The 57,828-nt window shown below is 34.2% G+C and overlaps 5 protein-coding genes and 3 pseudogenes across 9 annotated transcripts; 7 read left to right on the top strand and 1 right to left on the bottom strand.

The window, feature by feature from the left end:
• Positions 1–9,002: 9,002 nt before the first annotated feature.
• Positions 9,003–15,236, top strand: LOC120188457 (protease 2-like). The gene is given in 13 exon segments (XM_039191891.1): positions 9,003–9,202; positions 10,180–10,463; positions 10,579–10,773; positions 11,591–11,826; positions 12,593–12,675; positions 12,678–12,713; positions 12,716–12,882; positions 13,253–13,411; positions 13,766–14,131; positions 14,546–14,611; positions 14,711–14,759; positions 14,908–15,031; positions 15,158–15,236. Coding segments are annotated over 13 exon segments (2,025 nt in total). The 5' UTR covers positions 9,003–9,021.
• A 2,615-nt stretch (positions 15,237–17,851) lies between these two features.
• Positions 17,852–19,720, top strand: LOC120188456 (annotated as a pseudogene).
• A 571-nt stretch (positions 19,721–20,291) lies between these two features.
• On the top strand, positions 20,292–22,057 carry LOC120188455 (pentatricopeptide repeat-containing protein At1g63080, mitochondrial-like). Its single transcript, XM_039191890.1, has 3 exons — positions 20,292–21,227; positions 21,259–21,633; positions 21,869–22,057. Exons 1-3 carry the CDS (start codon positions 20,292–20,294, stop codon positions 22,049–22,051), a joined length of 1,494 nt encoding a protein of 497 aa, XP_039047821.1. The 3' UTR covers positions 22,052–22,057.
• LOC120188421 (pentatricopeptide repeat-containing protein At5g41170, mitochondrial-like) lies at positions 21,937–30,843 on the top strand. 3 transcript variants are annotated; one of them, XM_039191866.1, is made up of 2 exons: positions 21,937–22,685; positions 30,694–30,843. In XM_039191866.1, the coding sequence occupies exon 1, from the start codon at positions 22,073–22,075 to the stop codon at positions 22,664–22,666; it is 594 nt and encodes a 197-aa protein (XP_039047797.1). In that variant the 5' UTR covers positions 21,937–22,072; the 3' UTR covers positions 22,667–22,685; positions 30,694–30,843. The 3 variants fall into 3 exon arrangements, with proteins under 3 accessions (XP_039047797.1, XP_039047798.1, XP_039047796.1); XM_039191867.1 differs by lacking the exon at positions 30,694–30,843 and adding an exon at positions 29,884–29,970; XM_039191865.1 differs by lacking the exon at positions 30,694–30,843 and adding an exon at positions 29,274–29,406.
• Positions 25,131–28,349, top strand: LOC120188417 (pentatricopeptide repeat-containing protein At1g62914, mitochondrial-like). The gene is made up of 2 exons (XM_039191859.1): positions 25,131–27,934; positions 28,098–28,349. Exon 1 carries the CDS (start codon positions 25,165–25,167, stop codon positions 27,913–27,915), a length of 2,751 nt encoding a protein of 916 aa, XP_039047790.1. The 5' UTR covers positions 25,131–25,164; the 3' UTR covers positions 27,916–27,934; positions 28,098–28,349.
• A 4,489-nt stretch (positions 30,844–35,332) lies between the features above and the next one.
• Positions 35,333–36,582, top strand: LOC120188418 (annotated as a pseudogene).
• A 14,519-nt stretch (positions 36,583–51,101) lies between these two features.
• On the top strand, positions 51,102–55,050 carry LOC120188420 (transcription factor SRM1-like). 3 transcript variants are annotated; one of them, XM_039191861.1, is made up of 3 exons: positions 51,102–51,130; positions 51,969–52,389; positions 54,371–55,050. In XM_039191861.1, the coding sequence occupies exons 2-3, from the start codon at positions 52,004–52,006 to the stop codon at positions 54,858–54,860; spliced, it is 876 nt and encodes a 291-aa protein (XP_039047792.1). In that variant the 5' UTR covers positions 51,102–51,130; positions 51,969–52,003; the 3' UTR covers positions 54,861–55,050. The 3 variants fall into 3 exon arrangements, with proteins under 3 accessions (XP_039047792.1, XP_039047794.1, XP_039047793.1); XM_039191863.1 differs by lacking the exon at positions 51,102–51,130 and adding an exon at positions 51,340–51,383; XM_039191862.1 differs by lacking the exon at positions 51,102–51,130 and adding an exon at positions 51,710–51,850.
• Positions 55,051–56,264: 1,214 nt separating this feature from the next.
• Positions 56,265–57,828, bottom strand: part of LOC120188423 — a 2,606-nt pseudogene continuing 1,042 nt past the window's right edge.

Here is a 57,828-nt window from a genome sequence, read left to right as displayed (position 1 = left end):
AATCCAATCTTTGGTTGTGGGCACGATATCCTACGTCGTGAAGTTAAAATCAAGGATGGCTTATTCGTTGTGAATTTGAGCTTTGAATTAGATATCTTTCGTCGTGAAGTTGAAATCCAACCTTTGGTTGTGGGCATGATATCCTTCATCGTGAAGTTAAAATCGTAGATGGCTCATTCATTGTGAAGTTGAGCTTTGAATTTGAATGAAACTGGAAAGTTGTTTGTTGAGTTCAATATCATTCACTGTGAAGTTGAAATTGACTCTGAAAGCTGCAAAAGATTATGTATGCAAAAATGATGAATATGATGCTCTTAAATATGTCTAATATGCATGTAATATGAATTAACTCTTGTTTTATGTCCTGGGTGGAGTCTCGTGCTTTGTCTGCTTATTCCTGTATGTAGAGGAAAGACCTTTAGAAGATCTAATAATTCGCACCAGGGTATTGAATTCCTAAAGATGTCCCGATATTCGATGTTGAATCTCAAAAGATGCCCAACATTTGATGATTCAAAAATGCCCTCATCGTTCCTCATCTATTGCTTCAACACTGATTCTAAGTATAAGCTTTATGTCTGAGAGTCACATGTCAAATACCAAGATCCACTCTAGAGAGATTGTCTTATTTGAAAAGTGTTTTTCTTCTTCTTTTATTTTCGAGATCTGAAAATATCAATTATAAGAGTTTTGATTTGATCAAAAGGTTTTGAAAATATTGCCCCTTTCTCGGTTTCATAATTGAGATGAATCATAAAACTAGAGTTCATTGGACATCAAAGAATTAATTACACTGTTAATCCTTCAATGGTTTGGCCTTCTTATTTCTTTGATGTTCACTGATCTGATGGGGTAGCTTGTATGCTCATCTACTAGAAGTGTTCTCCAGCCCCCAGCTCTCATGGTCGCAATCGGATTGTACAATGCCTTATGAAGGAATTTGTGTGATCGCCTCAGCTGCACCATTTTTATATTCGAGCCGCCTTTTCAGGTTTTCAACTCGAATCCTCCTTTGGTTTCAAAACATCATTCAAAATTTACGTCTTGAACCCCTCTTTGTTATTTTTCTCTTTCATGCATTAAAGATTTTAGAAAATCTTTTGCAAATAAAGATTAATCTTGATGTGCGGGATGAAATATGAAGATAGTCTCTTCTGTTTAGAAATCCATGTATGATTAGAATGGACTTTTTAAGGTACGTAATGTAGGCCATGGTTCATGGTTATGAAAGAAATGATAAATAGACTCAAACAAGTGTTTCAGGGTATTGAACCAATGATCAATTTATTCTGATGCCTTCAATTCTGTATTGCTCAATTTGAATCTGTTTGTATGTCTCTCTCTTTTGATGCTTTATGATCTTCGAGTGAAGTGATTTTGGAATAATTGTGCTTGATCAATCTCATAGTTTGAAGCTTGATGCGCCATTTGACTCGAGGGAATCTTTACGTGTGCTTCTTGTTCCTTTTTCTTTGTTTATTTTATTTTTGTTTCTTTTCTTTTCTTTTTTATTTTTGTTCTTTGTTTTTTTTATGCTTTGATTTGATCTTTGCACTTGGCGTTTAATTCACCTTTCAATATCTCATCTGATTTGATATCTTCACTCATGCAAGCAGATTTCCTCCACCTTGCCCCTTGTGTGGAGGGTAATCCTTAGTTAGAGTTGAATCAAAGAAAAAAAATACTATAGGCTCAAAAGGGGACAACAAGGGATATATATATATATATATGGATAAATGAAACAAAGTCGTTCATCATCTCATACATGGAAGTCTTCACAGAAGATGTATCCACATGGGGATAGATTTTCAGGATTATTTTTATTCACATGAAAACAATGTAATTAATGAATGATAGAATTATTTCGAATGAATTCTTATTTCTGCTTCTTACTCCCAACATGTCTCAATGTTTAGACTCCCTGCGAGATGCCCCAAGTTGTGTCTTAGAAGAATGCTCATGTTCAAATGAACAACTCAACGCCTTGGGTTTTAATGGTATAAAAAAGTCAATTTTGAGTCTAAAAAAGACAATGGTGTGACTTTATTGACTCAATGAAAGGTTCAAAAGCTTCAAAGGGTAATAATGTCTAAATCTGGTCTTTTGGTAATGATCATGAGTTATTTTGGATAAAGAATCAATGTATTTTATTTTGGGGTTTGAGACAGGATAAGAAAGGTATAATCTTGCCATATGTCGAAAAATCTATAATTCTTGAAGAATTAAAAGAATCTTTAATTCATTTAATATTCAAAGAACTAAAGATTAAAACTCGTTCAATTATTCCACCTTAGAAGGTAATATAAATTCAGTCGTTTAAAAGATTAAACAAATATGAAATATAGGACAAAAACGACTTCAAACAAAACAATGCTCTCAATGTTAATGGTAGATGCAATATCCCTTCTTCGATTGTCCATGCCCCTAAATCCATAAGGTTTTGGATCTTGCACTTCAGTGCCTTACAGTTCTCAAAGGAATGTTCGGAGCTTCCTATGTGGTAATTGTACACAGCTTCAACATCGTAGCTCTTAGGATATGGGGACTCTTTTCTCATATCATCCTGGCAGGCTTAGCCCTACAATCAGCTGATCAGGCTCCCACTGTACTGATTTCAATTTTTTTCTTTAATTGCTCAAATCTTGCTTCCATGTGGTGTCATGTAGTTAAGAACACTCCATCAAATCCTCCATGAAGAGATTTCATGTTTATGAAAATGCTTAAAAATGAAATGTAGATGCAAAATGCAAAAATGCATGAAATGTTCGAGGCATTGATCCGAAAACATGTCTGTTATTATAAATAATCTTTATTGGGACAAAAGTGTTTTATCTTTTAAGAGACAAAAATATCAAAGGTATATTGTAACTAAATCCTCTAGACCCCAAACGACTTCTAACAGGTTAACTAGTCCTCTGCTTTTGTCTGTCACCGGTTGAATACCCTGTCGAATCGCTCCAGCTTCTCTGGCTGAATCGTGCAAGTGTTGAGTTATTTTTTGTACTTGTTCCAAAAAGTCTTGAATGGTTATATCTCTGCCTTTCATCTTTTGTTGAACCTGTTCCCGATGAAACATCATTGGAGCCCTCCATCAAAAGGAACTATCTGAACCTCACTTGCTTGCTTCTTGAATTCGTCAATAATGACCTCCAATTTCAGCTATCGTTTTGCCATCCTGCTCTTGTTGTCTTTGAAGGGACTCTTCAGGTTAGTAGCATTTTCCTCGGCTTGCTCCTGTAAATTTTTCCAACTCAATAGGTTGACTCATTATGGGTAGAAAGCCTTTTCCTCGGCTTGCTTTTGTGGAATATTCTTCGATTACGGGTACCATGTCTTCTTGGTTGAATTGTCTTGCAGATTGTCTCCCTGAGCATAGCCGGACCTTTGTGTTTTCACCTCTTGTATTACAACCCCTTTGTCCACTAATGCAAATTATTTAGGTTTAACGAACACGTTTTAGTGGATCAACACCTCTTGTATTATGTCATGACAATGCAAATGCAACATAAATAATGAATGGAAAAATAACACAAATAAAAGAAAAAAAGGATAAGTTAGTGTACACAAACAAAAACAAGTGAATTTAGTTAGTACAAGTAAGACAACTGGTACAGATAAAAATGTCATTCAAAGATGAATATAACACCTACCTCGTCATTATATATACCCGAGCATGCTTTTATTAGATACTAATCCTACCCAAACATGCTTTCTACCCACAATGATGTATTTATAAGAAATTAATCCTAACCGCATGGTATCTAGTTCGTATGATGTTATTCAATAGAATTTAAAGCAAAATGAAATGTTTAAAAACGCTCCTCCTTTGTGTACACTTAATTTGGCTACCTACTGACGGACAAAGGTTCAATATGACTATACCTATTGTGATCGTTCTACGGTTCACTATATGCATGGTTTCGGCTCTATGAAGAAGGTACTCAAATTTTCCTTGATATTAGTGCCTCTTGGGCTGCCAAACCCTCGACCCTCACCCATTACAGGTTTTGAGCGGAACGAGTTCAGTTCGAGAGGATACATTCCCTTATGTCCACACGGAGAATAAATTCACAAGAAGACATAAGGTATATGAATCCCGAAGGTTACTTGCTATGCCCGCACAGAGAATAAATTCTCACGAAGGCCTTGCTTTCGCCCCCACTTAGAAAGGGTTCAGAGTTCGGGTATAGAACTTATGTTATGCAAATGCTCGTGATGTGTGTAAGGAGGAACATTCAGCCCTTTTGTCTCAAAAGGAAAACTAAACCACTCAACCAAAACTTGGATAAATCTGAAAGCAAAAATCAAAATGTTAAAATAACAAAAAATGAAGCAATTACAAATTTCAATAAATGAATCATAAATGAACTAAAAAACTCGAACTCATAATTTCCATCACAACGACAATATGTAAACGACTTACAACTTGACTCTCTAAAATGTCCCCAGCAGAGTCGCCAAGTTGTCATAACCATTTTATGGGTGGGCCTAGGGATGGGCATTTAAACCCGACCTGACGGGTTCCGATCCGACCCGACCCGATCGGGGCAGATTTTTTTTTTTAAAAAAAATAGGTTCGGGTTGGGTCGGGTTTTTTTATGTGGTGTTCGGGTTCGGGTTTAGGGTGAAAAAATTCGACAGACCCGGAAAAAAAATATAATTTTACCCTATATATTTAGGAATAATTACAATAATACCCCTATATATATATATTTTTCAATTAAGTCACTGTTTTTATTGAATAAAAATAATTTTTTTATTATTTCGGGTCGGGTTTCTATGTCGTATATTCGGGTCGGGTCGGGTAGGGTGAAAACTTGTTTTGGTCGGGTCGGGTCTCGGGTGGAGACTCTCTTGCTCTCGGATCGGGTCGGGTGGACCAAAAACCCGACCCAACCCGACCCATGCCCATCCCTAGGTGGGCCAGGAATTTGGCTTCGACTTGAATGAAATGTGTTAGAGTCGCCACTGATCATTTATTTTTCGTAAAAAATTTGGTTGATCAGATACAATCTTACCTGATCTTTGATTTATTAAATTATCCTTGAAGTATTTGCTTTCGATTTTAGACTTGGATTACTGAAAAATGTGTTTCGATTGCAGTATTTGATTGAAAAAAAATCCAGAGGAATCAACCCCTTTTCTTACATTTGATTCGACTTTTTATAGCCATTGTTTTTACATATCTATGATAAAATATTAAACACTTGATGTGTGGTGATGTTTGAATATAATATCTCTTGATTTATTCCTTGTGGGTGGCTTGTGAGTGGCAGGAAACAAAGATTAGTGGCAGTGGGGCAGAGCACTATCAAATGGTTCCGGGTCAGGTCGTTTGGTGGGCCTCGGGTTTGGACCCGGTTTGTTGTATTGGATCTGCTCCTGAGTTGTTGGGTTGACTCCATTTGGGTCTTAGGTGAGATTGTTGGATTGTATTGGGTTGTAAATGAGTCTTGTAAATTGGGCATGCAGAAATATATGTAACAACAATCAATAATAATAATAATAATAACATATTTTTTAAAATCCGGACAAAAACGGGTGTCTACAGAACCAAAACTGATAGTTTAGGTACTAAACACATTAAGTTTTTAACGGTTGTGTACTAAAATGAAACGAAAACTAAATGTTAGGCATGGTTTTGAAAAACATTGAAAGTTTAGGTACTAAAACAAACTAAAACTTATAATTTCAATATTAAACGCGTAGTTTACCTTATTTTTTAAATATTCTTAAATGGTAATTTTTTTTTGTAAAATTTTATAATTTAGTTTAATTTAATATTATTTATAATATTTTATTTTTCATACATATAAATTTTATTTTTCTAAAATGATAATATCACAAACATTAGATACATACCTTTAAAAATTACTTTAAAGATCTATAATAAATAAAATATATAATTTAAATAGTACATGTTTTTGGATAAATTATGTATTTATTATCTAAATTATTAATTTTAGTCTATTTTAGTATCTAAACTTTTAATTTTTTCAAAACCATCCTAAAGTTTACCTTTATTTTCATTCTAATATCCCGTCGTTAAAAACTTAACACGTTTAGTACTTAAACTATCAGTTTTGATCCGTTTTAGTACCTAAATTTTTTATTTTTCTAAAAAATTAAGTATGATTTAGGTACTAAACTTGTTTTGGTACATAGACTTTCATTTTTTTAACACTTAACGACGAGTGTATTAAAATGAAACAAAAAGTAAACTTTAGGTATGATTTTAAAAAATTGAAAGTTTAAGTACTAAAACATATCAAAACTGATAATTTAGATACTAAATACGTATTTTACCCTATTTATTTTATTAAACCTCTATTATATTATCAAGTGGCATTCTTAATCTAACAAACATTCTTAATCAATATTTTAAAAAAACAAAAATGAGAAAAGTTCACACTGGTCGAGGAATTAATAATTTCACCTTTTTATGAATGCCTGAGGGACTTTAGACCAATTGTATAACACTTTATGATATATCAATCCAATGAAAAATACAATTATTCAATCAAAATTTTAACTTGTATCTTCAGAACATTATTACTTTTTTTTTTTACATTTATGTCAAGTGGTACCAAAATTATTATTATTTTTAATTATTAAATATGGATCTAGATCCGAAACTAGATAAATATTTTTAGTTAATATTTAAAAAAATTAAAAGTAGAATATATCATAATTTTTTAAAGAATAAGAATGTAAATTATATCATCAATTATCAATTATTTTAGGTAAAATTGTTCCAATAATATATTGAAAAGATGGCCATGTAAGGTATAAACAAAATTATTTTTTTAAACAAAATGCTTGATACAATATTCATTAGAAAGTCGTTTAAACTACACGACGACTTTTGAAAGACGTCTAGATTATCCGATAAGTTTTGGAGCATCACCAATTATCTTTATTATCGTGCATATATGAAATATTAAGGAGATGTCCTGCAATCCAGATTACTTCCAGAAGTTGTGTATTCTAAACGACTTTAAAAAATCCTTGTCGAATGAGTAATGTAGCAAACACAGACATCTTATTTTAAAAAAATAAATTTTCATGCACTCAATATAACCAAAAACAAAAAGAATTCAATACATTATCTTCAAAAAATTTCGCTTAGTTTAACGGGATAAAATTGTTTATTTTTTTTAAAATAAAATGACGGATTCTAATTTTATTACAATGAAAGTAAGGGAATTCAGTCTATTAACTCGATTAATGGTTAAAATAAACAAGTCAAAGTCAAATTAATTGATTTGTAATTATTAATTAAGTTAATGTTTTTTTAATTATTAATCGAATTAAACAAAGTTTAAAAACCTCATATATCATTAATTTTTTTAGTAGTTTAGAGTGATTATAAGTAATATAGTTTATAATATTTCTTAACCATTAAAAATAACGCACACACCTTGAGTTGCTTAAACCTAAGATATGTAGGGATAACAACACTCTCTTTTATCATTAAGATATAGGGATGACAGTTTAACTTGAAATTAACAGAGTTTAACTCGAAATTAACGGATTTTGACCTGACTTGATAGAGTCGTTTTAAAAATCTGATTCGAGTTGGATTCGAGTCAAATTTTATATAACGCGAGGTCATATTGAATTAGGGTGGAGAGTGAAAACCACTGACTAAATATGGGGTAATATTATAATTATTTTTCATATAAATTTGTAGATGATTGCTACAATACCCCTCTTTCTATAGTTTTTTTAATTAGATCTTTATTTACGTCGAGTTGAGTTAGATCAGGTTTATACTTCAAAAATTTAGATCGAATCAAGTTTGGATAGAGAAAATATACTCTTCAAGTCAGATTAGATCGAGAAAATAATATATATTTTTAGATCAAATTAAATTTAAGTGAAAAGTATATATTTTTCGGGTTAAATCGAATTAATAAAAACCTGATATAAACTGACCTGTTACCATCTCTAATAAGGTTACTTAATAGGTGCATAACTGCATATACTATTAATTTTTTTTTTCTTATTATTTTTCATCCCACCCGGCGAAGCACATCTACATTGCTTAGCTGGTACACTGGTTTTAATATGTTTCATAAAGATTATAAATTTAGGTGTTAATTAACACATGAATTATTAATCAAATGTTAGATTGTTTAGTTCTACCTAGCACAGGGGGGGCATATACACTTTCCAATATAAAACTATGAGTGATGTTAATAATCAACGTTCTTATTTAATTATTTTTTTAAATATATAGTAAACATTAAAGATAAATATGTTTATGGGACTAAATTTATAGTTTTATCCTTAATTTAAGAGAGTTATATATGATTTGAACGAATATTACATTTGTAAATAGTATGTATAAATTTAGTTTGACGTGACTCGTAAATTCTACTAATTAAAGAGATATTACTTATATCAAATGAAAATAAATTAAAATATTATAATTATAAACTCTAAAAGTAAATAGGATTAATTTAAAATCAAATATTTTTTAAGAATTATATAAAATTTTAAAAAATTTGACAGTCGATTTTTCTTTTTTGCATTAAAATCGATTGCATTTTTTTTGTTGCAACATGAAATGTTGTTCTCTCTAAAAGTTTTGAATTCAATCAGCTGCTTTTGCAAAGTGTGCATGTATTACGGGACAAAGATGTATTAAGCCTAATTAAAAATTATAAAGTGCAACATATCACAAAATCTAAGGAATTTTAAAAAAGTAAAATAAATTAACAGTTTGATTATTTTGGTTATTAAATTTTTAAAAATTTTAAAATAATACTTTAATTTATGAATGATTATAAAATAATAATTAAATTTATCAAATTTCTAAGATTATTATAATATTACAGGGACTATTTCATAACAATTCAATTAATAGAATAAGTATTTTATAACTTTTAGAAATTTAATAATCAAAATGATTATTTAAATATAATTTAGTAACCTCCAAGACACTTTATCCAAATTATAAGAAATTAAAAAAAAGGTCCACTTGTAAATTCCGCCCGATTCCTATCAACGGCCATCATGACCTTTCTGTCTCATCCTCCATCTCCGCCGATGGCCGAGAAAGTGAAGCATGAGATGAAGCTGTTCGGGGACGTTAGAATTGACAATTACTACTGGCTTCGAGATGACTCCCGCAAGGACCCTAAAGTTCTCGCTTATCTTGAACAAGAAAACGCCTATACCGAGGCCATGATGTCCGGTATGTTTCTATATATCGTCTTACTCAAATATCTGTTTGTTTCTCGGAGATTTTTAGAAGCAACTTTGCTACTGTTCTGAAACTATATTGAGTTGCATTCTGTTCTTTGGTTGTTAGATTACTCTTCCATTTTGTGCAGCATTTTACTGAACTTAAGAATACTGATATAGGAACCAAAAGAGAAAAATCGAAGATGAAATTATGCCGAAATTTTTGAGGTCGAATCAAAGATATATATATATGTGTGTGTGTGTCAACTTCCTCTACTTTCTGTTTGTTTATGGAAATGTTGAAAAGATACCTTCATGCTGTATTGATCTGAAACTGTATTTAGTTGTATTTACTTCTGTGGTTGTTAAATTACTATTCCATTTTGTTTAGCATTTTATTCCATGTAAGAATACTGCTGTTGGAACATACATATACATATACATATACATATACATATACATATACATATACATATACATATACATATACATATACATATACATATACATATACATATACATATACATATACATATACATATACATACATATACATATACATATACATATACATATACATATACATATACATATACATATACATATACATATACATATACATATACATATACATATACATATACATATACATATACATATACATATACATATACATATACATATACATATACATATACATATACATATACATATACATATACATATACATATACATATAAACGTAACACGTCTATGTATGTATAACTATATGCTTCTTCAATTTTCTATTTGTTTCTCAGAAACATTGGCTATCTATCTCTATATCTGTCCGCTTTCTCACATTTCTATTTATTTATTGAAAATGTTGAAAAGCAACTCTGCTACTTTTTTTTATCTGAAATCTTTTTGAGTTGCATTCACTTCTTTTGTTGTTAATTACTCTTCCATTTTTTTAGTATTTTACTGAATGTAAGAATACTGCTGTAGGAACTAAAAAATTTGAAGATAAAATTTATGCTGAGATTAGAGGTCGAATCAAAGAGGATGATATATCTGCCCCTAGCCGAAAAGGGCCCTATTATTATTATTCAAGGACATTGGAAGGAAAGGAATATGTTCAATATTGCAGGCGTCCCGTTTGTAATTGCAATGCTCCACCTTCGGTTCATGATACCATGCCTACAGGGCCTTGCGCTCCACCTGAGCATGTAATTTTGGATGAGAATGTTAAGGCTCAAGAACATGGTTTCTACAACATTGGTGCTTTTACGGTCAATTATGACCGGTGACCAGCATTATATTGCTAATTTGGTTGAATGAGCTTACTTTCTTTTTATTAAGGTTCAGCTTGTTTATATGAGGTTCTTTACACACTTTGTTGTTCAGGTCAGTCCGAATCATAAGATGGTTGCATACGCTGAAGACACTAAAGGAGATGAAATTTATACCATATATGTGATTGATGCAGAGACTCGAGCTCAGATAGGGAAGCCGTTAGTAGGGACAACATCAGATGTTCAATGGGCTGGTAATGATGCTTTAGTTTACATTACAATGGATGAGATCCATCGGTCAGATAAGTTAGGGGTTTTACTTTCCATGACTTATAGTTTTTAACTTATTCAGTTCCTATTGAAGACAGTACTCCTTTTGTATTTTCACATGCTTCTTAATATTATAAATCAAGGTTTCTATTTGTTACCCTGTTCTTCATATTGTTTTCCTCCGGTAGTTTTCAACTTATTCATCTCTTTTGTATTCATTGTAGGGTGAACAACGACGCCTACTCATTATGACCATATAGCAGCTAGTGATTATTTTTGTTTTGTGATACATGTATAATTTAGAGTCCCAATCTGGAACACTTTCGTGTATTCTCTGATTTTAATAAACTGTTTTCGAATTTCTTCCTTTCCACTGATAACCAGAAGCGTAAAGGTTGACTATCTGATTTGTTTACATAGTTCTTCTAAATTGTCGGCTTGGGTGTTTTGAGTTTCAAACGGATGTTCTCATCTTTACATGATGCAGCGAAAAATTACAGATTGTTATAAGTAACATCCCTGTATCATTGCACATTTTTCCCCTTTGTAAACCTTTATTTTTCTTTTCTGGGCGTTCATGTAAAAATATAATATCACGAGATCTTTCCAGTTTCCCTTTAGGTTCTAGAAAAAAAAATCAAATTCATGATTTTTTTGTTATTTGTGCTTAGATAGGATTATGTCCCTTCTTCAGTTTCAGGTAGAGTTATATTGTTGTTACCTTTTGCTTCTTATTATGCTTTGTTGGCAAGCAAAGGGTAAATTCATTTTAGTCTAAATATGAATCCTATCCTTTTTCCATTTTCTGAAGTAGAGCTACGTTAACCTCCTTTTGCTTTTATTTCTGATGATAGGCATGGTTACATAAGCTGGGGTCGGACCAATGCAATGACTCGATGCTTTACCACGAGAAGGATGATATGTTTTCCCTTGGTCTTCAAGCTTCCGAGAGTGAGAATTTTTTGTTTATTTCATCTGGAAGCGCAGTGACAAGTTTTGTCTTTTATCTTGAGGTTTGCAAGCTGGACGAAGGCCTCAAGGTTTTGACACCTCGTATACAAGGCATTGATACCTCTTTTTTCAGTTTTAGGTATACCATTATTTAGATTTAGTAATATACTTTTGTGGGTTCTTTTTGTAGATTGGTGGTGGTCGGGGGGGGGGGGTTGAATTATGATGCTCTTTCGAAAACATTAAGTTCAACATAAAACGAGTTCTTTTTTTGGCGTCATTGCAACTATCTAGTTTCTTTTTGAAATGATATTTTACAATTTGCAAACTTGAAAAAAAAAACAAACTTGTCTTTATATTTTGAAAACTGCAGCATTAGAAGTGGAAATCATTTTTTAACTCATAATCACTTGCAATACATTTTTGCTTAATTATTTATTTCTCTGTTTTAGGTTATTGTCAGTTCTATGACGATTGCTTTGCAAGAAATTATGAGTTAATCATTTAATGATTCAAATGATGTTTGTGCAAGGAGTTAGTGCTTTAACAGTGATTAATCATAGCCTATGAAGGAACAAGTTTAAATTTGTCTGGAAGTTCTCTGTTTGTTTGGGTGTCAGATTGTATTATGTTTTTGTTGCATTTTGCAATTGTGAATGATGCTATTTCTGCGAAGTGGAAATGTTGATATTTTACTTCCATGTGGATGTATGCTTTGTCTAATCGGTGATCATTTACTTTACCGACTATTTTGCAGACTTTTATTTCAACTGTGCATCCTTTTTTTCTGGATGGCGGTGGAAGTTTGTATTTGCCTTGTTGTATCTTAGCTTTGGTTGTTCCCTATCTGAAAAAGTTTGCCTTTCTGTGCTTCATTTCTTACAATTTTATTTTTTCTTCTCCAGTGTAAAGATTCAGGATATTAAACTCTTTCGTGATCATCTTGTTGTTTATGAGCGTGAGCAAGCCTTGCCCAAAATTACTGTTTACATCTTCCGGCAGTTGAAGAGCCACTCACATGCCTTCAAGGGGTCAGGAAGTTCAATTTATTGACCCTGTATACTCAGTTGAGCCATCAGAATCACAATTTTCCTCCACCATTTTGCGGTTTTCTTATAGCTCATTGAGGACGCCTCCATCTGTCTACGAATATGACATGAATACTGAGGAGTCTGTTTTGAAGAAGACTGAAACTGTAAGCACTACTGTGTGTTAACATTTGAATCATGATATGAAATGAGTTGATAAAGTGTAGTGCAAAATAAAGAACATAAAATAGTAAAAGTAGTGTTATGTGCAATATGTTACTTGACATGATTTGATAATATCCTTCCCCTTTTTCCCGAAGATTTAACTAAAGAAACACTTTAGTTCTTAGGACTTGATCTGTTTTTAAATTGTTATTGATCAGATTTTGTTAAATAACTTAGTCTCCCTCCAGAAACCATGGTTCTTTTTCCACTGGTCAGGAATAAAAATACAAAGTTTATGAAACTGTATTTCATTTTACTTTTGGGTCCTGTGAATGCATATCATATTGATTTTGTACCTTGTCTCTTATTCAGGTCCTGGTAGGTTTTGATGCATCTAATTATGTCACTGAAAGGAAATGGGCTATGGCTTCAGATGGCACTCAAATTACCATATCAATTGTGTACCACAAGAATCTTGTCAAGCTTGATGGATCTGATCCAATGTTGCTTTATGGTTATGGTTCATATGAGGTAAACAGTTAATTACAATGCATTCGATGGGATAAATTCTTGTGAGATGTGCTAATTGCCAATTTGAGTTATCATTCTTCTATTTTATCACAGTTTTGGTTAGCTTAGACCATACTGAACTAAAGAGGAAGTTTACCTTAATGTGATGAGTAGAAAGGCAATTTCTGTGCTTGTCTAGCGTTCCTTGATTTGAACACTATGACTTTTGGCAAAGTGTTGCACCTATGACTTCCTCATGTTCATGATTATCTACTGCATCAATTTGTTCTATCCTTCTAGTTGAATGTGCAACGAGTATCGGTGTGTAATTATTAATTTCATTAATGTAACATACTGTTCCTTTCCTGTTAGCAGATATCTGTAGATCCCGACTTTGACAAAGCAAGGCTGTCTTTATTAGATCATGGGTTCGTTTTCGCAATAGCTCATGTTCGTGGAGGTGGTGAAATGGGGAGGCAATGGTATGATAATGGAAAGTTCTTAAAGAAAAAGAACACTTTCACAGATTTTATCACTTGTGCCGAGTTTTTGATCGAACAAAATTATTGTTCAAAGAAAAAATTGTGCATTGAGGGAAGGAGTGCAGGTGGAATGCTTATGGGTGCCGTTCTTAACATGAGACCTGATTTGTGGAAGGCTGTTGTTGCTGGAGTGCCTTTCGTAGATGTCGTGACTACAATGCTTGACCCTACCATCCCTCTTACAACTTCAGAGTGGGAGGTATTATCTTTCTCCTCCCAGATTTTATTTTCATTCTTTTGCTTGACCATCGAAACAATCCGGTACATGCCGCTACCGATGCATCGGTATTGAATTGCCTTCTCTTCTTGGAAAACAGAGTGCTGTAATTTGATTTTTGTAAATGGTTTTCGTTTTCGTGTTCTGTATCGTGTCAAATACTGATCTGCATTACATAGAAACAAAAACTCTATTAGTAATAACAGTCGGTGCCTAACAATCCTATTGCCTAACAACAAAATGGTTTTCTTGTTTTCAGTTTTTGTAAGATCCACCATGAACATCAATTGTTTTTCTTGAATATCAGATAAACCTTATTTGTCTAAAACTAAATCGTTTATTCCAACAAGTAAAAAACTAACCATGCTATCCTTCTCTCTTTTTTCGTTTCAACAGGAATGGGGTGACCCTCGGAAGGAAGAGTTTTACCACTATATGAAGTCGTATTCTCCCGTCGATAATGTACGACTCTGATACTGCTGCTTCTCCAGGCATTTGTGGCTAGTGTTCGACTAGAATTACTCGGTTATGTTTAGGCTCTAACATATTTATGTTCCGCAGGTGAAGGCTCAAAATTATCCTCATATTCTTGTTACGGCTGGCTTACACGGTAAGTAAAAAGATCAAACACATGATTTTGAAGTTCCCTTTGTCTTGTATAACTCGTAGTTAGCTAGCTGATAATTCTGCATATTAAATGTCTGCCATTGTCAATATCCTCCAAATGCCGCTACTGATCTTTTAGTATACTGCGGCAGATCCAAGAGTTATGTACTCGGAACCTGCAAAGTTTGTGGCTAAACTGAGGGATGTAAAAACAGACGATAACATGCTGTTGTTCAAGTGTGAACTCGGCGCCGGCCATTTTTCAAAGTCAGGAAGGTAGTTTCTCTTTCCTAGTTCTGCGAAACTGAACCATGAATTGTTCGGTATTAACCGATACGAAAATGTTCATGAAACCGGTGCTTTCTTTTTCATAATGCAAACTAAAAATTTATTGAATGCCAGATTCGAGAGGCTTCAAGAAGATGCCATGACGTTTGCTTTTCTACTGAAAGCACTTAACATGATTCCCACCTGCGGATAAGGCCGACATGCCTGTAATGTCGATAACGTCATCTATGCTCGGGTTGGAAGATCTCTCCAGGTCGTCATCGTCGTCGTCATTGTTGTTGTAGTTTCGGGTTGAAAGACATTTCTGCAATGCAGGCTTGCATAAGTGCTGATTGCCTTGGTTCTAATTTATTTGAGAATAAACGTCCTATTGTTTGCTTGGAATCCTAGTTTTCATAGTCCATTGTTTTTAAGCCTTGTCGGGCAAATGTTATCTCAAGGAAAAGGTTTGTATCTCTTATTGGTAAACATTACCTGTACATTTGTCTGAATCTAAATCTTTGGTCACATTATGGTTCCATCTCTATATTATACTCAACTTGCTGATTTAGTCCTTGTATTATACTCAACTTAGGGATTTAGTCCGTATACTTCAATTCTATATTTTAACTAGAGTATCTAAACCCGTTGGTCAAACTATAGTTTCAGGTCCCTATATTATACTCAACTTAGGGAATTAGTGTTTATAATGATTGATTCTAAAATTCAAACAATAATGTTATTATTTTCTGAGTTGATTGCAATATATGTCTTTTAAACTATGACTCCCATTTTAAAATGTTCTATAAACTTTTGAAATTCTTATTTCATCTTCAAACTATGACTCTCTTTTTAAATTGGTCCCTAAACTTTTGAAGATTTTAAGTTCTTCCCCAAAACTATGACCCTTTTTTGTATTGATCCTTAAATATTTAAATGTTCTAATTTTATCCCCAAACTTTTGAATGATTTAAGGGGATCTTATTGGAATGTTTAAAATGTTGGGATCAATTTAAAATGTGTCATAGTTTGAGGATGAAATTAAAATGATCAAACAAATTAAAGACTGATTTAAAATAAATGATTATAATCTGATAATGTATGAAACAATTAACTCTTATTTTCCTGATTTTTATTTCGAGTTTCCATATAATAATTTTAAACGGGACTTTTTTTTTTTACATTTTTTAAGAACAATTCCTACCTAAGGAGAGAGAAAGATGAGCTTTATTCCTAATTAGTATTGTACTTACAAACCTAAGAAAAAAAAAGAGATGTCAATTGAGAATTTTTAATCATTTATTTTAGAGATTATTAACAATTTTTTTATATGTTAAAAATCGTGTTTGTCATAAATTATATATATAATCAGTTTTAAAAACTGTGCGAACCGCAATGCTAAAAAGAAAAACAAATAATAAATCAATCATTAGAAATTAAATTATGTTTGCCCCACAACCACATGGTGATGGGAACCCTAGTCTTCATAGGATCAGTCCCCATTATGGCCATTTACTCATTACAGATTACATTGCTAAGATAAGAAGCATATGGGGGCACCACCTTCTTCATATTTTTAAAATAACACGAAAAATAATTAAAATATAACATATACTTTAATAAAATTGTAATAATGAAAACATAACAAGAATATAGATATACACGAATAAAAGATTTTAATGGCTAATTATTATTCTTAGAGAATTTGAATTTGACCCTAATATTTACAACGACTTTTAAACGTTTATTATAAAAAAATAATTAACAAATTAATGGTTAGAGGCACCCTCTTTATGAGTTTGGTAATACTTCCAAATCTTTATGGCTTATACAGTTGAAAGGATGTCTAAAATTAGGTTATATATATAAAATTTAACAATAAATATATCGAAATAAAGATGACTCTCCCACCTGATTTTGGTCGATGAGTCTCTTAGTAGAGATTTTCTGCATACACAAAGACTTAAATTCGAAACCTTGCTTAAACGATATCAAGTTACTTACCACTTGAACCAATCTTGTTGGTTATTTTGTTCAAGATTTTTAGATGAGTTTTGAATTATTTTTTTCTTGTATAATCATTATACGAATTAAAGTGATTAATTTCTTGTGTCAATGATTATAAAAATATTCTAATTATACTTTTAATTTATGATTATAAATCTTTATTGTAATTTTAAATATTTTTAGTAAAATTATTTACTTCTATTTGTATAAAAAAAACTTCGGTCAACAATGTCGATCATACAAGTGAGGTCCTTTTATATATATCCATGGCGCAATCAACGCAATTAGACCTAATTCATTCAATCTATTGCGTTGTGAAACTGAGAAAATGATTTATTTATTTCTTAGAAAAAGCAAAAGACTCGTAATATAATTTGTCAACCTTTTGTAGCAAAAAGAAACCAATACAGTTCATCTTCCACTTAACTGAATTTTGATTGTGTGCAATTGCCGATGAACGAATGATTTTAGGTTAAAAATGAACTTCTAAGACTTTTTAAAAAATAACGAATTTAAAAAGTTTAAGAGATATAAATAGATTTTTAATAAAAAATATAAAAAAAATTAAAATATATAATAATTTTAAAATTTTAAAGAAGGACTACTAATGTCCGCCTCTCAGTCCATCGTTGCACGTGTCTGCGTTAAAGTTGTGTGTTAGTTCATATTGCCTGAAATTTTCACAATATTTTTATCTTATACATATTAAATTTGGAATAACGAAACAAGAGTTTGAATAGAAAAAAGAAGGTTAAATTGGATAAAAAGATAAGTCGAATGAAGTGTAAAAAATATCAGTTAAAACCTGATGTTATTTTCACCATTCAAAGCTTTCTTTTTTCACGAGTGTTAGATCCAACATCACTGGAAAATTTCTATAAAATTTCCCAACATTCTCTCTGATCTGATCAACGCCCATTCTCCAAAATGCAGATTCTGAAATGGGTTTTAAAGGTTCTTGTCGTTTGTTCAATGCTTGAAGTGTTTCCATTGGCATTAGCTGCAGGTTGTTCAGAGGTTGATAGGGCTGCACTTCTTGGTTTCAAAGCCAAAATCTTGAAGGACAGTACGGATAATTTGTCTTCATGGATTGGGAGAGATTGTTGTGGAGGTGATTGGAAAGGTGTTGAGTGTAATCCAGCAGGGAGAGTAAATACATTGGCATTGCAAAGACCAGTGAGGGACAGTACCCTTTACATGAAGGGCACTTCGTCTTCTTCCCTGGGGGGATCTCCTGTTCTTGGAAGTGTTGGTCATCAGTGGGATGAAGCTTATCACAGGTCCAATCCCTGAGAATTTGTCCAACCTGAGTCGGCTCAAGCAATTGGTCTTGGAAGACGATGGTCTCCAAGGGAACATCCCTTCAGGTTTAAGTCATTTTACCCTTTCTCCAAACACTCTCATTGGCTGGTAACCATTTGAGTGGGGCAGTCCCTTCAAGTTTACGGAATTTGAGAAACCTTGTCCAGATGAACTTAGGGAGAAACTTTTTGACATATCTAATCCCTTCTAGTTTCAAAACTCTTGTTCATTTGCGGTCTTTTGATCTCAGCTTCAACTTGTTGTCTGGTTCTATCCCTGAAATTTTAAGACTGTTTCATAACACAACCTTCACTGACCTCTCCAATAATCTATTATCAGGGAACCTACCTGTCTCAATGTTTAATTTGGTCACACTGTCAGACCTGTCATTGAGCCACAACCAGCTCACAGGCAGTATCCCAGACCAGGTTGGCAACCTTAAATCTCTCAATAGTCTTTCACTGAGTCACAATAAGTTAATAGATCCTATTCCAGCCTCTATTTCAAGGTTACAGAAACTTTGGTCCCTAAATTTATCAAGAAATGGATTCTCAAACCTTTTACCAGCTATTTCTAGCAAGGGTATCCCTTCACTTTTGTCAATAGACCTGTCCTACAACAACCTCAGTTTAGGGACAGTCCCTAAATGGATCATAAACAGACAACTTTCAGACGTGAACCTGGCTGGTTGTAAACCGGGAGGAGCCTTCTCAAAGTTCAGACCAGATTCGTTGAGTTCCATAGACCTATCTGATAACATGCTTATGGGGAGCATTTCCACTTCACTAATATGACAAGCCTGCAGAAGCTGAAACTTTCGAATAACCAACTGAAGTTTGATCTTTCAGAACTCATGGTGCCCGATCGGATTTCGACCATCAATCTTCATTCGAATCAGGTGCTCGGGTCACTCTCCAGCATTTTTAACAACAGAACAAGCAGCTTCTTGGAGGTCATAGACGTGTCAAACAATCTCATTTCCGGCACAGTACCGGAATTCACCGAAGGCTTGAGTTTGAAAGTGCTGAACATAGGAGGCAACAAGATTGCAGGCCAAGTCCCCGGTTCAATCTTGAATATCGTTGAACCAGAAAGGCTGGACGTTTTGAGGAACCTGATAACAGGCACCATTCCGGCAAGTTTAGGCCAACCGGTGAAACTGCAAAGGCTCGACGTCTCCATCAACCAGCTTGCCGGGAAAATCCCAGCCAGCTTATTGGGTATCAAGTCCATGAGACATGCAAATTTCAGGGCAAACAGACTATGTGAGGAGATTCCACAAGGGAGACCTTATAACATCTTCCCTGCCTCTGGCTTATGCTTATAATCTGTCTCTGTGGGAATCCATTGCAGCCTTGCAATGGAAAGAAACAAGAGATGGTCCCATAAGCTCAATTTCATTGAAATACTACGATTATGGAACATACATTGTTTCAATATACAGCATTGATGCACATTTTTAGCATTTACTTACCAAAGAATTCTATTAATGATAATATTATTAGTTTGTATATTGTTAAAAAAAACAAAAGTGAATTACTCATGTTAATCGATTAATCAGCTTCTCACTCCTATTTTAATAATTAAAATTTAAATATTTACATTTCAATTACCAAACTTCCAATAACATTTTATTATTTTAAATAACATTTTATTGAACTTAAATAATTTAATTTCTTAATTTAAGATTTCTCTCCCCCCCCCCCAATAAGTTGGAGGGAGGTGTGACTGTTTGTATCCGAGTTATATTTGACCCTTATATACGTATTACATTCGCAAAGTAAGAAATTGGGAACCAAGGCAATGGAGTCTTAGATTTACATACGATGAAGAGAATAACCTGCTCAATTCCTGCTTTGATTCTACCTTTCACTGATAATTCTCTTCTATTTTCCTTTTCTAAACTGCCCATTACGTGTTTCCTTTCGAGTTTTCCACTGCTTCTGATGAAAATGTGAATATGGGTATGTCTGAACCCACCCATCTGGAGTTATTGGTCATAGGTAAGTGTAAATCAAGATCCCTTGATCTTGATGAAGCTCTGGGTTTTTTCATTTCCATGATTTCAGTGAGACCCTTGCTCTCAATTGTGTCTTTCAGTCATCTTCTTGGAACACTCTCCAAGATAAAACACCATGCACTCGTCGTTTCCATGTGTAAACAGATGATGGGCTGTAGAGAATTGCAAGTTGATATCCTTGCAGCGAACATTTGGATCCGTTGTTTGTGCAATTTGAAGAAAGTGGACTTAGGTTTCTCTGTGTGTGCTATTATTATAAAACTTGGTCTTCAGCCTGACCCTTATACCATGAGTGCTCTGCTTCTTGGACTGATTGATGAGGGTAAGATTAAAGAGGCAATGGAGTTGTTTTGGAAAATATTGAATAACTGTTATCCCTGTAATCAGTACACTTATGCTATTATTATCAGGGGACTTTGCAACTCTGGGAATAGTCGTTTTGCAGTTGTTTTGCTGATAGAGATGTATGTAAATGGAAGCTTTGAACCTGATGCGATATGCTATAGTACAATTATTGATGGATTTTGTAAAGAGAAACAAATGAATAAAGCTTTGATTATCTTCCAAGATATGTTAGATAAGAGAATTGAGCCAAATGTTGTTACTTTTAGTTCGTTAGTTAATGGGCTTTGCAACGTTGGCTGTTGGGATGAAGCAAAACGATTATTAGCTGCCATGTTTAACAAGGGGATTTCTGCTAATGCGTATATCTTTAATACTCTTATTGTTCCTCTTTGCAAGGATGGGAAGATCCAAGAAGCAATATCTCTATTCGATTTAATTACCCAAAGAGGCATAAAGCCAAATGTAGTCACTTATACTATGCTAATCCATGCGTTATGCAAGTTTGGCGACTGGAAACTGGCCATAAAATTCTTCGAAAATGACTGCTTCTGAAATTTTACTCAATGTTGTAACTTTTAGTTCCATGATAGATGTTTTATGCAAGGAGGGGAAGTTATCAAAGGTGATTCAAATTCTGGAACTAATGACTCGTACAGGGGTTCAACCAACAGTCATCACCTATAATTCTTTAATTTGTGGATTTTGTCATTCTAGTCGATGGGAAGAAGCAACAAGCTTGCTCGATAGAATGATGAATGAAGGAGTTCATCTTGATGTTGTGACTTTCAGTTCTTTAATACAAGCTTTATGCCAGGAAAAGAGGACCGAAGAAGCCATTACCATGTTGGAACTGATGAGTCCGAGAAATGTAAAACCGGATATTGTCAACTACAGTTGTTTAATACATAGATTGTGCAGTTCAGGTAAATGGATAGAAGCAAAAACTTGCTCGATAGAATGATGAAAAGGAATCCATCCTAATGTAGTGACTTTCAATTCTTTAATTGATGCTTTATGCAAGGAAAAGAGAACAGAATAAGTCATTTCCATGTTGGAGCTGATGAGTCAAAGAAATGTAAAACCTGACATTGTCACCTATAGTTGTTTAATACATGGATTGTGCAATTCAAATAAATGGACAGAAGCGACAAGCCTGCTTGGTAGGATGACGAATTGAAGGAATCCATCCTGATGTTGTGACTTTCAGTTCTTTAATCGATGTTTTATGCAAGGAAAAGAGAGCAGAAGAAGCCATTACCTTATTGGAAGTAATGAGTCAAAGAAATGTAAAACCTGACATTGTCACCTACAGTTGTTTAATACATGGATTGTGCAATTCAAATAAATGGACATAAGCAACAAGCTTGCTCGGTAGGATGATGAATGAAGGTGTCCATCCTGATGTTGTGACTTTCAGTTCTTTAATCGATGCTTTATGTGAGGAAAAGAGGATTGAAGAAGCCATTATCATGTTGGAAATGATGAGTCAGAGAAATGTAAAACCCAACATTGTCACCTTCAGTTGTTTAATACATGGATTGTGCAAATCAGGCCAATGTGAAGAAGCAATAAGCTTGCTCAGTAAGATGGTCACTGAACATATTGTTCCTGATATTGAAACTTTTAACATTTTGTTGGATGCTGTTAGCAAACATGGAACAAATGACAAAGCTCGTGAAGTACTGAAGGTAATGGATCAACATGGTGTGAAGACTAATGGATTTACTTACAGGACAATGATCAGAATGTATTGTGCGCTTGGTGAAATGCACAAGGCAAAGGATGTCTTTGATTCATTGGCAACCCAGGGTTTTGCACCTGATTTAGAGGCTTACAAGATGTTGATCAATGGGTATGCAAAGAGCAAAAGAAAAGAGGAGATTGTGAGGCTTGCTGAAGAAATGCTCCAAAAGGGATTGACACTTGATGTGGAAACTCATAGCATGCTAATAGGGTTAACAAGGCTATGAAAGTTGTATGTTGCAGATAGTGAGTATATTAATTAATATCTCATTCTTCTTGTTATTTGTTCTTTCAGTTTTTTCATTGACACTGCTGAAATGGAGATGATGCCAGGATATTATACAAACTTTGTTATTTTTTATTGAACCATCATTTGACATTATTTTGTGAACCAAAAGAGAAAATGAGGCTTTTTTTTAACGTTGTGGAACTTAACCTTGTGTGTGATTGCTATAACTTTTTTCTTTTTGCTGCAGGTTGTCATTTGAATCAGAACAAAAGTCGTGGTTGTTATCATTACTTGTGGAGATGGCAATGTCACTTACAAAGAAATTCTCTGATGAATCTACATAACTTTTGGAAACTTACTTTTCCATTTGTCTGGTATGCCATTGGAGGCTCTCTTGAACGTAATATTTCTGTCTAAATATGGCTCTATTGCACATCATCTGAATGTTGTTACGGTTGCATTCACTTCTGTGTATTGTTTATATGATGGTATTTTGATGAGTGTAAGCACCCTCCTTGTCGTTAAAATTTTTTAATATTTTAAGACCAAAGGCGACGTAGTTGCAATTCAGTGTGTTTAATCAGGAAAGGATAACAAACCTTTTAACATTGTCGAGTGAGCAGTGTGGATTTCTACATGTGTCCTTTTTTCCTTATGTCACTCGATTACATATTTTTTTCATTTTATCCCCTTTTAATACAGGGCAGCCGGCCGATTTATAAGAGAGAAAACTCGAAATCAGCTGCTGAAGAAAAAAACAAAAAGTCATCTAACTAGAAGAATGTTCAAGCTTGCTACTACGAGGGATCATAGAGTTTAAGCTAGTAACCCCACTTCGGGAACAGTTTTGGATCCAATACTGCAACAGTGCCTGCCTTTAATTTACTCCAACGACAGAACTGAGGCCAATGATGCGAATTCGATCCTGTTCAACCTGCTGTTTAGCTACCAGAGGTTAGTCTTCTATCCAGTATAAGCTCTCCTCAGTCTCTAACCCCAACTTGGCTGAGATGTGAAAAAATTTTCTAACCCCAACGAGCTGAAAAAGTTCATCTTTCCAAAGGTATCTGTATAATTATTATAACGCTTAAATTTTTTAACAGGATACACCATATGATCCTGTTGTTACCATTTGCGGTCATGTTTTCTGCTAGCAGTGTGTCGAAACATCTGACTGGTGATGATAATACCTGCGCTGCATCTGAATGTAAATAACTACTTGGTGATACAGTTTTCTCTGAATGGTAGTTCCAAGCAGACTAAGTCCTTTGAAAAGTATGATGATTTTACAGGAGTATAGTCTATTGGATGCAGTGAATTGGCCGGTCATGCAGTAGAGCTTTACAACCGCATAACAGTTTTCTCGCATTGGACTAGAATTTTGGACTTGGTTGAGCACTCTCTATACAAGGTTTAAAGACTTTCAATCCTTTAACCACTGAGTTCACTTGATTGTGCAACAGTGGAAGATCTCAGATGTCAATTTATGAGAAATTAGCATCACATTGTCAGAGTATAATAATGAGTGATTGTTAAATCGGTAGGCCGTTGTGGGCTGTTAGTTTGTTAGTATTTCTGTTAGAGCTGTTCAATTTGTTGGGTCCACTCTTGGATTATATATACGGATCAGTCTTGTATTTTGGGCCTATGGCCTTTCAATGAAAGTCTTTTTTTCAGAATACTTCTTTCTTCTCTAAATTTCTGTTTGGTTCGTTTTTCTCCGTTATGTTCTCTTCTTGCTTAGTTCTCATCATTAAACCTCTGATCCCCGGAGTTATCTTCTTCCAGCACTCATTTCATTGCTTTCTTCAGGCCATCAAGAATGTTTGGAATTCTGAAAATTTCGATCGGATTTTTCGAACAATTCTCACTTTTACTCCGGTATGTGTTAGTCACATTATGTCCCCGACTATTTCAGAATCAAGCCGGGGCTCGAAACAGTGAAAAACTTTCTCAATATTGTTTTACGATAATCGAACTAAAAAATTTTGTTTAAAAAACACCATACTTTTTTTCATATGGTTGAGACATTGGTATTACTTTTGCTTCGAACAACACTAATTTGAATTAAGCGTCCTGGTTTTTTTTTTTAATTTCTTGAATAAAATTGTGATATAATGAATCCAAATGGAATACATTAATTGAATCATGAAAATTGAATTATTCTAAATTTTAAATTGAAATAACTAAATTAAGTGTTCTAATTTAACAGACTAAATCCAGGATCTTCTAAAAGGATAATCATACTTTTTACCTTTGAGGTAGCTCAATAGATTCTTAATTAAATATATATATAGATCATTAGTTAAATAATTAAATTATTTTATTTTATAATTAAATATTTAATATCATATTTAAATTGAATTAATCAAATATACATGTAATTAATTTAGTTGATTTTCAAAATTAATAATTTAATCATATTAACGGTTAAAATCGAATAAATTTCAGAATTTCGTATTATCTTTTGAAAGTAAGAAGCTGGGAACTAAGACGATGAAGGCAGACTTAGGTTTACATACGATGAAGAGAATATCCTCCGCAATTCCTGCTTTGATTCTACCATTCACTGGTAATTCTCTTCCGTTTTCTTTTTTTAAGCTGCCCATTTCGTGTTTCCTTTCCTGTTTTTCATCTGCATCTGATGAAAATGTCCATATGGGTATGTCTAAACCCACCCCTCTCGAGACATTGGTCATAGATAAGTGCAAATCGAGATCCCTTGAGCTTAATGAAGCTCTGGGTTTTTTCAATTCCATGATTTCAATGAGACCCTTGCCCTCAATTGTGGCTTTTAACCATCTGCTTGGAACACTCACTAAGATGAAACACTATGAGCTCGTTGTTTCCATGTGTAAACAGTTGATGGGTTGTAGTGAATTGCGAGCTGATATCGTTGCAATGGACATTTGGCTCCGTTGTTTGTGTAATTTGAAGAAAGTGGACTTAGGTTTCTCTGTCTTTGCTATTATTATAAAACTTGGTCTTCAGCCTGACCCTTATACCACGAGTGCTCTGCTTCTTGGACTGATTGATGAGGGTAAGATTACAGAAGCAATGGGGTTGTTTTGGAAAATATTGAACAACGTTTATATGTGTAATCAATACACTTATGGTATTATTATCAGAGGACTTTGCAACACAGGGAATATTCTTTTTGCAGTTGTTTTGCTGATAAAGATGAATGTAAATGGAAGATTTGAACCTAATTTGATATGCTATAGTACAATTATTGATGGATTTTGTAAAGGGAAACAAATGGATAAAGCTTTGATTATCTTTCAAGATATGTTAGACCGGGGAATTGAGCCAGATGTTATTACTTTTAATTCGTTAATTAATGGGTTTTGCAGCATTGGCCAATCCGATGAATCAAAACAATTATTAGCTGCCATGATTAACAAGGGGATTTCTCCTGATGCGTATGTCTTTAATGTTCTTATTGCTCCTCTTTGCAAGGATGGGAAGATCCAAGAAGCAATATCTCTATTCGATTTAATGATCCAAAGAGGCATAAAGCCAAATGTAGTCACTTATACTATGCTAATCCATGCGTTATGCAAGTTTGGCGACTGGAAACTGGCCATAAAATTCTTCGAAAGCATGACTGCTTCTGAAATTTCACCCAACGTTGTAACTTTTGGTTCCATGATAGATGTTTTATGCAAGGAGGGGAAGTTATCAAAGGCGATTGAAATTCTGGAACTAATGATTCGTACAGGGGTTCAACCAACTGTCATCACCTATAGTTCTTTGATTCATGGATTTTGTCGTTCAGGGAAATGGGAAGAAGCTACAAGGTTGCTCGATAGAATGATGAATGAAGGAGTTCATCCTGATGTTGTGACTTTCAGTTCTTTAATACAAGCTTTATGCCAGGAAAAGAGGACCGAAGAAGCCAATACTATGTTGGAACTAATGTGTCAAAGAAACGTAAAACCAAACGTTGTCACCTACAATTCTTTGATTCATGGATTGTGCAGTTCAGGGAAATGGGAAGAAGCTACAAGGTTGCTCGATAGAATGATGAATGAAGGAATCCATCCTAATGTAGTGACTTTCAATTCTTTAATTGATGCTTTATGCAAGGAAAGGAGAACCGAAGAAGCCAATACCATGTTGGAATTAATGTGTGAAAGAAATGTAAAACCAGATGTTGTCACCTACAGCTGTTTAATACATGGATTGTGCAGTTCAAATAAATGGACAGAAGGGACAAGCTTGCTTAATAGAATGATGAATGAAGGAGTCCATCCTAATGTAGTAACCTTCAATTCTTTAATCGATGCTTTATGCAGGGAAAAAAGATTTGAAGCAGCAAATACCATGTTGGAACTAATGTGTCAAAGAAATGTAAAACCAAACGTTGTCACCTACAATTCTTTGATTCATGGATTTTGTCATTCAGGGAACTGGGAAGAAGCGACAAGCTTGCTACATACAATGATGAATGAAGGAGTCGTTCCTGATGTAGTAACTTTCAATTCTTTTATCAATGCTTTATGCAAGGAAAGGAGAACCGAAGAAGCCAATTCCATGTTGGAATTAATGTGTCAAAGAAATGTAAAACCAGATGTTGTCACCTACAGCTGTTTAATACATGGATTGTGCAGTTCAAATAAATGGACAGAAGCGACAAGCTTGCTCAATAGAATGATGAATGAAGGAGTTCATCTTGATGTAGTAACCTTCAATTCTTTAATTGATGCTTTATGCAATGAAAAGAGGACTAAAGAAGCCATTACAATGTTTGAACTAATGATTCAGAGGGATATAAAACCCAACATTGTCACCTTCAGTTGTTTAATACATGGATTGTGCAATTCAGGCCAATGTCAAAAAGCAAAAAGCTTGCTTAGTAAGATGGTCGCTGAACATATTGTTCCTGATATTAAAACTTTTAACATTTTGTTGGATGCTATTAGCACACAAGGAACAACCGAGAAAGCTTGCTTAGTTCTGAAGCTGATGAATCAAAAAGGTGTGAAGGCTAATGGATTTACATACAGGATATTGATCAGAATGTATTGTATGCTTGGTGAAATGAATAAGGCAAAGGATGTCTTTGATTCAATGGCAACCCATGGTTTTTCACCTGATTTAGTGGCTTATAAGATGCTGATCAATGGATATGCGAAGAGCAAAAGAAAAGAGGAGACTTTGAGGCTTGCTGAAGAAATGCTTGAAAAGGGATTGACACTTGATGCGGAAACTCATAACATGCTAACAGGATTGACAAGGCTATGAAAGTTGTATGTTGCAATTGGTAAGGATTAGTCAACATCTCTTTCGTTTTGTTATTTGCTTAGTTCTGGGTATTGCAAAAGCAGCATATGCATTACCCTTTGGAGATGAAAATTTTGCATCCTTGGCAGAATGGTGAAAAGATTTGTTGTCTAATATTTATCTTTTTGTTTACCCCTATGTAGGATAGAAAAAGGAAAAATTGTCGCTTCTGCTTTCGGTGAAGATCAAGGTGGGGGCTCAGCGTCTTGGTTAACAGTGGAAGAAGATCTCATCAGACATATATCTACAGGAAATTAGCCATATTATTGTGTTGCTTTCTTTTGACCTTATATGTTCCTACTTGAAGTTCCCATTAGGGAAGCATGTTTGGAACATCTGTTGCCAGCTAAATGCTGTCATAAGATGCTGACTTATGTGAGATTCTTTTGTCCAGTAGGTGCAGAAACAGGATAGCTGTGTTGCTTGTAAATGTTATTTCCAGTTTATTGTGTGTTTGTTTGTCTCTAAGCTTTCTTTGAAGAAAGTATTGGACCTGATTTCAGTGTATGTTTGCATCTTGCTGCATTGACTGCCTGTGCATATTTGTGTAGGCTTCATGTTGTTCTTCCATTGCAATCCTGTGACCCGAACTTGTGTCCGACACTTACACGTCCCGAATCTGAGTATGGTTGAGAGCTTTAAAGCTTTAAAGCAGGATAGAAGGAAAATTGGTAGGTTGTTAAGGGTGGATTTGATGAGGGTTGTTAAGATAATGTTGTTCTCCTTAGAGGATATGAGTTCGAATAGATGCATATATAAGGTGTGTTGTCAATATATTAAAAAAAATAATTAAACAGATACTAACTTGTAATCATTCCAAATTAATGAAAAAAATATCTCCCTGGTTTATAGAATTGTATCGCCATTCAATTAATAATATCTTACCTCTATAGAAGAAATAACAAAATTATTTATTATAACAAATTTGAAAATTAGTAACAATTAATTTTTTTGACTAATATTAACAATTAAATTAATACGAGTTACTTCAAGGATAAATCATTAATAACGACGATCAAATATTTATAAAATAACTTTTAAAAACATAAAATTTAAAGATTAAAATGAAAATTCTCAAATCAAAATTAACATTTCATCCTTTTTGTTATTTGTTCTTCGATGCTTGATGTGGAAACTCATAACATGCTAATAGGGTTGACGAGGCTATGAAAGTTGTATGTTGCAATTGGTAAGGAGGTTAATTAACATTTCATCCTTTTTGTTATTTGTTCTTTGAGTTTTTTCAAGGATTTTGCTCAAATGGAACTTAACCTTTCGGGCGATTGCTATATTTTTCTCCTTTATGCTGCAGCCTGCAGGTTGTAAGTTGAATCAGAACTCTCTCATAATAGTATGATGAGTCGAACAGGATGTATCTCCTTTGTCTTTATGTGATTACATTGCATGATAGATATTGCGTTGATAATTTGTATAAAATGTCATTGTCTTATGGTCCAAGATAGACATCATACTGCTTCTTCTCCCTTGTTAGCTAGAATCTTTTGTTCTATTTAGACTTGAGGTGGACATGGAATCTTGTAGTTAGTTGGGGAAAATGTACTGCTCAATGTTTTCCAATTTCAATGGTCGGCAGTTATTATTGCTAGATAAAAACTGACACGTAGCTTGTTAATACTTTTTTTAGCTTCATTTTTGTAATCCTTACAGGGAAAACTGGATTCTTGAACATCTTTCCTCAAAATATTTTTTCTATACAAAATCATAATGATTGTTAAGCTCAAACAAATGCATGTTTTTGATAATACACTTGAACTTTGTGATTTCAAGATTTAACTCCTGTATGTTTCTGAAAATTGTTTTTTGCTGTCATTTACAAGCATTCGAGCTTGGTTGGTGTTTGCAAACATATCATTCATAATACCTTGGTCATAATTCCTTTACTCATCTTTTAATATATATTTCCTACAGGCATATGCAGCTGTGGGCATGCTGCACCAAAATTATGCAAATATTCTTTCGATGCTTTTGTGCGTACGTCATGGTTTTGATCATTACTTCTTGCCGAAGGATTCGACTCTGATTCCATTTAGAACTCTGACTCTGTTGGACAATTTTCTTTAGAAATGGCAATGACACTTCCTAATGGAATGCTCTGATGAATCTACTGAACTTCTTGGAAACTTCTGCTTCCATCTGTCTCATATGCAATTGGAGGCTTTCTTGAATGTAATATTTATTTCTAAATCCAGCTCTATTGCACATCATCTGAATGTTGTTGCAGTAGCAATGACATCTCTGTATGGTGTATATGATGGTATATTGATGAATGTAAGCAAGCTCCTTGTCATTATAACTTTCAATATTTTAAGACCAAAGTTCATGCAGTTGCAATTCAAAGTGTTTAATCTGGAAAGGTTAACAGACCTTTTAACATTGTTGAATGAGCACTGTAGATTTCTAAAAGTGTTATTTTTTCTTTTTTCCACTCGGTTATAACTTTTCTTTTTCATTACTAGTCCTCTTTGGTATAGGCAGTAGATCTGAAACATTTTTCAATACCGATTCTCATGGTATCTCTAGTGAGCTGAAAAAGGTTTATCATTTTAAAGGATCTGTATAATATTTACCATGGGATACACCTGATGACCCTGTTGCTACCGTTTGCAGTCATGTTTTCTGCTACCAGTGTGTCGAAACATCCTACTGGTGATGATAACGCTTGCCCTGCACCTGAATGTAAAGAACTACTTAAAGCTACTCTTAGGAGCTGTCTTGCAGGTGATCTTAATGGTAGTTCCAAGCATCCTCAGTTCTCTGTAAAGTTAGTGATTCTACAGGACGAGTGCAACTCATCAAAATCAAGGCCAACATTGAGATTCTTCAGTCAAAAAGTTCATTGATGAATTCAAGTCCTGAACCAGAGTTCTACTGGATGCAGTGAAACTCCTTTTTCTTCTGATCAGACAATTTACAGAAACTACACATTCAGATGTTAGAGCTGCAAAGAGCACAACAGTTTATTCAGCAGGTTGTTTCTTTGTGGGAAAGTTGGTTATTATTCCATAGACATACATTATAAATGTGTGTGTAATTATGTTCATTTATTCTGTAAACACATCAAATAATCAAAACAGCATGCTTGATGGCTTTATTAAATCAATGATGTAAATATTTTTCGTCTCCCATTCATTGATTTTCTCACAGGTCACTGGTTTATGCTTGCCATGTTATCCTTCCGGACCTCTGGTGGAATCCAACCACTGAAGACCCGGCCATTGATCGAGCACATAGAATCAGTCAGACTCATCCTGTTACTGTGTCTGTAACTCAGATCACCATTAAAGACATAGTGAGAGATCGGATGTTCTCTCGTCAGGTATTTTCTCTTTATAATATTTGCTATGACTTAGAACTGTCTCCAGTGATAGATGTAATTTCTCTGGTTCTTGTTTATTTGACTAATCTACTGTGAAAGCATTACCATTTTCTGTGAAGGGCCTGAAATGTTTATAAGGATATCGTCACCTGAACCGGCTGCTTTTAGTCATGTAAGCCAACTGACTTAGCAGCTTTGATTTGGGATGTAAACCTTTCAAGTTTTCGATTCGGATGATGCCATTACCGAGGATTGCTGCATAATGATGTTCAAGTATAACCTTCTGGGTCTCTTCTGGAAATTTCAAGAACAGCAAATGTTTGAAGCCTTCTGAGATGAATTCGTTGGCCGACACTGGAACAAATGTAGAAGCATATTAAATCAGTTGCGAAGCTTCACAGAACCGGAACGTACCTCAAAGGGATCATCATCGCATTACCTACTCTTTCGCGTGGGATCTACAGCCTGAACTGCAAGAGTTTAGATCACAAAGTTGATGAGAAGCTACGCTTTAGGTTAGAAATGTACTGCTGTTACTTACAAGTACTCGAGATGAATATTCATAAACAGGCGGTTTTCTTTGCTTTGAGATAGTGTTAGAACGCCTTTGATAATTTGATCTTGCTCCGTGTCTATTGTGTCGTTAAAGTATATCAATGTCCGCAAAATTTACTTCCTAAACATCAAGGGTCCATTGCAGAATACAACCATTAGCTCCATGCAAGTCATTTAGATGTAAAAATGACCACTCGAGACTCCTTTATGTTCAAACCAATAGCATAGTTCTTAACAGAATCAAATCATTTTTATGTACAGCATATGAAGATGGCAATTATACAAAGCACCCGCAGAGATTCAAGGGGAGAGATCAACCAAGGATGGATTGAGGGGTCATTCCCTGAAAATTTCAAATTTTTATTTTCTTTGTATTTTCTGTTGATTATTTATTTTCTTTGTATTTTCTGTTGATTATTTATTTTCGTTCTCTAAAATTTTATAAATTCGACCATTCTAATATAAAATTATAAGTCCGTCCATGACTGGAACTTATATCTTATAGACACGGACTATAGCTCATCATGTTGGATAGTATAGCAGACAAAATTAATCAGTTCATTAACTTTTCTTTACCTATTCTACAATACCACAACTTGAGCATTCAGACCCAAAGTAGTCACGGTGATTAAAAAAATTGTTATAATTCTTTAAAATTATAGGCTCGAACACCATGTGTATAAGGATATATAATCATTTAATATCAAATGGTTGAAAATTTATGAACATATATTATCGTATTCACAAATTGTATCGATCATTCCCAGTTGATTGATCCCCTTTTGAATTTGTCGCCCATTGACGGCGTTTTCCTTTTCTAAGTAAAAAATCACAAGGTAGATTGATCCAGAAACTCCAATACATCAAACCAAACGAATAATTTAATTTTTATTATTTGAAATAATTAATTATAATAGAGTAGGTTACGTTTCATAATCTAATTGAAAATAAATATTTTTATAAAAAAATATAAAATTTTATTTAAATAATCATTATAAGTGAAGTAATAAAAAAAACTTATATAAATACTTTCACTGGATAGGATACTAGTTAATTTGAATGGGAGGTTTTTAATTTATTTTATTTAAAAATTGTATAAATATATGAAAAAATTAAAAGTACCCTCATAGAAATATCCATTAGCAAAAGGATATTTTAATATTTTTTGAGTCAATAGAGATAGATTCATTATATTAATCCAATCAAGGATTTATATATATAAACACATCTATGATTGTAATTCATAACATGTTATAAATTCTATTTTTAGAAATAGTTCATTCTCCAATGATTTTTTTTAATTGATATGTATGATATTAACAATATGATTTAATAAAATTAAGGGTAAAGTATATAAATAGTATCCAAATTTTTAGGGTGCTTGCATTTTGATCACTTAACTTTTAAAACTTGTAAAATATTTACTGAACTTTTAGATCGTTTTCAGTGAAGCCTCTAAGGTTACCTTCGATTAATTTTATAAAACGTGGCAGTTAACTCCGTTAACTTCTTCAAGATCTTAAACCCATAGCAATTAAAAAAAAAATCTTCTTCTTCTTCTTCTTGAGCTTAAACCCATAGCAATTAAAAAAAATCAATCCACGTTCAGGGATTGAACCTTCTCCTAATGCTTCCATCCATTTGTTTTTTTTTTTGGGTATGATGCTGCTTGATACTGCAGTTTTACAATTTCAGAATCAAAAGCTTGTACAAAAGCTAGAGGCTCAGAAGGTCGAGTATTCTACTATTGAGAACAAGTTCATTCAACTGAAGGAGAAATAAGATATATAGAAGCAACCTTGATGCAATCACTGACCATCTACAAAATTCACCACAAAACCCGACATCATTTATCTTTCATTACATGAAACAAATCAAATAACTTTTAAAAGTATTCAGCACTAACCGATTTCCAAGCTTTTGATGCAAATCAAGTATGGTATCCACTTCTTCCCTAGTGAAATTCCCATGCTTAAGCCCAGGCCTTAGATAATTCACCCACTAAAGTCTGCAACTCTTCCCTAACCTTTGCAATCCTACAACTCAAAAAAAGACTATAAAAAATACTTAATATAATTGTAAATTAATAGCCAGAAACTTCAGTTTCTCTATATGGGATTGGTTATTTCAAGTAATTTTTTTTTTTTTTTTGCTTGATTACCTGCTGGTTTGGTCATCTGTGACCAGTTCCAAATCCCATATCTAGTTATATAAGCTATTAACTTACGATCTTCTTCGGGATTCTATGGCACTTTCTTCAGATTTCTCTTTTCACCAAACTTTTCCATCTCTACAATGAGTGATTAATGCAGTTTTCAAACTTGATGCCAAAAACAAAACTTTTTGTAGAAAGATTTGATTCAGTTTATCTTTCATGATTCTATGAAAAACTTATTTCAGTGTCTCTATTGTCCAACAATATGACCATTACTTAGCAAAAGAGGATTCCTCGTGAAACATCCCTTGGAATAGTGTAAAACTGTAGTATCAAGCTTTTGTAGAATACTTTTTAATATATTTTGTTTCCCCTTCAGTTGGATGAACTTGTTCTCAAGAGTAGAAAACTCGACCTTTTGAGCCTCTAGCTTTTGTACAAGCTTTGGATTCTGAAATTGTGAAACTGCATCAAACCCGCAAAAAACAAATGGATGGAAGCGTTAGGAGAAGGTTCAATCCCCGAACGTGGATTGATTCCCTGTTTTATTTTTTAATTACGATGGGTTAAGCTCATGAAGAAGAAGAAGAACATGTATTGATTCTCTGCTTTATTTTTTAATTGCTATGGGTTTAAGCTCAAGGTGGAGGAGAAGGAGGGTTAAGGGAGTTAGCTGTAACGTCAGATAAAACTGACAGGAGATAACGTAGGGACCTTACCGGAAATGATTTAAAAGTTTATTACTATATTACAAATTTTAAAAGTTAAGTGACCAAAATGCAAGTTTTCTAAAAGTTTTGGGACTATTTTTATAATTTACCTTAAAATTAATGATTATGATCGAGTTTATAATATACTAATAAAAGATGTCGTTTTAGTTCTGATTGACATTACGTTTTAAGTTTAATATGCAATTCGGATAACATTTGCCAACACTTTTGGATAAAAATATTGAAGGATATGCTAATTTCAATTTTATCTTTAGCTTTTAATTACAAAAACTAACACATAATTTTATGATAGGAGTGCGAACTTTTATAAAATTATATTGAAAATATGAAAATGTGAAATTATAAATTTTAAAAATAATAAAATCAAATCATTAATAAAAATAAAAAGTATTTAAATTATATAGAATATATATATATATATATATATATATGATCATCCCAACAACTCTTGGTAGAACCCATTTTAGTTATGAATATAATCGTCAACCTTGAGCCTCTCAATTGCAGGGAAAAGGTCAGCTTCTTACTTGTTTTGACTTTCTCAGGCCATACATATATAATCTCCCTTTCTAAATTCCTCTTCAAAGTTCATCAATCCAATTCTCATCCCTTTCTTAAACAAACTTAACCTTTTCTTTTCTTTGGGTTGTTTTCAAAATGGATGAAATCGATGTTCCTCCATTTTCTATCTGCCCAATCTCCCTGGAGATTATGAAGGATCCCGTCACGGTTTCGACTGGGATTCCATACGACAGGGAAAGCATCGAGAAATGGCTGTTTTCCGGTAAGAAGAACACTGCGTGTCCGGTTACGAAACAAGCTATTTCAGATTGTGAACTTGTCCCCAATCATGCCCTGAGAAGATTGATACAATCTTGGTGCATTTTAAATGCTTGCCATGGCATTGAACGAATCCCGACCCCGAAGCCACACATCACAAAAGATCAGATTACGAAACTCCTCCGTGATGCCAAGTCACCGTTGCAGCAGATGAAGTGTCTCGTCCGGCTTCGATTGATCGCTTCCGAGAATGATACGAACAAGAGGTGCATCGAGTGTTCCGGTGCGGTCGAGTTCTTGGCTTCCATTGTGAGCAAATGTGACTCGATGGCGGCCGACGAGGCTTTGAACACTCTCTACAATCTCCATCTCTTGGACGCTGCTCTCAAGAATCATATGGAGAGGAATGGTGATTTTGTAGCGTCCGTGACGAGAGTAATGCAACGTGGAAGCTAAGATTGTCGGGCTTACGCGGTGTTCATGATGAAATCGATACTTGAAATAGTCGATCGGATGCAACTCATCGGCTTGAGACCGGAATTATTCATAGAGCTGGTTCGAGTTTTACGCGATAAAATTTCCGAACAGGCCTCGAAAGCTACATTATAGTTGCTGGTAACAATTGTTCCATGGGGAAGTAACAGGATCAAGGCCACGGAAGCCGGCACAGTGCCGGTCTTGATCGACATGCTTCTTGATTGTCACAGAGAAGGACTTGTGAGATAATTCTAACCGTGCTAGACGAAGTTTGTCGATGTGTGGAGGGCCGGCCGGAGCTGCTAAATCACGGGGCGGGGCTCGCCATCGTTTCGAAGATCCTTTGGGTATCTCAGTATGCAAACCAGAGGGCAGTGAGGATTCTGTGGTGTATTTCCAAGTTCTGTGGCACATGTGATGTGGTTCAAGAGATGGTGCAGTTGGGGATCGTGGCTAAATTGTGCATGGTGTTACAGGCGGAATGTGGGCACAAGACTAAAGAGAAAGCCAGAGAGGTGCTCAAATTGCATGCCAAACTATGGATGAGTTCTCCTTGCATACCATCCAATCTGCTCTCTTACTATCCAGCTTGATATTGCTAATGAAGTCTTGTTTAGGGATCCGAACTTGATCCGATTAGAATAATGAAATTCAATTCTGATTCTATCTCAGGTTATAAATAATTTTACATTTCTTGAACTTGATCTTAAAATTTAATTAAATATTTAGCTCCGGTCCAACTCATCCTAATTTAACATAATTTTCATTTTTTACGTATTTATTTTTCAAAATAAAAAATAACAGAATAAAATATCAATTTATACAATATAATAACATAATATTAAAGTAAAATTTAATTTCATATCATAATTTTAGTAGTTTTATATTAATTTTTGCATATATTTTTATCAAAAACCTAACTATAATATATAAATACATAAAGATGTATTTTTGTAATTATTCCATAACTATACGGAGTAGATTCTCTCTAAATTTGAACGTGGCACGATCCGATCAAACATAAGGAAAAACTCAACCGACCCAATCCTAAACTATTGCCATAGTTTATAGATTTGTAATATGGAGATTTTGAGTGTCTAAGGGGTTGTTTGTTTACCACTGAATGGAACCATTCAGCGTGCTTGATTCTCACTTCTGAATGAAGACTTTGTTGAATGATTCAGTAAAACACTGCTGAATGATTAGCATTAAAGTACATTCTGAATAATTCAGAACAATTATCAAACAGCATATCACATTCAGAGCTAATTCATACAGAGCCTTTGAATCATTCAGGCCATTGAATCATTCAGCACTTAATCATTCTGATTTAATGAAACAGCCCCTAAGTTCGAGTTTATCATATATAAATTATGTATGAACTTTGGATCTATATTTAGGATAAAGTATATAAGTGATGTTCTATATAAATGATGTTCTATGTTGAACGACGAATGACTGATCATAACAAACAGAAAATTTAATAATTCTTTATACAAATAAGAAAGAAATAATCATATGATTATATCATTAATGATTTTATAGTTTAATATTTTAATTAAATTCAAAACTAAAATTCAATGAATATATTAAAATATTTTATAGTTTAAATAATAAATTGATGCAAAATAAATTGCATTTACAAAGAGAAGAAACACCCAAATTATGAGTGAAGATAGTGGAGACTTGCAATTATTAAAGCCAAGGGCCACATACCATGTGCTTTGTAAGCAAGACTCGTGAACTTTCACTTTTAGCCACGTGGCAATAAATCTTTGGCTACTTGCCTCATATTCTTGTCACAACTTTTCATTTGTTTTGATTTGGCATAAGTTGTGTTTGTTTATTATTGAATTGCCGTCCAGCTCAGTTGTTAGAGCGTAAGATTTTTAATTTTGTAGTAGTGGGATTGAGTCCTACGGTGGACAATTCATAATTCTGACTGTTAGAGGTCTCCCACGGAAGTTGCTCTTAACCTGGCGTTGGGGCAGCCTACTACCTTACCTCCCCCTCACCCTATTACATATAAGAATAGGGTCAACTATTTTTTTTTTGTGTTTGTTTATTATACAAATCAAATGATTTTAATAGTTAAAATATTTGTTAAGATATTTATTAAGAAATTTGTTATCATTTCTTGAGATTTTAAATTCGTACATTGCGTATGAATAGATATATATACGTTAATTATTAAATAGCTAAAAGTCTTTGTATAAATATTATTATGTATTCACCTCATATTTATATTATGTTTGTTTCATGTAAAATGTTTTATGATATTTTTATTTTTTTAGTGTTTAGTTTAAGTAAAGTAGATTAATTAACATAAAATCAATTACAAGTTAATGGAAAACGGTAACCTCAAAAAAATGACTTATCGTGTTTTTTCGATAATTCATTCTCTTAACACGTTTGTTATTTTTTTCAACTAACTTACACTGATAAGGATAAATTTAAAGGAATAAAGGATTAATTTATACAGATGTAAATAAGTTAATAATACTTTTTTAGAAAGAATTTGACACGTCAAACAACATAAAACTGTTAAAAGAATAATTAATTTATAGTGATTTAGAATTTTTAATAGCATATTCGACAAATCATAATCAAAATTTTGAAATTAACATGCATGACCCTAATTGTCAATTTAAGGATTAGAGTTGTATTTACAAAACCTTGAAACTAAAGTAAATGATCTCTAAAGTGATAGGCAACTACTCAGGGAATAAAGGATTAGGATTGATTTGATTAACACTTCGAAATTTTTGGAATGTTCAAAGCTTTCTCTTACTTGAAGGTTGAACATTCATCCATGGAACTTGAATATTTGGAGAATAAATGAATATGCCAAAGCTCTCTCTCTCCAATTCGTGGGTAGAGAGGAAAAATAATGTGTTTTTTATATAATTTCTTTTAGAGAAAATAAATTTAGTGATCGAAAATGACTTATAATCTACGATTTTAACCAATTTTTTTGGATTTGCGAAAATGACCAACAAATTCGCAACGCGAACTCCAATTTCGCAACACACTTTCCAAATTCGCAACACGAATTTCCAGATTCGCAACTCAGTTTTGAAATTCGCAACACAGAAATCAAATTCATAAAGCGAATTTTATTTTGAAATTGAAACACAATATTAATTTCGCAACACAAATGTAAACAATATAATCGCAACTCATAACCTAAAACCCTAAATCACAACTCAGTCACATCTCCATCTCTCATTTTCTACGACGACATTCGTCCCCATATCTGGCGACCCCCCTCTATCTCCATCTCTCAGAGCCACCATCTTACAACCATTGACGGCCACAAATAAAAAATCAACCACCGAGGGTTAGTTTGTTTAATTATTTTTATTTTAAAATTTTTTGTATTATTATTAGATTTTTCATATTTAAATTGATGATAAATTTACTGGTAATTTCAATATATAGATTAACAATTTCATTTAGATTGCTTAGTAAATTCATTCGGTTGCTGCCAATACTACTAAATTGTTTAGTCTTTAACCCTGTGAAGTTAGTATTTTGGTTGAAGTAATGCAATTCATTAAAGTTTCAATTTACAGAAGAATAGTTTTTGAAACTTAAATTCGCAACACGAAAATCGCAACGCGAATTTAGTTTCGCGTTGCAGTTTTCATTTTCGCGTTGCCAATTTCATTTTCGTGTTGCGAATTTAAGTTTCAAAAACTACTCTTCTTCTGCAAATTGAAACTTGAATGAATTGCATTACTTCAACCAAAAAACAAAGACAAATACTAACTTCACAGTGTTGCGAATTTAAGTTTCAAGAATAAACTACTACTCTTTATGTTGTCTTTGAACCTGCACTAAACATATATGTTGTCCTTTTAAATGTTTATATAAGTGCTTACTTCTGGAATGTTATCTGATGTATTTTGTGAATTATGATAGAATAATGACTTGGGTGAATACCATGATAGTTTGAAACATATTTGGCTATATTTTCCCTGTTTAATATCATTTCTGTTTATAATGAATAATTTGTAGTTTTTGGTATATCTAACTTGGTATGTTTATTGTTTTTGTTAGGAATTTTTTTCGGCTTCATTGACTTTAAGGAATAAATTAAGCCTAGCCACTACAATTGCGTTGACACTTATACATGTACAAAGAAATTTGTTTGAGAATACTTGTTTCGGGCCATGGCTGAAAGTACAACATCCAGGTGGAGATGCTATGTTGACCCATTTGTTTATTCAGACCATGACTAATGATCTACCCGAGAGGATACAACGTGGTGATAAAGAGATATAGTTTCATTTTCCACCGGCGTATACTTGTTTTGGGCGGGAGGAGTTTTGCTTAATCACTGGTCTACGTTTCGGACGACACGATGAAGTAGGTCGGTACACTAGTCATATCGCCCGCCCATCATAGTTATTTTGGGTTTTTCCTGAGCTGGCAAAGGCGAAGCCCAGTTTACACGTCGACGATTTGAAAAAATTACTTCTTAAAGATGGTTTTACTCGGATGGATGACCTTGACGTTGTCCAAGTATGCCTTTTATTACTTTTGAATGCCGGCTTTTTAGGCAAAGAAGGCAGACAACCTATTTCTGAGGATTTAATATTATTGGTAGAGGACCTAAATGTATGGAATGTGTTTCCGTGGGGTTCATATCTATGGAAAGCTACCTGGAAAAAGTTGTCGTCTGCCTTTGAAGACCGTCGTAGTTTGCGTGGCCATGGTTCCAAATATACTTTGGTAGGCTTTATTTGGGCCTTTAAGGTAAGAATTTATATATAATGTTTCCAAAATTATAATTAATTATTTAAAAATTACTAAAATTAATGTTTGTGTATTATATTGTTTGTAGATTTGGATATTTGAGGCTTTTCCCAACATGCGGACATATGCCATCAAAAATTCAAATGATATTCCTAGGGCTATTACCTGGAGGAGGATCCGACTGTTGGATTGGGAAGATTTACTACCATATACAACGACGAATGATGTAAGTTAACACAAATACTACCATATATAAACAAGTTATTACTAGTAGACGTTTAACTTTGTTTGAGCTTTTATATTGTTAGGAGGCAAACTATCCATTACAGAGGCTGAGCTTGCCACTGATTGGTGGCAAGCTAGTAGGTGTTTTTTTATGGGACAGATGATGATAACCCCCACTTCGAGAGCCATCACCTGATCGAGCCGATTATGCACCTCCACACCGAGAGCCATCACCTATTCCATCACATCATCGAGCCTCTTCTCCACCATCACCTCATGATAGGCGACCGGAGAAGATGCCACGACATTTATCTCCCCGTTCTCCACCTCCACAAGATGAGTTAGGGGAGTTACGTGATGAGGTCAGTGCTTTGCGTGATGAGGTCGGTACTTTATGTGATGACAATGGTGCATAGCGTGATGAGGTACGGTCTTTACATGGTGAGGTAGATGTTTTACGCGATGACAATGGTGCTTTACGTGGTGAGATATCTATTTTGCGTGATGAGGTAGCCGCTCTACGTGAGATTGTTTCATCGTTGCAGAACTCTACGCAATGAGGTAAGTTTGTTTAATACTAAAAATGCAAATAACCTTTTTTCAGCATTATTTATTTATTTATTTATTAATGTATTAATTTATTTTTAGCGGTCCGATAAGGTAGATGCTTTACGTCGGGTTTTTATTGCACGACAGGGTTTATGCATCAGACGTCGTGGACGTGCCATTACGTTTCCTTTCACCCCAATAGTTCCAAGACTACGTAAGAAGAAGCCCGATTCACCTGTCATCGTTCAAGAGGCCCCTCCCATCGTTCAAGAGACCCCTCCCATCGTTCAAGAGCCCGATTCACATGGCATACTATGTCGACATATTGATAAACCCCCTCTCGTGCCCAGTATGATGGATCAGAGTTGGCTTTCGTATCAGTTACCGACCAGTGCCATTCCTCAGCATGATATGAGCACACTACCGGATACAATTATGGATAATACCCTTTGGGCTAAGACTGAAGTTGATTTTTATCTAAATGAGCGGATCAAGGGGTGCTACGATGACATATGCAAAATCGACGATATACATTTGTTTCTTGAGCGGTCTTGGTGGGGTGTTTTATTAGGGGTTGAAGAGAATGACTATTTCGAATGGGGGTAAGTCTTATATTCTTCTTATATTGATTTTGATTATTTTTTTTAAATTTACTAAATTCACTAATATATATATATATATATACATATTTTTTATAAAACAGCATATTGATATATGGGTGTCACGTCTTCTGATTATAAGGAAATTGAAGAAAATAAAAAAGACGCGATGGACTATTATGCATTCGTCTTTTCACGCAGCTCACTTGAAGGATCAGAGAGACTCTTCATATACGTTGGGTAATGGAAAAGCCTGCCTTTATCCTGCGTGGTGGGAGGTCGATAAGGTTAGTATTTATTTTTGCATATTTAAAGGTGTTCATAAATTTTATTTGATGTGCGCAATTAAATTATTATTTATGATTGCAGGTGTTTATCCCTCTTATGGAACATCGTCATTGGATTCTCGTCGAGCTTCAGCTCCCATCCCTAAAGACGATGGTATATGACATCATGTTGAATTACATACCATTGTCTGATTTGAAAGATATTATTTTTAGGGGATATGCATCAGACGTCGTGGACGTGCCATTACGTCTCCTTTCACCCCAATAGTTCCAAGACTACGTAAGAAGAAGCCCGATTCACCTGTCATCGTTCAAGAGTCCCCTCCCATCGTTCAAGAGACCCCTCCCACCGTTCAAGAGCCCGATTCACATGGCATACTATGTCGACATATTGATAAACCCCCTCTCGTGCCCAGTATGATGGATCAGAGTTGGCTTTCGTATCAGTTACCGACCAGTGCCATTCCTCAGCATGATATGAGCACACTACCGGATACAATTATGGATAATACCCTTTGGGCTAAGACTGAAGTTGATTTTTATCTAAATGAGCGGATCAATGGGTGCTACGATGACATATGCAAAATCGACGATATACATTTGTTTCTTGAGCGGTCTTGGTGGGGTGTTTTATTAGGGGTTGAAGAGAATGACTATTTCGAATGGGGGTAAGTCTTATATTCTTCTTATATTGATTTTGATTATTTTTTTTAAATTTACTAAATTCACTATATATATATACATATTTTTTATAAAACAACATATTGATATATGGGTGTCACGTCTTCTGATTATAAGGAAATTGAAGAAAATAAAAAAGACGCGATGGACTATTATGCATTCGTCTTTTCACGCAGCTCACTTGAAGGATCAGAGAGACTCTTCATATGCGTTGGGTAATGGAAAAGCCTGCCTTTATCCTGCGTGGTGGGAGGTGGATAAGGTTAGTATTTATTTTTGCATATTTAAAGGTGTTCATAAATTTTATTTGATGTGCGCAATTGAATTATTATTTATGATTACAGGTGTTTATCCCTGTTATGGAACATCGTCATTGGATTCTCGTCGAGCTTCATCTCCCATCCCTAAAGACGATAGTATATGACAGCATGTTGAATTATATACCATTGTCTGATTTGAAAGATATTATTTTTAGGGGATAGAGCGATCATTTGGCTAAATACTTGGATGCGATTGATTATTGGATTAATTCAGGAAGCAAGAAGCCAAATAAGTTAAAAGTTACAATGATGAGAGACGAGACAGCGCCACAAAAAATTACGGGAATCAGAAGGGATTGTGGTTAGGGATGGCAAACGGGCGGGTCGGGTGCGGATACCCCCTCCCCCATCCCCATACCCACCTAATATTTTTCAATCCACCACCCGCCCACCACCCATGATGGGTAAAAATTTTCAAATCCACACCCGCTCACGCGGGTACATTCTCAAATCCATCCCTACACCCACTACCCACTGGAGACGTACCCGGCTAGACCCGCCTGACAACAAACTTAAGTTATACATAAGAAACAAACATAAAACAAACACATCTATTAAGAAACATAATAAAATAAACCAATGATTATCTGAGTTAAGTGTTAATATAGATCTTAAAGTACATAAAACATCATAATAAAAGAGATAATTAAGGTCTAGAAACATAAATGACAAACACATAATGTTTTTGTTCTTTGGCACAACATTCTAAAATTTCAAGCAATACTTGTGACATCTGATACTCCAGTATTACAATCATCATTCTCATAAAACACCATAATAAAACACCAATATTGCAAAATATTCGGTTGAAATTTGAATTTGAAAAAGTCTATTTCAATGGCGTTAAAAATGGAGGTTTGAGAAGCACAAGTGAAACACTTAATTCTATTCAGTGGCGTTAAAAATAGAGATTTGAGAAGCAACGATCTGACTCTGTTAGCAAAAAACGTGAGTGCTCAGTCACAAGATACTGATTTGTAGAACATTAAGAAATTAAGCTTAAAACAAACATTAAGATGAATCTAAAAAATCATTAAAAATCAGTACGAGCAAATAAAAATTAAACTCTTAAAACGAAATGTAGATGAGCTTAAAACGAAATTACTACGGAATTGACTCTTACAAAAATTAAATTTCAAGTAAAAAGGGAAGAAACATACCTGAATAAGCTTGAGAGTGAAGACAAGAGGTTTGAAAGAAAAAAAATTATGCATAAACTTATCCCTAATATTTGGTTAAATTACAAGTTATATCTTATACAATATTAGGATTTATAAATTAGCTCTTAAAATTACACCTAAATTCATAATGGTCCAAAATTTAATGGATATTTAGTTGGGCGGGCGGATGTGGGGCGGGTGGATGCGGTACGGGCGGATGCGGGGCGGGTGGATGCAGTGCGGATGCGGTGCGGATGCGGGGCGGGTAAGGTCTCAAACCCATTACCCGCCCACTACCCGCGACGGGTACCACTTTCTAAATCTACATCCGCCCACTACCCACTAAAATTATACCCATCCCCGCCCCAATTAGAGCGGGTGCGGTGCGGAATCCACGAAATTGTACCCGCTTGCCATTCCTAATTGTGGTCCTCTTGTATATATGTGCTTGGAACGTATGACGACAGTAGGTAAACAGTTTCTACCTCCCACAGATAGAGATAGAGGTACAGTAGGGTTGTGGTTTCGGCATTTTATGGCTAGAGAGATATATGCGAGACGTTACCTACCTGCATCCTCGTGCTGAAAGTGTACATAAATAACCATTTGTTATTGATAAGTTTGAGCAAGTGTTATTAATATATATACTCTTTGTTGGTTTGAAAATGTTTGGTTAAGTACCTAGAATTCAATAATTTCAGCTCATATTTGTTGGTTTTAGATGTGTAGAAAATCTCATAGCTATAATGTTTCTGCAGGTTAATCATTCAAGTGAGCCGCGTGAATTGATGTATTTGGATGTAAGCTCCTTATTGTTAGGAGCATTTGGATGTACTGTCTGGGGCTAATTGATGTATCAATGTGCTATCAAGTGTAAATAAGAATTGTTTTTTTGTTTAATTGATTTTTTGTTTAATTTCAATCTGCATTACATTGAAGACAAAAAAGACTTGTTGAAGGTACACTTTTTCAACGTAAAAATCAAATTCGCTACGTCAATTTGACTTTCGCGTTGCGAATTCAACGAAAACACTTTCAAAAAGATAACAGACAATAATCTGATATGTGATAACAACTGAACATATCATAGCAATGTTCAAACTCAAGTTACTAATGCATGTCTAACTAAAAATGTATGCATTCACACATAAAATACACATAATATAACGTTTGCATCTAAAAATCACCCTAGTTAATAGTCCCAAAAGGTGAAGCCAGTTGTGATTGAGATTTTGATTTTGATTACGATTTTGATTTCCTTTTGCTTGGCACCATATGATCTTTGAATTTTGATGAGGATCCATATTTTGGTAGAGGAAAAGATGATTGTGATGACACTGGTGATCCACAAGTCAACCTTGTATGACCACTTTCCTTGCACCGACTACATGTCGATATCCTCTTCTCTTCACCCTTAGACGGTATACGATCGTGATTTTTTAGTCGATCAGGTAGCCTTCTGTCCATGACTGGTGGCAAAACTGTTTGTAAGTCATCTGGTATGTCTCACTCAGAAGGATGTGGAATAGGGTAGACAATCTCGGCATAAGTCTGTCGATATACTTCTGTAGTGTAGCAATCCATAGCGTATGCGCTTGAATCATCTTGGTTTAGATGAAGAACAACTTTTATAACATGGTCACACGGATAACCAGATGTTTGCCATTTCATACAACTACACATCTTTGCATTTAGATCGACAAGCCCATTTAAGTTATTATCCAATACTTCAACCAAAGTGTTTGAACATGGTTCAACTATCAATGACGTTGACTTCACAACACGTTTCGTTATCTTTTTTTCAGTCTATGGTGTAACACGACGTTCTAATGTTCTTGTAAATTTAAATAAATAATACTTAGTAAAATCTATTAAATATGATAAGTTACAAATTTAAAGAAATAATATATGCATGGTTTATTTTCTTGTAGTACCACTGTTGAATAGAGGCTCAAAAACACTCCATTAACATAGTAATAGGTAATTTTCAGGAATGACGACTTAGAGCGTTGATTGATTCTGCACTATTAGACGTCATGAAATCATATCTTGCTCCAAGTTGATGTACTCTTGACCATCTTTCAAACCCGACATCTTCTAGTGTTTGAGCACATTGAGGCAAAACACGTCTTAAACAATTTATATGCTTATTAAAATCCACTTCCCGATAAGCTTTTACAGCATTCCAGTATGTTCATTTGTGATTTTTTATACCAGCAAACCTTGATTTTAGATTTATGTACAAATGAACACCACAAAGTCCATGAAAAGCATCTGGGAAACATCTTCTAACAGTGTTGTCAATTGAGTTTTCCCTGTCGGATATGATTGTCAGATTGCTAATAGGATCTATGCAATCTCTAAGATACCCCATAAACCATATCCATGAATCAGAGGTTTCAGATTTACCAACCCCGTAAGCTATTGGCATTATCCCATTGTTAGCATCCATGGCTACTGCTAATAAGTTTACTCCAAGGTATCGACCTTTCAAATGTGCTCCGTCAACTATAATAACTGGGCACATGCAAGTAATAAACGAATGAATCTACAAAATAATATACACAAGAAATATAATCATTTAAATGTGAAATGCATGTAACTAACAAAAATGAGTCAATAAAATTATATTTATTTACTAACCGCAGCACCAATGGCGATAAACAACAACTCAAAATGTCCATCTCTATCTGTTTTGATATGAGTTGCCGACCCAGGATTTTTTAGCTTTAAATTGTGACAATAAGTCGGTATTTGGGCAAACGATGCTTCTGGCGACCCCCTCAACAATTCCAAGGTTTAACATTTGGCTCTCCAAGCTTGAGAATATGAGATACTAATCTTGAACTGAGTATTCATGTCAGTTATAATTTCATGTCCCCGATATACCCTACCATTCAAAAACATTAACTCAGCCAGAAAACCACCCAACACCTTTTTGTTTGCCTGTTTATGGTGAGGAACAACTTGGGTTCTTGAACATGTATGTTTATCAATAAAATTCCTAACTTGAAACATTTCGCAATCTTTTATCCTCTTTGCAATCATACGCCACGTACAATTTTTGTCAATCATACACTTTGTTTTGAAACGATCTTTGCTTGATTTGTTAACTTTTAGTTGATAGTCATCTTCCACACATTTCGTATACAAAGCTATCTTCAAGTCTTCCTTTGTATCAAAACAATCATTTTTCTTGATACGAATAACTTTTATGTAACAATCAACTACTATCTTTACCAACTCTTCTTCCGGTATCTGAAGTAATTATGGCATATTCCAGTTATACTCCCATGGCATTTTATTCTTTTTCTTTTCTTTGGGGACTTTTTCTTCTTCAGGGTTTTATGAATTACAGAATGGATGTTCAACATGTTCATTCACAGTCGTAACTTCCTCCTCATTATCACCAATAACACCTTCCTCGGCAACGGCTGTTTCATCATCAAAATTCGGGTATTGACCAATATCAAAATCATTACACGCAGGGTCTGTTTCTTCTTCTGAAACATCATCAAAATCCGAGTATTGACCAAGATCAAAGTCTGGGTATTGACCAAGATCAAATTTCGAATACTGACTAGTACTAACAATTTTTTCTGTTGGCTCATCATCGTCTAACTAGTCAATACGAAAACCAGAATTTGGTGTTGAAAGTTGATTGGGATTTGGATTAGGGAAAGGTTGTGGGTTTTGAGATTGTGTTTGATATTGTGTTTGGTATTGGAAATGTGGTGAAACAAAATTTTCTTGGTGATGAAATTGTGGTGGAACCATTAAATTTTGAGGTTTATAACAACGTTGTACATTGTGAGCACCATAAACAGGGGTTGAAGCACCTAGTTGATTACTACCCGCTACTGACACAACTTCACTACTTCTAGGTTCAACAATATACAATGTAACATCATCTTGCGAAACACTAATGTAAGCAATGAATCGTTCAACATCTTCATTGTCGGTTAACAAATAAACTTTACCTTTTCTCTGATAAGATAGCCTAAATCCACTTAGAAGCTCTAAATTCAATTTCTTTGCAACACGTAACATTAGAGTTTCATAAGTTAACTTTTTTAATGACAGTTTTAGTTGAAGATTCATGGGTAAAGACATATAATGTAAAACACTATTAACATTCTCTCATGACCCTCCAAAACACAAATATATTCAAACATGATCAACATTAGATGATTTCATTCTACAAATTGTAAATTAATTTACTAAACAAACGAGCTATAAACTAGATATCATCAATAACTTAGAGAAAAACATACCTTTATTAAGTTGATAGTTGATAATTTAGGAGAGAAATCATTGGAGAAAAATTATATAGAAATAAAATTATGTAAAAAAAATTAGAGATGGGGAAGGATGTCGTTGGATATAGGAACAGATATCGCCGGAGAAATTGAGAGATGGAGATGGAATGAGTTGCGATTTAGGGATTTATGTTATGAGTTGTTGTTGCTGCGTAGTTTATATACCCAAAACATTTGTGTTGCGAAAATAAAAGCTGTTGCGAAATTAAAATTCGTGTTACGAATTCAAAAATCGAGTTGCGAAAACAAAATTCGTGTTGCGAATTAAAAAATCTTGTTGCGAAAAGGAAACTTGTGTTGCGAAAAAGAAATTCGCGTTGCGAATTCAGAAATCGAGTTGCGGATTTGAAATTCTGTGTTGCGAATTTGGAAATCGCGTTGCGATTGCAGAAACTGAGTTGAGAATTTGGAAAATCGCGTTGCGGAAAAGAAATTCGAATTGTGAATTTCAAAACTGAGTTGCGAATCTGGGAAATTTGCGTTGCGAATTTGGAAACTGTGTTGCGAAATTGGAGTTCGTGTTGCGAATTTGTTGGTCATTTTCGCAAATCCAAAAAAAGTTAGTTAAAATCGTATATTATAAGGCATTTTCGATCACTGAAGTTATTTTCTCTTTCTTTTATTTGTTAAATTTAAATATATATATATAAGCAATAGACCCAAGGGGCGAGTAGAGACAATCGTCTCCCTTAAATTTCAAATTAGTATATATTTTAGATATTCTTTTTTGTATTTTCAATTGATAATCTTTTTTCTCCCTAGAATTTTATAAGTTCATCAAATCCTAAAATTTTAGAAATTTACCTCTAACACACCTATGCTTATAAACTGTCTCTAATAAAGTTATATAAAATAATCGATTGAACTTAATTAAATTTAAACGAATAATGGGTATGTAATTACTTCCAATAAGAGTTCAATACATTCGGTCTTGGACCCATTTAATGTACCAATAACAAAGTCAAACGAACTAAACTCAATCCTATAAGAGAATATTAAATCTCAAGTACGGTAGATTTCAAAAGAATCTCATGTAATGTATAGGGATGATCATGGATCCATACTTGTTGAATTCTGATTTAATATGATCTTATAAGATCAATTTTTGTTGTTGTTGAAAATTTGGATTCAAGTCAGGTCGAATTCAAGTTTATGATGAAATATCCATGACCTGACCCAATAATTATCCCTTATATATAAGAATATTAATTATAACTCATCTTTCTATATTTTTAGTTAATTTCTTATTTTATCAAATAAAAATGAGTTTTTTATATATGTCGGATTAAGTTGAGTATGAGCCTATAAGATGATTATAAGATAATATTTTATTCATAATCTTTCTTAACCATTAACAACAAACTCTACAAACACAATTATTCAAATTTAAGATCTCATAAAAATATCACTTATTTTAACCATGAAATTCATTCAATAGATTCGCGAAAAAATATTTTTTTTATAAAACGTGAGAATTACGTATTTAATATGTCAATGCAATTTTACTATAAAAAATGATTTAAAAAGTAACTAGAAAAACAGTCCAAACAACTCAACTGCTCACTCATTGCATTTTGACTACGCTATTATATCCCACCTTTTATCACACCTTGACAACTCAAATTAAAGTTTCAAATTTTGCTGTAATTTCCAAATTTCTCTTTTTTCCAAATTTTTTCCTTTTTCACAAAAACAAATCTTTTGTCTACATGCAAGAGCAACAACAAAGTAATGGTTTATAATCAAATCATCACAGAAGCTCTGCAAATTGTTTATATTTATCAATGACATCTAAATATAGTTTTGTTTGTTTGGTCCCTTGAAGAAGAAGAACCAAATTACTCTGTCAGATATTTAATGGGAATTGCAGATTCTGTGCCAGTAGTCTTTTAGAGGTGATGGACCAATCATCCATTTCCTGCAACTTTCTGCATAATTTCTCTGTCTACCCTTTGTAAAATTTTCAAAAATCGTGTCTTTTTTTATCGAGCTTTCCACCCTTTTAAACCTGTTTTTGTATTCTTCCATAATTTCTTTTTTTTTTCTTTTCTGATTTCTAAAAGGATAGATTCTTATGTTTTGGTTGGTTAAAAAGTTCACCGCTGGAATGTAAGAGTTCTATTAATTTTAGAGGTTAAAGTGTCAGTATCACGATGGTGCCATTACTACGACATGCAGGAAGTCTTTACCTTTTTATGACGTTTTCTACTGTTTTGTGAAGAAATTTTTAGATTTAAATAGTGAGACAATATATAAGCTGATGTGAGTTTTCCTTGTTCTGATTTTGTTGAGAATTGAAAATCTTGAATTTCTGAGTTTCTTCAGGTTGTGTCAGTGAATGAATATATATATATATATAATATATATATATAATATATATATATATATATATATATATAACATTTTCTGTTTGATTTTCACTTCTGGTGCTGAATTGAAGAGATTTTTTTGGATTCACTCAGCTGTTTTCAGTCAATTGCTATATAATTTATGGTAATTTTTATTTTTGAATGATTCGTTGAACTGAAGAAATTGCTGTAAAAATCTGTTGTTTTTGCTGCAGTTTTTTGGGCCTGTGCTGTTAGAGCTGTTGTTATCAAGTAAACTTTTGATTTACAGAAAATTTTTGTTTGGAAACTTGAGAGTTTCTGGGGTTCTCCTTATAATTTGTTTTTTTGCATTGTCACTTTCATAAATTTCGCAATCGAAAACCCTAATAATGTTATTGTTGAATTCACATAGCACTAATTTCTGGTTTAGAGATATTTCTTTTTTATCTAATACTTTGTTGCCCTTTCATTCATCAATAGGTCAGCAATTCAGGGAGAAAAAAAACTCCAATTTTTCAATCCCCTGAGCAACAAAATTTGTTGAATTCTTCACATGCTCTTCTGGGATTTTCTGAGTATTCGTTGGACTTCGATCTCGGATTAAGCTTTCATTTGCTTCTTTTTTTCTGGGTATTTTTTGTTCTATGTTCTTGCATCTCTGCTGTTTTTGAAAATCTGCGGTTTTGGAGATGAATTACAGGATATTGTAGTTTGGACATTTAGTGAATTCAATGCTTGCTTCCGGCAGGTAAAATTCGGGATACCCGTTTTCGACGAGCTTAGATGAGTGTGGATGAAGCCGGTAGCAGCTCCGAGTGGACTAGGGAGCAAGACAAGGCATTTGAGAATGCCCTTGCAACTTATCCCGAGGACTCTTCAGATCGGTGGGAAAAAATTGCAGCCGATGTACCCGGAAAAACTTTGGAAGAGATTAAAGAACACTATAAGCTTCTAGAGGATGACATTAATGCGATCGAATCAGGCTGTGTGCCTCTTCCGCCGTATAATTCTACCGTGAGTTCTGCAGGCCATGCTGGTGATGAAGGAGCCAGTAAGAAGGGAACCAGCCATGCAGGACATTTTAACAGTGAGTCAAATCATGGGAGTAAGAATTCCAAGTCAGATCAAGAACGCCGCAAGGGGATTGCTTGGACAGAGGATGAACACAGGTGAATTACTCTTCAAACCGGTTTTCCTTGGAGAGCTTTAATACTTACTGCTCTTATGTTTCATATATGCTGATTCGGCACATTCAGTGTGTTTAGATTGCCTTGGAATCGCCTAATCTGTTTGTATTTAGAATCCTTGTTTTTTATTAGTTGTTTGGAAGCTCGTGCTTCATATATGGGGGAGAGATCTTCTTGTTGGTTCTTCATTTCCTCTTTTCCAGAAAACTCGTGCCCTAATGATGATAATTACTTCTTTAAACGTCATTTGTGCGATACGTGTGCCCTTAGTTTATGTTTTGATTGCCTTGGAATCTCGTAACCTGTTCGTATTTAGAATCCTTGATTTTTTTAGATATTAGGAAGCTCTATGCGGCTTTGAAGTCGTCGATGTGTGTGAAACGCCAATAAATGAATAACATATCCAGGAATTATGGAAATAACCGAAGAGATCATGGAATTCTGATGTTACCACATGGGAGAGAGTTCTTTTGGTGGTTGTTCATTCTCTGTTTTCCAGAAAACTCGAGTCCTACTCCTACTATCTTTAAACGTTGTACGACATGTGTGCTGTTTAGTTATTAGTTTTGATTGTATCGGAATCGCCTAACCTCTTTGTTTTTGGAATCCTTGATTTTATTAGTTATTAGGAAGCTGTGAGTGGCTTGAAGTTTTTGATGTGCGTGAAGTAACCGAAGAGAACATGGAATTTCGAGTTTACCACGTGGGAGAGAAATCTTTCTGGTGGTTGTTCATTCTCTCTTTTCCAGAAAACTCGTCCCTAAAAGATAATAATCACTATCTTTAAATTTTACTTGTATGACACTTGTGCCCTTTTTTTGTATGTTTTGATTGCCTTTGAATCGCATAACCTGTTCGTGTTTAGAATCCTTGGTTTTTATTAGTTGTTAGGAAGCTCTACGTGGCTTTGAAGTCGTTGATGTGTGTGAAAGGCTGATAAATGAATATCTGGAAATGATGTGAAATAACAGAAGAGAACATGGTATTTCGATGTTACCTCGTGGGAAACTGATATGCAGGTGGTTGTTCATTTTCCTTTTTCTGGAAAACTCGCGTCTTTAAACGTTTCTTGTCTGACGCTTGTGCCCTTTATCCACTGTTTAACCGTTTAACCCGGTCTGACAAAGTTGGCATTTGAGTCGATTGCTTTCTGCTGACATATGTAGTGCTAGCTGAAGTTGATTCTGATATGGAAGGAACTGAATAGCTTGAGAAGAGTTATGCTAGAGGATATGAATTTAGTTCGTTCGGCCACTTAAAAGCGAGGCAGCAATAGCATTAGCTGTACATGTACAACTGTAATCTTTCTCCCTTAATTTTCCCAAGTTCAGCATTAGCTGTAATCTTTCCCTTAGCGAGGCAGCAATAGCATTTGGAAATCTAAAGGACAATGGGGAAAAAGGGCAAACATAGAATTCGAGTGCAGTTCTTTAGGTGTGCATATCCGGTGTCGGTTTCTGTAAATATACTACGAATGGTCTTTGTCTCAATGCTAAAACTCGAGTGGTGGTATGATGAAGACTTCACAAGCCCATGATGATGTTGAAGATTTTGAATTATTATGGGCACTCATGCTAGCGAAACGCACATGGACTTCGGTATTGCGAGATTGTTAAAATGACTCTCCGGAGCCCCACCCTAACTTAAACGATCTTCTTTAGAAGAAGTTTGTGTGAAGCCTTGGACCTTAAGTTATAGCGAAGTTAGGAGATACCCTTGAAATTTCAACAGATATATGCTGAGAAATTGTCCGAAAGAATCGTGTAGGAAGTGTTAGGTTCCAGTGCTTTTTAATATGCTTCGATTGATTATCGGCAACGGTAACGGCTAGCTTTTCTGACTGATGTAAAAAAGTACATAGGTCGGTTTGAGTTAAGTGTTCCTTGTAGTGGATAATGAGAATAATCTTATATATTATGATTTTACTGGTGTGTTTTATTTTATTTTTAATCTTGAAAATCAGGTTATTTCTTCTCGGTTTGGATAAATACGGGAAAGGCGACTGGCGAAGCATATCCAGGACCTTTGTGGTCACTAGAACGCCAACACAAGTTGCAAGTCACGCACAAAAATACTTCATTAGATTGAACTCGATGAACAAAGATCGGAGGCGATCCAGCATCCATGATATTACCAGTGTCGGCAATGGAGATATTTCAGCACCCCATGGTCCAATCACTGCTCAATCAAATGGCGCTGCATCCGTAGTTTCCGTTGGAAAACCAACCAAACAGCTTCCTGTACATCCGGGTGCACCACCCGGTATCGGTGTGCATGGTGTTCCAACTATAGGGCAACCGATAGGGGGTCCCCTCGTCTCAGCAATTGGCACACCCGTGAACCTTCCTGCCCCTCCACATATGGCTTATGGAGTCAGAGCTACTTTACCCGGAACAGTTGTTCCGGGTGCTCCGGTGACGTACCCGATGTCGCATGCATCTGCTCACAGGTAATAAGATTTGCTTAACTGCAAGCACAAGGTATGTATCATTTGTTTAATCCTAATAAGGCCATAGGGAGAGAATCTAAATGTATTTTTATAGGGAAACTATGGAAAAGTCTAATGCTAAATATGGCAGATTTATGATTAGGGCACCATTTTGGCATACTTTCTTTTATTTGCATTAGACTCGGTTGATGCATTATCACCGGAATCGTATTCCAATATGCTATTTTTTTTCTTGCATGTCGAAAATGGCCTATTCGGTTCTCGTCGTATTCGTATCATGTCTCAAACACTTATCAAATAGAGTTCTAAATGTCTCTCGTTTAATCAGAGGATTGTCCTTTGATAACCGGATGTACATTCTTGTACGTCGAACCGGAGGATTGCCCTTCGATTACTGGTCTTGTACGTTGACGAACTTGTAAATATGCCCGCCGCAGCGGTATAAAAATGAACTACACATGTTTGCAGACAGAACTGTCATGTTAATGTCATTAACATTTGAACATGTTACAAAAATGACGATAACTTCTCTTTTTCTTTTTTCTTTTTTTGAAAAATGGAAGGTGAAATTTATAATAAATAATAAATATGAAATTGATAAAAGGTCAATTGATATTGATATTACGTTTAACCAGTAGAAGAATATAAAATGTAAAAAGAAGTGAAGTTGAAACATGCAATGGAAAGCGATCTGACATTTGGGTTTCCAGGTAGGTAATTAAATCAATTGTTAGAAGTCATAGGTTCAAACACCAGTAAATGTAAATATGAGTAGATATTTATTGTTAAATGATCGAGAGTATTTAAAATTATATTATTTTATGATCATCTTAGATTAATAAAAAAATATTATTATTTTTAAGTTTAAATAAATTACATCAATTTTTAGTATTTCAATTTCAACTATATTAACAAGATTAATTTTAAGATAAATTATTATTTTTCGTTAATTTTTTTTCATCGTTCCAAATTCTGAACATATATCCATATTCTTTCAAATTTGGAAAAATTCTCAAGCTCTAAAAAGTGATAAATTTATTTTAATTTTATAAATTTTAAAGAGATTTTTTAGAAAAATATAAATCAATAGAAAGATAATAAAATAAGTTTGTCAATAACTAGGGTATCGTCGAGTTTGAAATTTTAAGAACGAGTCCGACACCCTCATCATCGTATACGTTAAATTATTTTTCTAACAAAATTCTTTAGCATATTAGAATGTCCGCCTGTTGGACCAGCACAAAACCAAGGGTTTAAACACATTGCATGATCAGATCTAAGGGTGAATAAAATTCGACTCGATGGAAGGCCCACTCTGGTCAGATCCAAAAAACAAATGGCAACACTAGATTATAAAAAAAATCGATAGATCTCCATCTAGTCTTTACAAAGCAAATTCTTTCAGTATTGAGCAGGAGAATTTATGAATGAATTTGTCATACTGTAATTACAAGTTCATGTAAAAAAATTGATTTATTTCTCCTAAATGATTCAAAAATCTGTATATGAATATGGTTATAGTCAGTGCTTCAATGGTACCTGAGAATCTTTGCAACTAGTAAGCACACAATCCTCCAAAAACCGGCTGACGTGACTTGTATATAGTTTTGGGTCATTTCTAAAATGATCAACATGCGGCGTCGAGACGAAGTTGCAGGCCAAATGATTCCACAAAATTGGCAGGGATGACTTGATCTGCAGAGCTATACATGTACAACTGTGGACAGGTAGGTTGTCCTGATGACAACACGACTAATACACCGGAAAGCCTCCTGCAAGATGATGTGAGACAGGATTGTAAGCATATAGCAGGCTTGTTTCTTCCCAGAACATCAGTTATGCAATTATAAATGGTGAAACATTCATTTGCTTGCAACCGATTTCAAGGGGTCTATTACCTGCTAACTCCTGGAAAATTCAAAACCACCTCAAAGAACTTCTCCAGGACAACCAGTAAAGCAGCTTCAGTTACTGCAGGCTTGGGTACCGAGACTACTTTTTCGCCAGCTAATGTCCCTGTATCCAATTCACTCGATACTGGACATCCTTTTGTTGCGACACTGTGTTTCTTCAGAAAAGCGGCTGAGAAACCTGATGCCCAGACCTGAAATTTCGAAAAGCTAAAATTAACAAGCATTTCAGATGTATTGATCAGAAACACAGACTCCTAAAGTAAAGCAAAAGGAATAAGAACTCTCAGAATCATGAGCAACTCCAATACAAAGACAGAGACAAATACGATGTCGAGAACTAGCAATGATATAATGTTACATAACAGAAGCCAAAGATCTAATGTATTACAATACTAGACCATATGCATGAACATAAAAGAAAGATGTACAACGTCCATTTACTAGGGAATATCCACCTAATAAAACATAATACAGCGAAACTAGAAACTTATCAACAGTCGGGTTGAATCTGGTCAATGACCATAGCTAAATTTGCATTTTCATATAAAACAAATTTCAATTCTCAACTAGCCCTAGCTAGTTCTATATGTGTCTCCATCATAATGTTCGTTAATCAAGTCAATTAGATATGTGAAACGTCTTTAAGTATCATTTACCTGAGGGTCAGGAGCTGCAACAGGGGCCGAATCCACAATGCAATCTCTTATTCTCCTCATTAAAGAAGGATCTTGCTTCTGAAACTTCTCAAGAATAACTCCATATCTGCAACAATTCCAACCCAAAAATCGGTTCAGATAATTATCATAAACAATACACATAAATGTAAGACATGCAGTTATCTTCCTTGCAAGTGTGTATCAAACATTTAAAGAGTGAAAACTCAAGTTAACCATCCAGTATTACTAAAACTATGAAAAACAAGGTTTTTCCCGTACTCCTCTTCCAACCAATCAGCTAAGTGATTAACAAGCATTTCTACATTCTGCTCGGCTTTTCCGCCAGCTTGGTAACTGATAATGTCAATCATTGGAAAGGTGAAGGTAATGACATGATAGCCTC

The sequence above is a fragment of the Hibiscus syriacus genome, unplaced genomic scaffold (genome assembly GCF_006381635.1).
Source record: "Hibiscus syriacus cultivar Baekdansim isolate YM2019G1 unplaced genomic scaffold, ASM638163v2 tig00116944_pilon, whole genome shotgun sequence".
NCBI lineage: Eukaryota > Viridiplantae > Streptophyta > Magnoliopsida > Malvales > Malvaceae > Hibiscus > Hibiscus syriacus.
This window is presented reverse-complemented; position numbering and strand designations above follow the sequence as displayed.

Coding starts and splice junctions, on each gene's coding strand:
- LOC120188417 (XM_039191859.1), top strand. CDS start 25,165: ATGAAGGCAGACTTAGGTTTACATACGATGAAGAGAATATCCTCCGCA.
- LOC120188420 (XM_039191861.1), top strand. CDS start 52,004: ATGAGTGTGGATGAAGCCGGTAGCAGCTCCGAGTGGACTAGGGAGCAA. Junction 52,390..54,370: donor TGGACAGAGGATGAACACAG/GTGAATTACTCT, acceptor CTTGAAAATCAG/GTTATTTCTTCTCGGTTTGG.
- LOC120188421 (XM_039191866.1), top strand. CDS start 22,073: ATGATGAATGAAGGTGTCCATCCTGATGTTGTGACTTTCAGTTCTTTA.
- LOC120188455 (XM_039191890.1), top strand. CDS start 20,292: ATGGGTATGTCTGAACCCACCCATCTGGAGTTATTGGTCATAGGTAAG. Junction 21,228..21,258: donor GGAAACTGGCCATAAAATTC/TTCGAAAATGAC, acceptor GAAATTTTACTC/AATGTTGTAACTTTTAGTTC. Junction 21,634..21,868: donor GTTCAGGTAAATGGATAGAA/GCAAAAACTTGC, acceptor GTAGGATGACGA/ATTGAAGGAATCCATCCTGA.